At 50.2% G+C, this 56,286-nt stretch overlaps 1 protein-coding gene across 1 annotated transcript; it reads left to right on the forward strand.

Moving 5' to 3' along the window:
- Positions 1–13,437: 13,437 nt before the first annotated feature.
- On the forward strand, positions 13,438–31,727 carry LOC141160821 (testis-specific serine/threonine-protein kinase 6-like). The gene is made up of 2 exons (XM_073645615.1): positions 13,438–13,980; positions 31,387–31,727. Exons 1-2 carry the CDS (start codon positions 13,438–13,440, stop codon positions 31,675–31,677), a joined length of 834 nt encoding a protein of 277 aa, XP_073501716.1. The 3' UTR covers positions 31,678–31,727.
- Positions 31,728–56,286: the final 24,559 nt, after the last annotated feature.

Consider the following 56,286-nt stretch of genomic DNA (forward strand, 5'->3'; position numbering starts at 1 on the left):
GTTACCTTTGGCTCTAGTTTCAGACCCGTCCGGGTCCTCTTGCTCTTCCTCCTCACACCGCAGCTCTTCCTCCGTCAGACGATGCACATGGAGGGCGTAGGGTCCTTTGGCACACTTGTGCCGGGTGAAGGTGACCTCGTCCCCGATGTAAAGGTCACGACCTCTGTGTCCCTCCGGTAGGTGGGACTCAACGTCTCTCCTGGTCACGAAGACGTCGCCTAGGGTGCGGTGGTCTCGGATGAAGCCCCACCCATGCTGCATATTAAACTTTATCACAGTCCCGGTGGTGCGGGGACTATGCGCTGCACGGGGGTCTCTCCTGGCCCGGCTCTTCTGCTCCGCGCTCCTTACTTGAGCTTGCTGTTCCCGGACCCGCCTCTCTCTCCGCTCCCTCTCAAAGTCCTCGAGCTGTTGGCGGCAGCACTCAGCACGCTCCGCTGCAGCTGCCCGAGTCTCTTGAGTGAACCCCATGAGATCTTCTCCGGTGGGGTCCCACTCGAACTGCGCTTCTGCTAGCGGGGGCGAGATCCTCTTTACGGGCTTTGGAGCCGGGATCAGGGGTTCATCCAGGGGTCTCTCTCTCCGGAGTCGGGGATGGTGGAACTCCGGTGGCCATATAAATGGCTGCCCATCCGGGCACGTATGCTGGGCGTACAGGTCCTCTCCCAGATGCGGCACTTTAGGTCTTATGGGCGCGGTGGTGTTAGCGCCCGGGTTGCCCGGGCCTTGCGGCCAGGCCTGGGGTATCTGGAAAGTGAAGGGCACCGTAAGGACGGCGGCGCCCTGGGCTACCTGGCCCTGCGACCAGGCCGGGGGCTCCGCGGAGGTAGGGGGCGCTGTTGGCATTGCGGCGCCCGGGGGTACTAGGCCTTGCGACCAGGCTGGTGGTACTTCCTGCTTGGTCACGCTCGGGGTCGAGGCGTGTGACGTCACAGGGGTCGCGGCTCCCGTTTGAGGCCTAGTCTGCGGCGGTGACGTTGCAGCGACGGGCACGGCAGGATAGACTTCGGGCTCTGCGACGGGGAGCTGGGGCAGGTTCGCGGTTTCCCGGTTTGGGGTATAGACGTCCCCTTTACCTGCCTCCACTCGTTCGGCTCCCTTCTCGGCGCCGTCTCCGGCCTTCAGTCCTCCCGCGCCATCCTCAGAGGCGGTCGGTCTCCTCGTCTTGGGTGGCGTGCTCCGCTGACAGGTCTCGGTCTGCTGGGCCATCTCACGGCTCCACTCCGCCAACGTCTCTCGCTGCACCCGGGCCATCCTCCTTGCGAGGCCCTCCAGAGCGGTCTGTGCACACTCCCGGTCTCGGGGGAGCTGTGCTAGGACCTCCACTAGTCCTAGTGGGGTCGTTGCTTCCAGCAGGCTCCTGACCAACGGGTCGGTGCTGCTCTGCTCTCCTTCTGCTGTTTCCAGCAGGCTCCTGGCCAGCGGGCCGGTGCTGCTCTGCTCTCTCTCTTCTGTTTCTAGCAGGCTCCTGGCCAACGGGCCGGTGCTGCTCTGCTTTCTCGCCATCTCCGGGTAAGCTCCTCCGATATTCTTCTCCAGGCTTCTTGCCTCCGGGTGCGCTCGCTCCAGACTGCTCCAGGCGGCACCCATCTTTGTTCTCTCCTTCTCAGTCCTCCCACCTCGAGGGCGGTCCCGGGGCCACTTGGTGACTGTCAGCTCCAGGGGCAGTTCTTTCACGCTGACAGACACCTCTAGCATCACAGTCTCTGTTGGTGGGGGCGGTTTCCACTTTTGGCGCCATTTTCGGTCCTGGCCCACGATGGGAGGTGGCCTCTCGCCACCCTCTGGCACGCCCATAATGGCGTCCGCTCTGACAAGGCGGGAAACCTTTGGAAATGGCGGGAATCGCTTCCCAGTGGCGGGAAACTCTGCAGATGGCGGGAAAAAGCTGTTAATGGCGGACAACCGGCTGGAATCGACTGGTGATGGAGTCCGATGGCGGGGACCCTCCGGAACCGGCAGGAGACTTCTTTTTGAGGTAAACTCGCACTTTTCTTCAGGCACGCAGTACCCGGGTGTTGCGGGCACGTAATCCTGCCGACTACGCCAAAGTTGACGCGCCCCCTGGGCCATATTCTTTAGGGGGAATATCCGGAGCCGGGTCAGATGGGAGTTGTAGTCTTCCGAGTGGCTGTGACCCGGTCCGTGCCCAGGGTGTCAAACTCAGTTGTATGTGGCAGTCCTACAGATGTTATAAGTTCTTTATTGTCGACTACGCCACCCGTTGTGTTGCGGTCACTATGGCCGCCGCTGCAGCAGGGTCCGCTGAGGCTGATGGTGTAGGTGCAGCTTGTGATGGTATAACCCCCAACGGATGGGGTATAGCCTCAGGGGGTCAGGTGCAGAGGATGGGGGTTGTGGTGGTACAGCATAGGTGTTAAAGGAAGACAGAGTCGGGTTGTGCAGTTTTAGGGTATTTACTCACTGCTGATGTTCCGGTCACTCCAGCTTCAAGTGACCTCCCGAGCCGTGCTGCGTCCACCAGGTCCTGGATCCAGCCAACCCCCAAGCGAGTCCGGAGCGTGACCCTGAGCTCTCCTTCTGTCCTTTCTCTGGCCGTCCCCACTATTGATCCACCCAGGTCCAGCTCCCTCGGGCCTTCTGTTGGGTGACCCTTGGCCTTGGGTTCCCTGACCCTCCGTGTGGTATGCCTTCGTGGTGGATGTGGTGGGTGGCCATGGCAGACGCTGCCCACGGCCTCCGGTCTCTGGCTGGGGTGTGTTTTTGCCCCCACCAGCTTGGGTTCCGGTACCCTAATGCCGGCTCCTCACCCGTTGTTTGAATTTGGGGTCTTAGAGTCCTCTCTTCTGCTTCCCCCTCTGGGTCTCTCTTTCTTTCTCCTCTCTCTCTCTGGATCTGCTCTGCTCCTCTTCCTGTGACTCCTCTGCAAAGGCTGACAGACTGACCCTGTTCTCTGATGGTGCCCACCTTATATACACCCTCTATGTGTGAGCTCAGGTGACCAGCACCCAATGAGCTCCTATCTTTACCCAGGCTGCTCCCCCTATCTGCCCCTACACTACTTGGGATGTACCACCCCCCTCCCACTCCAGCCAGGAACAGACTCGGTCGTACCTGCACATTTCTAAGTGGGAGTACCGTCGGCCTGTTCCTCGGAAATGGGATGTGTGTAGTGCATGCAGCCTACCGAGCTCAGTTCCACACTCCATCCTTACCCGGGAGTGGAATATCACACCTCTGGGTTGAGGTGCAATACCCCTGTAGCAGCCGAATCCTCAGGGTGCTACACTTCCGGTACCACATGCCAAGCCAGAGAGGCAACGGGAGATTAGGGAGATAAATAAGTGGCTCAAGAACTGGTGTAGGAAGGAGGGATTTGGATTCCTGGAGAACTGGGCCGACTTCTCAGTTGGCTACAGACTCTACGCTAGGGACCGGCTGCACCTTAATGGGGAGGGTGCAGCTGTGCTGGGAGAGAAAATGGCTAGAAGGTTGGAGGAGTGTTTAAACTAGGGATTGGGGGGGAGGGTATTCATTTTATAGGTGGGGAAGATAGTGCAGATAGTGACCTGGGCACAAATAAAGAAATTGGGGGTGAGGTTAGAACAGTCAATAAAGTAAGAAGGAATAGAGGTACAGAGAGATACATAAAATGCATGTACACTTATGCCAGAAGCCTCACCAACAAAATGGAGGAATCAGAATTAATTTTGTTGGAAAATAATTATGACATGGTAGGGATATCTGAGACGTGGCTGGACGAGAGCCATGACTGGGCAGTTAATTTACAGGGCTTTGGCCTGTTCAGAAATGACTGTACAAACAAGCGAGGGGGGGGGGGTGTTTATATGTAAAATCATCCTTAAAACCTGTCTTGCGGGAGGATATATGTGAATCTAATGAAAATGTAGAGTCCCTGTGGGTGGAGATAAGGGGAGGGGGAAAAAATAATAAATTACTGATAGTCTCCAAAACTAATGGAAGTAGCGGAGAATATCCTCGTTGTAACGGGTCTGGGAGGCGGAACCTCTGGGCTACTATACAAGGGAGCGGTCCTTGTAAGGGAGCGGGTGGCGACCAGGCAGGCAGTCACAGCAGGTGACCGGGACAGTCTCTGGGTGTACGGGCAGGAGGTCACGGCAAGTGATCAGGGCAGTCTCTGGAAGAACGGGCTGGAGGTCACGGCAAGTGACCGGGGCAGTCTCTAGGTAAAGGGTAGGTACGACCTGTGATGGCTGAACCTCCAGGTAGGCTAGCAAGGCAGATGGAGGATGTGTGCTCGCAGGTGAGCAAGCGAGAGTCTCTGGAATAGCAGGTGGTCACAGCACGTGACGGCGGAGCCTCCAGGTAGGCAAGCAGGCAGGTAGCAGAGAAGCGCTCCCAGGTGAGCGGGCAAGAGTCTGGAATAGCTGGTGGTCACAGCACGTGACAGCGGAGCCTCCGGGCAGGCAAGCAGGCAGGCAGCGGAGAAGCGCTCCCAGGTGAGCGGGCAAGAGTCTGGAATAGCTGGTGGTCACAGCACGTGACAGCGGAGCCTCCGGGCAGGCAAGCAGGCAGGTAGCGGAGAAGCGCTCCCAGGTGAGCGGGCAAGCTGGTCCATAGACAGACTGACCGGAGTTGTAAGGCAGACCATCGGACCTCAGGCAAGCAGGCAGGTAGCTGATGTGCGCTCCCAGGTGAGCGGGCAAGTTGGTCCTTAGACAGACTGACCGGAGTTGTAAGGCAGACCGTCGGACCTCAGGCAGGCAGGCAGGTAACAGGAAATCAGGCAGGATTAGGACAGCAAGCTGGCAGGAATCTGGCAGGTAACTGGCAGGTAACTGGCAACGGGACCTGAGGGCTGAAGCAGAGTAGAACGGTGCAACAACATTGCTCGGGCACCTCCATTTTGGAGGAGGTGCCTTATATATGGTAAAGTCCTCCGGCCATTGGCCGGGGACTCCTTAGGACGGCGCGCGCGGCCCCTTTAAGAGGGAGGAAGGGCGCGCGCGCGCGCCCTAAGCACAGTGGCCGGGAAGGAGCGCGCGCTGCCAGCAGAGCGGGAGAGGGACGCCGGGCACGGAGCAGAGCGGTGAGGGGAACAGCGTCCCTGCCTAGCAGAGGGCAGGGACGCCGGCACTACAGTACCCCCCCCTTTAGGCCCCCCCTTTTTTAGGCCAGATAGAAATTTAGCTAGGATGAGAGGGGCATGGATGTTCTCCCGGGGCTCCCACGTTCTCTCCTCAGGACCAAACCCCTTCCAATCTACCAGAAAAAAGGTCTTTCCTCTTACCCTTTTGGTGGCAAGAATGTTCTCTACCTCAAACTCGTCCTCAGCAGAAACCGGAGCAGGAGGCGTACCTGTAGACTTGGAAAAAGAGTTAAGCACCACGGGTTTGAGGAGAGATACATGGAAGGAGTTAGGGATCCGTAAGTTGGCCGGGAGTTTCAATTTATAGGCCACCGGGTTGATCTGACTGATGACCTCCAGAGGACCGATGAACCGAGGCCCTAACTTGTAAGAAGGTATCTTGAGTCGAACATATTTAGATGAGAGCCAGACTTTATCTCCTGGACGAAATTGTGGAGGATCCAGGCGTTTTTTGTCAGCGTGTCTTTTCATACGCTCGGATGACAGAAGGAGTGCGGACCGGGTACTCTCCCATATGGAGGAAAATTTGCTAACGAGAGATTCCGCAGCCGGGTTGTCCACAGAGGTGGAGACAGGAAAAGGAATCCGAGGATGCTGACCAAAGACTACAAAAAACGGGGATTTGGAGGAGGATTCGCTCTCGTGATTATTATAAGAGAACTCGGCCCATGGTAGGAGATCCACCCAGTCAGAATGGTGGGCATTAACGAAGTGCCGGAGGTAACTGGTCAGGTTCTGATTGATCCGCTCCACTTGACCATTGGACTGTGGGTGGTAAGCGGAAGAGAAGTCCAGGGTGACGTCTAGTAGTTTACAAGTGGCTCTCCAGAAACGTGAGGTGAACTGTACCCCACGATCTGACACGATGTGGAGGGGCAGGCCATGAAAACGGAAGATGTGGCGGATAAAGTCTTTAGCCAGCTCGGGTGCAGACGGAAGGCCTGGCAGGGGAATAAAGTGAGCCATCTTGGAAAAGCGGTCAGCGACCACCCAAATGACCGTACAACCGGCAGAGACGGGGAGATCAGTTATAAAGTCCATTGCTATATGCTGCCAGGGGGCAGCAGGTACAGGAAGCGGAAGGAGGCGTCCGGCTGGCAGATGTCTCGGGACTTTGTTGCGGGCGCAGGACACACAGGCAGAAACAAAGTCTATTATGTCCTTGTGCAGGGTAGGCCACCAATAGTGCCGGGCAATAAGCTGGAGGGTCTTTTTCTGACCGGCGTGGCCAGCTAGTTTAGACGAATGGCCCCAGTGTAGGATCTTCTCCCAATCAGGTACTGAAACAAACGTCTTACCGGGAGGGAGACGATTTAGACTCACGGGAGCCACCTGCATTACTCTGGCGGGATCGATGATATGTTTAGGTTCTTCCTCGAGATCGGACACCAGAAAGGATCGGGACAAGGCGTCTGCTTTGACGTTTTTGTCAGCCGGGCGAAAATGAAGAACAAAATCAAAGCGAGCAAAAAACAAGGACCACCGGGCTTGGCGCGGGTTAAGTCTCTGGGCATGCTGGAGGTAAGCCAAGTTCTTGTGGTCAGTGTAAATTATTACCGGATGAAGAGCCTCCTCGAGTAGGTAACGCCACTCCTCCAACGCCAGCTTGATGGCCAATAACTCTCGGTCTCCTATGGAATAGTTGCGCTCAGAAGAGGAGAAGAGTTTGGAGAAGAAGCCACAAGTTACCATTCTCCCGGAAGATGATTTTTGAGTAAGTACCGCTCCGGCTCCAGAGAAGGAGGCGTCAACTTCCAGGAAGAACTGCTTGTTGCCGTCCGGGCGATGCAGCACCGGGGCGGAAGAGAAGGCCTGTTTTAGGGAAAGAAAGGCCTCCTCTGCTTCGGGCGGCCACTCTTTGGGATTAGTACCCTTACGGGTGAGCGCGGAAATTGGGGCAGTCCGGGAAGAGAAGTGCGGGATGAAGAGGCGGTAATAGTTGGCGAAGCCCAGGAACCGTTGAATAGCCTTCAACCCCTCTGGTCGGGGCCATTTCTCGATGGCAGACAGTTTCTCAGGATCCATTTGTAGGCCGGTCTGAGAGATAATGTAGCCCAGAAACGGAAGCGAGGTCTGCTCAAAGAGGCACTTCTCATATTTAGCGTAGAGATGGTTCTGCCTGAGCCTGAGCAGGACCTGACGAACATCCCTCCGGTGAGTCTGGAGATCCGGAGAGAAGACCAAGATGTCGTCCAGGTACACCACTACGCAGGAGTAGAGAAGGTCCCGGAAGATGTCATTGACCAACTCTTGAAAGACGGCAGGAGCGTTACAGAGGCCAAAGGGCATTACCAGATATTCATAGTGGCCGTCCCGGGTGTTGAATGCCGTCTTCCATTCATCCCCCTGACGGATACGAACCAGGTTGTACGCCCCACGGAGGTCCAGTTTGGTGAAGATTCTAGCCCCCCTCAGACGATCAAATAACTCCGGAATGAGCGGAAGGGGGTACTTATTCTTCACCGTGATCTGGTTAAGGCCTCTATAGTCTATACAGGGACGGAGAGAGCCGTCCTTCTTTTTGACGAAAAAGAAGCCTGCTCCCGCCGGGGAGGTAGATTTCCGGATGAATCCCCTGGCCAGATTCTCCTCAATATATTCGGACATCGACCGGGTCTCAGCAGCGGATAATGGATAAATACGCCCATGGGGAGGAGAAGTACCAGGTAACAGGTCGATAGGGCAGTCGTATGGTCTATGAGGGGGTAGTGTCTCTGCCTCCTTTTTATTAAAGACATCAGCATAAGACCAATAAGGAATCGGAAGTCCAGGTAGATTAGCTGGGGTAGGAGAAGGACGGACGGGATGAACGGGAACCAGACAGGTCTTATGGCAGCCCTGTCCCCAGCGAAGGACTTCTCCGGTCTGCCAGTCAAGAACGGGTGCATGTTTCTGGAGCCAAGGTAGGCCTAGCAAGAGGGCGTGAGAGAGTCCAGGCAGAACATGGAAGGAGATACTTTCAGAATGCAGCATTCCCACCTGCAGAGTAATGGATTCGGTGATGAGTTGGATGGGGCGTGGTAAGAGCCCCCCATCCACGGCAGCAACAGACAAGGGTACAGCCAGAGGTTTGGTGGGGATGCGGTATTTCTCTACCAGGGACTGTGAAATAAGATTCCCGGCTGCTCCAGAGTCCAGTTGGGCTAGTTCGAAATAACGGTTCTCCCCGTAGACGATTGAAACTGACAACAGCAGGGATGGAGAGGATTTATTCTTGTCTAGGTGGACCTCTCTGAGCGAACCTAGACACAGGCGTTTCCCGACCTCTCCGGGCAAGCACGGATCCGGTGCTCCTTACTGCCACAGTAGAAGCAGGTCCCCTCGGCACGGCGTAAGTCCTGACGGGTCTTGACCATCTTGGTCTGGTCGACCTGCATAGGCTCAGGAGGGTGTACCTGGTTAGAGACAGAAGGAGTGACGGGTTTCTGAAAAGTAGGAGCTAGACGTGGTAACCTCCTCTCACGGGTGACCTCTCTGGCACGCTCCTGGAACCGTAGGTCAATCCGGGTGGCAAGAGTTATTAAGTCATCGAGAGTGGTAGGAATGTCCCGACCGGCAAGTTCATCTTTAATACGGCCGGACAGACCCTCCCAGAAGACGGAAACCAGAGCGTCGTTATCCCAGGCCAGCTCCGAGGCAAGGGTACGGAACCGTATGGCATATTGGCCCACGGTGAGACTTTCCTGATGGAGGCGTAGCAACGATGATGCGGATGAGGTCTTCAGTCCGGGTTCGTCGAAGACTTTCCAGAAAGCCGTGAGAAAAGCAGGCAAGTTGGACACCAGGGGGTCTCCTCTCTCCCATAGAGGATTTAGCCAGGCCAGGGCCTCCCCGGTGAGATGGGACATGATGAATGCAATTTTGGCTCGGTCGGAGTTAAACTGGTGGGACAATAGTTCAAAGTGCAGGGTGCACTGATTTATGAAGCCCCGAGCCTGGGCTGAGTCGCCTCCGAAGCGAGGAGGTGCAGAAAGCCGAGGTCCGGGGTAGGATATCATGGTGTTAGTGGACAGCGGAGCTGCCGGTTTGCGAGACATGGCACTGGCGGAGGTTGTTGGTGGAGCAGTCAGAGTGTTCAGGCGAGTATTGACATTCCGCAGGTGACCCAGGATGGACTCCTGTTGGGACCTTTGACGGGACAGTTCATGACACAGGTCCGAGAGCGAGGGAGCTTGGGTGCCACCGGGTTCCGTGGCCCGAGCAAACTGTAACGGGTCTGGGAGGCGGAACCTCTGGGCTACTATACAAGGGAGCGGTCCTTGTAAGGGAGCGGGTGGCGACCAGGCAGGCAGTCACAGCAGGTGACCGGGACAGTCTCTGGGTGTACGGGCAGGAGGTCACGGCAAGTGATCAGGGCAGTCTCTGGAAGAACGGGCTGGAGGTCACGGCAAGTGACCGGGGCAGTCTCTAGGTAAAGGGTAGGTACGACCTGTGATGGCTGAACCTCCAGGTAGGCTAGCAAGGCAGATGGAGGATGTGTGCTCGCAGGTGAGCAAGCGAGAGTCTCTGGAATAGCAGGTGGTCACAGCACGTGACGGCGGAGCCTCCAGGTAGGCAAGCAGGCAGGTAGCGGAGAAGCGCTCCCAGGTGAGCAGGCAAGAGTCTGGAATAGCTGGTGGTCACAGCACGTGACAGCGGAGCCTCCGGGCAGGCAAGCAGGCAGGTAGCGGAGAAGCGCTCCCAGGTGAGCGGGCAAGAGTCTGGAATAGCTGGTGGTCACAGCACGTGACAGCGGAGCCTCCGGGCAGGCAAGCAGGCAGGTAGCGGAGAAGCGCTCCCAGGTGAGCGGGCAAGCTGGTCCATAGACAGACTGACCGGAGTTGTAAGGCAGACCGTCGGACCTCAGGCAAGCAGGCAGGTAGCTGATGTGCGCTCCCAGGTGAGCGGGCAAGTTGGTCCTTAGACAGACTGACCGGAGTTGTAAGGCAGACCGTCGGACCTCAGGCAGGCAGGCAGGTAACAGGAAATCAGGCAGGATTAGGACAGCAAGCTGGCAGGAATCTGGCAGGTAACTGGCAGGTAACTGGCAACGGGACCTGAGGGCTGAAGCAGAGTAGAACGGTGCAACAACATTGCTCGGGCACCTCCATTTTGGAGGAGGTGCCTTATATATGGTAAAGTCCTCCGGCCATTGGCCGGGGACTCCTTAGGACGGCGCGCGCGGCCCCTTTAAGAGGGAGGAAGGGCGCGCGCGCGCGCCCTAAGCACAGTGGCCGGGAAGGAGCGCGCGCTGCCAGCAGAGCGGGAGAGGGACGCCGGGCACGGAGCAGAGCGGTGAGGGGAACAGTGTCCCTGCCTAGCAGAGGGCAGGGACGCCGGCACTACACTCGTAAAGCAAATAGATGAAGCAGCGACTCAAGGAGAAGTCATTATTATGGGAGACTTCAACTACCCTGAAATACATTGGAGGACATAAACATGTAGATCAAGCAAAGGAAATAGCTTTTTGACTACTATGAGAGACAATTACCTTTCACAACTGGTTCAGGACCCAACAAAAAGGGGGGCACTGCTAGACCTAATATTAACCAATAGTCCAGACCGCATATCAAATATACGAGTTGGGGGTCACTTGGGTAATAGTGATCACAAAATAATACGTTTTCATGTAACCTTTAATAAGATGTGTAGTAGAGGGGTTACAAGGACACTAAACTTCAGGAAGGCAAATTTCCAACGGTTAAGAGATGATCTTAGTGAAATAAACTGGGACGATATCCTGAGACATAAAGCTACACAAAGCAAATGGGAGACATTTATTAACATCCTGAATAGGACCTGTGCACAATATATACCCCTTGGGAATAAACATGCTAGAAATAGGAGGAAACCACTATGGCTAAATAGAGCTGTAAGGGGTGCAATAAGTGACAAAAAGAAAGCATTTAGAGAACTAAAGCAAGTAGGTAGTGATGAGGCATTAAATAAATAAAAAAAATTAAATAAATTATGTAAAAACAAATCAAGGCAGCAAAGATTGAGGCAGAGAGAATCATTGCCAGAGAAAGTAAAAATAACCCCAAAATATTCTTTAACTACATAAATAGTAAAAAACTAAAAAATGATAGTGTTGGCCCCCTTAAAAATAGTCTGGGTGAAATGGTGGATGAGGATGAGGAAAAAGCCAATATGCTAAATGATTTTTTTTCAACTGTATTTACACAAGAAAATCGCATGACAGAAAACATGATTAGTGATAACAAAAATTCTCCAGTAAATGTCACTTGCTTAACCCAGCAGGAAGTACGGCGGCGTCTAAAAATCACTAAAGTTGACAAATCCCCGGGCCCGGATGGGATACACCCGCGAGTACTGCAGGAATTAAGTAACGTCATAGATAGACCATTATTTTTAATCTTTAAAGATTCCATAATAACAGGGTCTGTACCACAGGACTGGCATATAGCAAATGTGGTGCCAATATTCAAAAAGGGGACAAAAACTGAACTTGGAAATTATAGGCCGGTAAGCTTAACCTCTACTGTGGGTAAAATCCTGGAGGGTTTCCTAAGAGATGCTATAATAGAGTATCTGAAGAAGAATAACCTCATGACCCAATATCAACATGGGTTTACGAGGGACCGTTCCTGTCAAACTAATCTGATCAGTTTTTATGAGGAGGTTAGTTCTGGACTGGACCAAGGAAATGCAGTGGATGTTGTGTATATGGACTTTTCAAAAGCTTTTGGTACCGTTCCACACAAAAGGTTGATACATAAAATGAGAACAATGGGGATAGGGGAAAATATATGTATGTGGGTTAAGAATTGGCTCAGTGATAGGAAACAAAGGGTGGTTATTAATGGAAAACACTCAGACTGGCTCTCAGTTAACAGTGGAGTACCACAGGGGTCAGTATTGGGACCCCTTCTTTTTAACATATTTATTAATGACCTTGTAGGGGGCATACAAAGTAATATTTCAATATTTGCAGATGACACTAAACTCTGCAGGGTAATCAATACAGAGGAGGGCAATTTTATATTACAGGAGGATCTATGTAAACTAGAAGCTTGGGCTGATAAATGGCAAATGAGCTTTAATGGGGATAAATGTAAGGTAATGCACTTGGGCAGAGGAAATAAAATGTATAATTATATGCTTAATTGTAAAACACTGGGCAAAACTGTAACTGAAAAAGACCTGGGTGTATTGGTGGACGACAAGCTCACGTTTAGTGGCCAGTGTCAGGCAGCTGCTGCAAAGGCAAATAAAATAATGGGATGCATTAAAAGAGGCATAGATGCTCATGAGGAGAACATAATTTTACCTCTATACAAGTCACTAGTGCGACCACACTTAGAATACTGTGTACAGTTCTGGTCTCCGGTGTATAAGAAAGACATAGCTGAACTAGAGCGGGTGCAGAGAAGAGCGACCAAGGTTATTAGAGAACTGGGGGGTCTGCAATACCAAGACAGGTTATTAGAGGACTGGGGGGTCTGCAATACCAAGACAGGTTATTACACTTGGGGTTATTTAATGTGGAAAAAAGAAGGCTTAGGGGTGATCTTATTACTATGTACAAGTATATGAGGGGACAGTACAAAGACCTTTCTACTGATCTTTTTACTCTGAGGCCTGAGACGGGGACAAGTGGGCATCTTCTACGTCTGGAGGAAAGAAGGTTTAATAATAATCACAGACGCGGATTCTTTACTGTAAGAGCAGTGAGACTATGGAACTCTCTGCCGCATGATGTTGTAATGAGTGATTCACTATTAAAATTTAAGAAGGGCATGGATGCCTTTCTTGAAAAGTATAATATTACAGGTTATAAATACTAGATTCCTTGATAGGGCGTTGATCCAGGGAACTAGTCTGATTGTCATATGGAGTCAGGAAGGAATTTTTTCCCCCAACGTGGAGCTTAGTGTTGCCACATGGTTTTTTTTGCCTTCCTCTGGATCAACAAGTTAGGCTATGGGTTGAACTAGATGGACTTAGTCTTCATTCAACCTTAAATAAAAACTATGTAGTATTTGGTCAGTATTTCACATCAGTATTTGTAAGCCAGGAGTGGGTGATAAATACAGAAGTGGTGACGTGTTTCTATTATATTTTTCCTTTGACTGTAAGTCAAAACCAGGAGTGAAACAAATACTGAGGTAAAAAACTGACCAAATACTGAATGTGTGAATGTGGCCTTACTATGAAACAGTCCTACGTCTAGGCATTAAAAGCTGGGCACAATCCAATGCCAGTTATACTTGTAACTATGGCAACCAAATACAGGTCATAGATAGGCCCATTATGACTCGTCTAGGGTGAAATCACTATCAGTGGGGACGCTTCCGTTTCTATCAGTGTCAATCAAGTCTGAAGGCTGGTCTCTTTCTGCCATCATGTCCATTGCTGATCGTCTGCTAGAGCAGCTGGGATACAATACATTATGCACCATTGGTGAAGGAGCCTTTTCAAAGGTGAAAATGGCCACATCTAGGAAACACCAGTGCAGAGTGGCCATTAAAGTGATCGACAAGACAAAAGTCCCAGCTGAGTATACCATGAAATTTCTCCCCCGTGAGTTGGACATTTTGAGGAAGGTTCGACATCCTAATGTCATAACTTCTTTTGAGTTTATTGAGATAAATAATGGCCTACAGTTTATAGTAATGGAATTGTGTCTCACAGACCTCCTGGCGTTAGTGCAGAGTACAGGATGGCTGCCAGCTGAAAAGGCCAGAAGCCTTTTTAAGCAGATCACCAAAGCCGTCCAGTATCTGCATAAGCATCATGTGGCACACCGAGATCTGAAGTGTGAAAATGTACTTATCACATCAGATCACAATGCAAAGATCACAGACTTCAGCTTCGGGATCAGGTTCACAAATGGCTCCAATTTGTGTACCACTTACTGCGGATCTCCAGCATATGCTTCTCCTGAGGTGAGTCAGTATTCAAGTAGTGTTTTATCTTTTATAGATATGTTGTCCAAGCCCTGATGTTTAGCAATAGTTAAGGTTCTATTGTATCTACCTAGAATTTAAAAGGGAATCTGTCATTAGGTTTTTGCCATCTAATATGAGAGCAGCATGGTGTAGGGGCAGAGACCCTTATTCCAGAAATGTGACACTTACTGGGCTGCTTGCTGTAGTTTTGAGAAAAACATTGTTTTATCAGCAGTTTATCACTAGAGGACAAGTTAATCTGCTTCCAGGTAGTATAACCACACCCTGCCACTGATTGGTAGAAAGTTGCCAATCAGTGGTGTGGGTGAGGTTATACAGAGCTCAGCATTCAGAGACCTGGAAGAGCTTCAGCACATAAAACTGATTTTTATCAAAACACATTAAAGTAAGTGAAATCAGGGTCTCTGCCCCTACATCATGCTGCTATCAGATAAGGTACCAAAACCTGGTAACAGATTCCTTTTAAGCTCTTCCCCAAATACACTTTAGATAGTTGTCAGCCAAATGGTGGTTTAGCAGATCTTTTGGCTGGGAGCGAGCTATACGCTCCCATACACAGGAACACTTAGTTTGCAAAGTGCTCCTGTGCGATTCGCTGCCAGACATCTCTGGCGGTCGGGGTCTCTCTTAGAGAACTAAAGGATCATCAGACGCGCCGGATACTTATTTCTCCTGACGTCATCTGGAGGTGACCCACATAAACAGAGTATCAGCTGAATCCGTTGATATCGGCAGGTTTGAACTACATTAGTGTAATGTGTATGCGGGCCAACAGATACTAAGAATATACAAAAAGTTACATATTCTTAACATCTGTTAACAGATGCTTTCTTACTGGTCATGATAATCACTCATTTATCCGAGTGCAAAGGAAATTGGCGGTGTTCCTAGGAATTAATCCACATGATCCAACACTTTGGTAACACTTCTGTTATTTCTTAGGCATTAAAAACATATCAATGCAGACATAGAAACACATTTCAAACCTTTCATTTTTTGTGTGTAACATACCTGCCTACAAACATGTGCATTTAAAACCAAATTGTAATTTACCAGTACGTCCATCATAACGGCACGACAGGAGTTAAGTCCTCTGTTCCTCTAGGGACAGGAAACACATGAGAGGTTAAAAGCCCCCCCCCCCCCTCATCACACCCTCAGTGTTATTCCTGTCCCTAGCAGGACAGGACGCTAGGGAGAGGCTCTCTCTGAAGTTTAAAGATACCTGAGAGCCAGGGGGATCGGGGGGGTCTGAACTCTCCCCTTCCTTCGGTCCAGAGGCTCCATGCTGATACCCCACTGAGCGGGGGACCCTCAGCCAGAAACTGCCACCATGCCGCTGTATCCCCCGGACAGGGGGCTCTGAGCGTTGAGCTGCCCGCCGGCGATGTCCTGAAGGGTCGGAAGCTGCGTGCACTCCAGGGAGGAGCGCTGTATACTTGGGGTGGAGTAAGGTAAGCGGACATCCACTTTGGGCCAGCGTGCGTTCCAGGGTGGAACGCACACCACGTGGGCCTGTCCTTCCGGAGCGATGACGCTGGGAGGCTGGACTTCCGGCGGCCAGACCGCAGAGGTGACCGGAGGCGGTGGTGAGCCTTCCGGGCACGTTCAGAATGGCGACAGATTTTAGGACACATCCCTGCCAAAGCAGCGGTTGTCGTTGGGGGCGTGGCCTACTCACCTGGATTAGGTAAGACCCTATAAAAGGGTACACCTCAGGCACATACACTCTGACACCATGGAATCCAATCCTACACGGTCAGAAGCCCCAGGGGCGGACACAGACTGTAGTGGGCCCCTGTGCAAGAAATTTTTGGGCCCCCCCCCCTCCCTTCATAAGGTAACAAAGTTATGTAAACATAACCCCCCCATGTGCATCTCTCATCCCCCCTTGTGCAGCTCTCATCCCCCCCATGTGCAGATCTCATCCCCCCCATGTGCAGCTCACCCCCCCGTGCATCTCTCATGCCCCCCCGTGCATCTTTCATCCCCCCATGTGCATCTCTCATCCCCCCATGTGCATCTCTCTTCCCCCCCATGTGCATCTCACCCCCCTGTGCATCTCTCATCCCCCCCCCCGTGCATCTCTGATTCCCCCCACTCCTAGTTAATTAATTGTATTTAAAAAAAATAAAACTTGTTATACTTACCCCCATGCGATCCCTGCAGAATCCTGGCGCTCGTCCACGTCGCTGCCACCAGGTTCTCCTGACGTTCGGCCATGTGATGGCGCCACATACATAGCCAGCAGCTTTTGTTTTGGCCAAAAGATTTTTAAAGCCGCCACCACGATAAGGTAGACTCTTCTGGCCGGGCCCTACTCTAACCTATTAAAATTTTCTTAAAATATCCAATACTCTTTTTAGATATATTTTTATTTAGTTTTCTTTAAGGGAATGTGTCATATACATTTTTTTTTTAAAATGATCAATAATACCACATACAGGGAATACCGCCACATCATGACCAGACCACATATTACCACAACATAGTGACCGAATAATACCACACAGAAGGGAGAAAAACTGCCACACCATGACCAGACCACATATTACCACCACATTACTAATATTACCACCACATTACTAATATTACCATAAGTGTCATTATACACGGGAGCTCTATACATGGTATGTATAATGTAAGTGTCCAGGTAATCTAGTGATCACCAGTGACATTATACACAGGAGCTCTGTATATAGTGTCAGTGTACAGGTAATACAGTGATCACCAGTGACATTATACACAGGAGCTCTGTATATAGTGTACAGGTAATACAGTGATCACCAGTGACATTATACACAGGAGCCAAGTACATAGTATATAGTGTAAGTGTACATGTAATACACTGACTCACTGGTGACGTCTCTAGGTGAAGTCCTTCAGCTACGCTTTTCTCCTTCATCCAGCACAGACCGCCATCACGTCTTCCAGCCAGGTCTCGTCTCTGCATAAAATAACACAGTTATCTAGAGCACATTCTCCAACTTCTACATTACGCAGCTGAATACAGACGTGCATCCACCATCAATATATGGTTAGTTATTATGCAACCTACCATTCCAAATATAAATGGTAATCCACCACGGTGCCCCCATTAACTGTAAATAGGCACTTAATATATAATTTAATTAGAACCTCTACTCTTTCCGCCAATTTGTTACCAGATACACTCCTGCATCCACAACGCCCTACTCTATACTTCCTGCTCCCCGCATTCATTATTTACATGCAACCCCCTGCCCCAATTCATTATATCATGTCCGTGCTCTCCCCACCCCATCATTTATCATTTACTCTCCCCCACCCCACATTCATTATGTGCAGCTCATTATCCCCCTACTCCCAATTCCCCCATGTGCAGCTCTTATCCCCCCCATGTGCAGCTCTCACCCCCCCATGTGCAGCTCTCAAACCCCCCCATGTGCAGCTCTCATCTCCCCCCATGTGCAGCTCTCATCTCCCCCCATGTGCACATCTCTCACCCTCCCATGTGCACATCTCCCACCCACCCCCTCATGTGCACATCTCTCACCCCCCCATGTGCACATCTCTCATCCCCCCCATGTGCACCTCTCTCATCCCCCTCCCCCACATGTGCACCTCTCTCATCCCCCCCACATGTGCACCTCTCTCATCCCCCTCCACCACATGTGCACCTCTCTCATCCCCCTCCACCACATGTGCACCTCTCTCATCCCCCTCCACCACATGTGCAACTCTCTCATCCCCCTCCACCACATGTGCACCTCTCTCATCCCCCTCCACCACATGTGCATTTCTCATCCCCCTCCACCACATGTGCATCTCTCACCCCCCCCCACATGTGCATCTCTCATCTCCCCCCCCACATGTGCATCTCTCATCTCCCCCCCACATGTGCATATCTCATCTCCCCCCCCACATGTGCATCTCTCATCTCCCCCCCACATGTGCATCTCTCATCTCCCCCCCACATGTGCATCTCTCATCACCCCCCCACATATGCATCTCTCATCTCCCCCCCACATGTGCATCTCTCATCTCCCCCCCCCACATGTGCATCTCTCATCTCCCCCCCCACATGTGCTTCTCTCATCTCCCCCCCACATGTGCATCTCTCATCTCCCCCCCCCACATGTGCATCTCTCATCCCCCCCCCACGTGTGCATCTCTCATCTCCCCCCCCACATGTGCATCTCTCATCTCCCCCCCCACATGTGCATCTCTCATCTCCCCCCCACATGTGCATCTCTCATCTCCCCCCCCACATGTGCATCTCTCATCTCCCCCCCACATGTGCATCTCTCATCTCCCCCCCCCACATGTGCATCTCTCATCTCCCCCCCACATGTGCATCTCTCATCTCCCCCCCCACATGTGCAGCTCTCATCTCCCTCCCCACATGTGCAGCTCTCACCACCCCCCCATGTGCACATCTCTCATCCCCCTCTCCCACATGTGCACCTCTCTCATCCCCCTCCCCCACATGTGCACCTCTCTCATCCCCCTCCCCCACATGTGCACCTCTCTCATCCCCCTCCACCACATGTGCACCTCTCTCATCCCCCTCCACCACATGTGCACCTCTCTCATCCCCCTCCCCCACATGTGCACCTCTCTCACCCCCCTCCCCCACATGTGCACCTCTCTCATCCCCCTCCCCCACATGTGCACCTCTCTCATCCCCCTCCCCCACATGTGCACCTCTCTCATCCCCCTCCACCACATGTGCACCTCTCTCATCCCCCTCCCCCACATGTGCATCTCTCATCTCCCCCCCCCACATGTGCATCTCTCATCCCCCCCCCCACATGTGCATCTCTCATCTCCCACCCCCCCACATGTGCATCTCTCATCTCCCACCCTCCCACATGTGCATCTCTCATCTCCCACCCCCCCATATGTGCATCTCTCATCTCCCCCCCATGTGCATCTCTCATCCCCCCACATGTGCATCTCCCATTCCCCCCACTCCTAGTTAATTGTATTAAAAAAAAAATAAAACTTGTTATACTTACCCCCATGCGATCCCTGCAGAATCCTGGCGCTCGTCCAAATCGCTGACACCAGGTTCTCCTGACTTCCGGCCATGTGACGGCGCCGTCACATGACCGGAAGTCAGGGGAATCATGAAGGCGCTGCTGCAGCGCTGAGATGTCCCGGACCCGGCGCTTAGCATGCGGCCGGGGGCCCCATGAGGATAGAGACGCGCAAGAGGGGGGCCCCCAACGGGGCTCCGAGGGGGCCCCTACCGGCCGGGCTCCATACTGGAGTCAGGACAGTCATGCCCTGATGGCGGCCCTGCTGGAGGCTGGAGGGGCCCCCTCTCCCTCGGGGCCCCCGTTGAATGAACGGGCTGCACGGGCGGTAGTTCCGCCCCTGAGAAGCCCCTTCAGAGTCCCTGGGCAGTGTGAGTACAGTCTTAGGCCCTTGCCTGGATAACTGAACCCTATAATCCAGGACAGGTCTTTTATTAGCAAATCTCCTGTGTTCTTTTTTCTGGATTAGGATAGGGGAGCCCAGAGGTCCGGATCGTCCTCCAAAAAATCAAGAAGATGTGTATCCTGTAACACTAAGCTTCAGGACTCATATAAAAAGCGGCTGTGTAAAGAATGTATAGCTGAGGTTGTAAAGGAAGAAAAAGCTTCCTTTTTGACGGATATGAGATCTATGATCCGTGAGGAGGTCCAGAACACAGTCTCGAGCCTTATACCTTCCCATACACAGCCGTCACCCCAAATAGTTCAACCCTCTCCTCGCCAGAAAAGACCCAGTTGGGAGATGGAAGAGTTGTCTGAGGAAGGAGAATATTTAGACTCAGCATCAGAGCACAGTCTGGAAGAGGACGAGGATCGCTTCTTTCGGTTACCCTCACAAGAGAGAAAAAAATATATCTTCTCTGCAGAACATACGGATGAACTATTGAAATCTGTTAGGCATACTATGAACTTGGAGGTCTGAGGACTCAGAGAAATAGAGTGTTCCCAGTAAATGAGCATTTGAAAGCAATGATTATGGATGAATGGAAAGAAGTGGAGAAAAGACTCATTGTGCCAAGAGACTTTAAATCCCATCTTCCTTTCAATCCGGAGGACATCAAACTTTGGGAGGAAATCGCTATCAGACTCTCTTCCTATGTTAAAGCTGGCGACGCAATTCATGGCTGATGCCTCGACCGAATCGGTCAGATTCGCAGCTAGATGTAGTGTACTATCTAATACCGCTAGACGGGCAATATGGCTAAAAACATGGTCGGGTGATAGGCACTCAAAAAATAAGCTGTGCTCAATTCCTTTTTCGGGTACCCGGGCCTTTGGTCCAGTGTTGGACGAGATCCTTGAGAGAGCGTCTGACAAGAAAAAAGGGTTTCCTGAGGATAAGAGATACCGGCCCTTTCGTGGAACCCGTCGCTCCCTTAAACGTGATTACAGGGGTAAGGGTAAGACAGGGAGATGGTCTTACAGGAAGGGAGGAAAGGACAGAGCAGATCAGGTCTCCTCTGGGGCCCCAGCTAGACCATGACGCCATTGGAGTGGGGGGCAGGCTTCGTTTCTTTCGGGACAAGTGGGCGTCCATTACAAAAAATCAATGGATCCTGCATTCCTTAGGGGAAGGTTACAAAATAGACTTTTCCCATACTCCCCCTCGTCGTTTCCAAATCACTCGTCCTCGCTCCCCCGTAGATCTCAGAAGTTTATGGCAGGATATATTAGTCCTTCAATCCCTACATGCGGTAAAACAGGTTCTCCCTTCAGAGCAGGGTTTAGGCCATTATTCCTCCCTCTTCTCGGTTAAAACCCTCAGGCAAACGCCGTACGGTTATAAACCTCAAGCCCCTAAGCCAGTGGGTGGAATACAAAAGGTTCAAAATGGAGACTATAAAAACCAGCATTCCATTGATAGAGAAGGGATCGGTAATGTGCACCCTAGACCTCAAGGATGCATATTATCATGTTCCAATTCACCCAAGTCACCAGCAATACCTAAGGTTCGCTCTAGAGCAAGAGGACACAGTACACAACTTTCAATTCACTTGCCTACCCTTTGGTCTGTCCTCGGCCCCCCGAATATTTACGAAGGTTATGACAGAAATAGCGGCCTTCTTAAGAACACAGTGGATTGTAATCATCCCTTACCTGGATGATATACTGTTGGTGGCTGAGTCAGAGTCTCTTCTTCTCAGTCAACAAGATCACACAATCAAAACCCTGGAATATTTGGGGTGGAACATCAATTGGGAAAAGTCAAGCCTCCAACCAAGTACCACAAAGGTATTTTTAGGGGTACTTTTAGATTCCAGTCTTCAGAAGTCCTCCTTGCCTTAGGAGAAACAGGAAAAAATAAAACTGGAGATTTACAACTTCGAGAAGGGAAAGACTACCTCAATCAGATACGCCATGTGGATCTTAGGATTAATGACTTCATGCATTCCCAGTGTGAAATTGGCACAGGCCCGTTCAAGACCGTTGCAGAAATCGATCCTGTCAATTTGGAACAAGAGACCATCGGGATTAGACAAAAAAATGAGACCGTCAAGGGAGCTAAAAAATTCCCTTTCCTGGTGGACAGACCCTTCGAATTTAGAAAATTCAGTAGACTGGATCCTTCTTCCTTCAATCCAAATCCATACGGATGTCAGCCAAAAGGGCTGGGGAGCAAGCATAGGAAACAGATATCTACAAGGGATATGGCCCAAAGAGATACAACACAGGTCGTCAAATTTCAGGGAGCTAATGACAGTCTGGGAAACTCTTCAAAGATGTCAACATTTGCTCAGAGAAAATCACGTAAAAATTTTCTCAGACAACGGCACCACCATCTCTTTTCTTCGTCGACAAGGAGGTCCAAGAGGAAAATGGTTACAATCCTTGGCGGCAAGAATTTTCCACTGGGCGGAGAGAAATGTTCTTTCAATATCGGCTATTCATCTAAGGGGGTCCAAAAAAGTGGTAGCAGATTTTCTCAGCAGAGCAAGAGTTGGTCCCTGAGATTGGGAACTAAATCCAGATGTTTTTCATCAAATCATTCAACGATGGGGCACCCCGTCCATAGACCTGTTCGCGACCAGAAAAAAACAGGAAGCTGCAGCGCTTTTTCTCCTTGGACTCGGCCGACAGCCCAGAAGGAATAGATGCCCTTTCTCAATCATGGGGAACAAAACTGGTGTACGCCTTTCCCCCAGTCCCTCTTATCTCAAGAGTACTAAGGAAAATCCAACAAGAGAGGGGAGCTCTTATCCTGATAGCGCCTTACTGGCCCAAAAAGAGCTGGTTTCCTCTGCTACACTGGATGTCGGTGGATCACCCAGGCAGGAAAGATCTTCTATTGCAGGGTCCCTTATTAAATCCGCACATCCAATTCCTCCAGCTGACAGCATGGAACCTGAGAGGCGGATCCTAGCCTCTAAGGGCCTTTCTCATCGAGTGATTACAACTCTCCAAGCCTGTAGGAAACCAGTAACGTCAGCCATCTATTCTAGAATCTGGAGACAGTTCTGTAGCTTTGCAGGTGAGTCTGTGGGAAATTCTTCTCGCCCCAATATTCCAAAGATACTGGATTTCCTCCAACAGGGGTTTGATAAGGGTCTGAAACCAAATACGTTAAAGGTTCATATCTCGGCCCTAAGTACTTTCTTGGACTACTCCTTGATAGACCACCCATGGATATCAAGGTTCATAAGCAACTTCTTGTTTAAGACCTACGATAAGGAGCCTTTCTTGTTGCAGTTACTACAGCGAAGCGGGTAGGTGAGATCAAGGCTCTCTCACTTCTGGACCCATTCCTTAAGATCCTGGAGGACAGATTGGTTCTTAAACTGGATCCCTCCTTTCATCCTAAGGTGGTGTCCAGTACTAACCTGAATCAAGAAATAATACTGCCATCTTTCTGCCAGTCTCCCAAAAATGAAAAGGAAAAATCCTTCCATACCTTGGATATCAGGAGGGCAGTTATTCGGTATATAGAAGTTACAGCCCCCTGGCGGAGAGGCTCAAACCTATTTCTGCAATTCTCGGGTGTGAATAAAGGCAAGAAAGCTTCTAAGCCGACTCTAGCAAGGTGGTTAACAAGGACTATCGCCCTCGCATATGAATCAGAGGGGAAGGATCCACCAATTTCCCTTCAAGCTCATTCCACTCGAGCAATCTCCGCTTCTTGGGCGGAGAAAGCGGGAGCATCAGTAGGCCAAATCTGCCAGGCAGCAACCTGTTCTAATATATCCACATTTAGTAAACATTATAAGTTAGATGTATTGTTCAGTCAACAATTAGCCTATGGCTGTAAAGTCCTTCAGGCAGTAGTCCTGCCCTAAACGTTCCAATTTTGATTTGGTATGTCTCCTGTCGTGCCGTTATGATGGACGTACTGGTAAAATAGGAATTATTCCTACCATTAATTACATTTACAGGAGTCCATCATAACGGCACCATATTGCCCTCCCCTGCTCTTGACACTAATATAATAAAATAGAGTTGCATCCATCCTGGTTGATGATTAGCACAAATGTAGCACCCCGAGGGCTCGGCTGCTACAGGGGTATTGCACCTCAGACCAGAGGTGTGATATTCCACTCCCGCGTAAGGATGGAGTGTGGACTAGGGCTCAGTAAGCTGCATGCACCACACACACCCCATTTCCGAGGAACAGCTCAACGGTGCTCCCACTAGACAGAAGTGCAGGCACGACAGCATCTGTTCCTGGCTGGAGTGGGGAGGGGGTGGAATACCCAGTGGTGTAGGAGCAGATAGGGGTAGGTCTCTGGGCATAGGTAGGAGCCCATTGGTTGCTAGTCACCTGGGCTCGGGTGTCAGAAGGAGGTATATAAGGTGGGCACCATCTTAGGACAGGAGCGAGTTCAGTGGAGACAGTCTGAGGAGAAGACAGGAAGCTGAGCCCCTGCATGGGCTCTGCTCTGCAGGCAGGCCTTGTCAGGAGGCTGGAGCCTGAGAGAGAGAGAAAGGAGAATGAACAGAAAGGACAGTAAGAAAGGAAGCAAGGAACAGGAACACAGAGAAAGGCCCAGAGACACGAGGACAGAAGGAACCCCATATGCCCAGGAGATACAGGGTGAAGGGTTGGCAGAGCAGGGTACCGGAACCCAAATTGGTGGAGGCGACTAATCCTCAGCCAAAACCGGAGGTTGTGACCACATCTTGGTGCGACCCCTCACTACATCCACCAGGAAAGCATACCACATAGGGTCAGGGAAACTGGAGAGAGGTTTCGCCAACAGAAGGCCCGAGGAAGCTGGACAAAGGTGGGTCACTGGTGGGGACGGCCAGAGAAAGGAAAGGAAGGGAGTCCTGTGCCACGCTCTGGAATTGCCTGGGAGTTGGTCGAGCCCCTTGCCTGGTGGACGCAGCACGGCTTGGGCAGTCACCGCCGGTACCGAGGTGACTAGGACCAGTAAAGAGCTGTGAGTAAAGCATTGGAAACTGCAACCACACGTCTCTGTGTTTCATCGCCGCACCAGCACCATTAGTACTGGGACGCTCACACCATTACCACCATCATCCACATTAGCTGCCCTGAGGCAATACTTCTCCCGTGGGGAGTCATCCCATACTCAGCTGCGCAAACAACATCAGCCTCAGCGGTCTGCAGCACAGCGGCGGTCCCCACTGACCGCAATCCACGGGTGGCGTAGTCGGACACTTATTACAATACAAATAGACTGCCACTGGTTTGACCACCCTGGGCACGGGCCGGGTCACCGCCACACGGAGACTACAACCCCCAGCGATCCGGCTCCGGGTATTCCCCCTGCACAGCAGCACAGCACAGGCCCAGGGGGTGCGTCACAAACACTGAGGGTGTGATGAGGGGGGGCTTTTAACCTCTCATGTGTTTCCTGTCCCTAGAGGAACAGAGGACTTAACTCCTGTCGTGCCGTTATGATGGACTCCTAGAAACGTAATTAACGGTAGGAATAATTCCTATTTTCAACAAACTTTGAATAAACAGGCACAGTTACAGAAATGCAGTAATGTATGTTATCAAAGAAATCATTTTCTTTCCCCATTCATCAGACACTTCTTCATTCCCTCATGCATCCTGAATTTGTCATCCACTGAGAAAAAAGCAGCCCAAGTCCGTCTTGCTTAGAGGAAACAGACTACAAGTGGCATGTGACATAGCCAATTACACTCTGTGGAGAGGGGAAGGGTGGGGAGGAGTTATGAGCAGGGAAGAGAACAGACAGGCTGACAGAAAAACATTGTGCAGAGCTCTCAAACAAGTGTTTTATCTCACTTCAAAGTTTGAGTCAGATCAAGACAGCTCAGCTCTGCTATATAATGTCATCCATGTTGCTGCTGCTTGTCTACATGAGCTAAAAAAGTGAATGAAGAACAGGCATTCCCTTGTCTGTGCTGTGCTGTTTATGGGTGAAATTATAGCCTGTCATCCAGGGGAATACATAGAAATCACGGGGTCCCATAGCAGAAGTTCTATTTGCCCCCCCCCCCCCCAAAAAAAAATAGTAATAATATTCAGCGGGGTCACAGAAGAGCATATCTCACAACTTTGCAACTGACGCGTCCAGGGGATGGGGACGACTCGGTACCCGGGCCTTTGCCTGGTTTGGGGATGTCGCGGTGGTCGGCTCCCGGGCCCGTACCCTGGGGTCACTGTTGAAAAAGGGGATTGGAACTTGGATAGAATGTAAAAATAAAGTAAATAGTTTGTGACGCCACCTGTGGTACCTGGTAAGGTTTACCAGCGCTGCTGCAGACCTCCGGGGGGTGATGGGATGGCAGCTGAGATGTGGACAAAACTGAACTCATCATCTTTCCCCCATCTCGCATATCTTCCCCACCTGACCTTTCTATCACAATAAACGACATCACACTTTCCCCTGTACCAGAAATCAGCAACCTCGGAGTAACCCTTGACTCTGCCCTGTCCTTCAAACCCTACATCCAAGCTCTCGCCACCTCCTGTCACCTCCAGCTCAAAAATATTTCCAGAATCCGTGCTTTCCTCAGCCCTGAATCTACTAAACTGCTTGTGCATGTCCTCATCATCTCCCGCCTCAACTACTACAACATGCTCCTCTGTGGCCTTCCTGCTAACACTCTCGCACCCCTCCAGTCCATCCTTAATTCTGCTGCGCGACTAGTTCATCTCGCCTCGCTACTCCTCTGCTACCCCCCCTTTGCAAATCCCTCCACTGGCTCCCAATTGCCCAGCGTATCCAGTTCAAACTACTAACACTGACCTACAAAGCCATTCATAACCTCTTTCCTACATACATCTCTGAACTAATCTCCCGATACATTCCCTTACGTAATCTCCGGTCCTCACAAGACCTCCTTCTCTCCTCCACACTTATTCGTTCCTCGCCCAATCGCCTTTCTCCCGAATATCCCCCATCCTATGGAATTCTGTGCCTCAACACGTCCGATTATCCGCCACATTTGGATCCTTCAGACGGAACCTGAAAACCCATCTCTTCAAACAAGCTTACAGCCTGCCATGACCTTGCCTGCTGCCACGTCAACAACACCGGAGCTACCGCAACCCCCCAACTCACTGTCTCCTTCCCCATTCCTGTAGAATGTAAGCCCGCAAGGGCAGGGTCCTCTTCCCTCTGTACCAGTCTATCATTATTAGTTTGTTTACTGTAAATGATATCTGTATTTGGTATGTAACTACTCCTTATGTACAGCACCATGTAATCAATGGCGCTATATAAATAAATAATAATAATAATGAGTCAATGGAAAATTACCATTTTTCCACTAAAATGTTGTTTTTAATTTCCAAAAGGAGAAAATGAACAGTACAATTTGTTGTGCAATTTCTCCTGAGTATGACAATACCCCATTTGTGGTAGAAGAATACTTTTGAGGCACAGTGCGAAACTCAGAAGGGAAGGAGCACGATATTGGAGACCTGATTTTGCTGGAATGGTTTGATGGTGCCATGTCACATTGGAAGAACCCCTCATAAGCGACCCCACTTTACAAACTACACCCCTCAATGAATTTAGGAATTGTTTTTTATAGGGGGGCTATGCCATCCTCCCTGTGGTAAAAGTGATAAGATGGCATTGTTCTTCGGGTCAGTATGATTACAGCGATACATTTATATAATTTTTTTTTTGCCGCTTTTACACAATACATTTTTTTTACAAAAAAAAAATTGTTTTTCATTGCTATATTCTGAGAGATATAGTTTTTTTATTTCTCCACTGACAGAGGTGTGTGGCTGCTTGTTTTTGTGGAACAAGATGATGTTTTCAGCTATACCATTTTTATTTACATTCCACTTATTGTTTGGGGTTATGATGAAAGATCATAGGTTTTTGCCATGTTTTTTTTTTTACTTTGTTAACTGAAAGGGTTAACTAGTGACAGTTTTATAGATCGGGTCGTTCTGGAAGCGGCGATACCAAATGTGTACTTTTTTTGTTTTAATATAAATATACATATTTATTGGTATATTTTTTTTTATTCTTTTACTTTGTGATTTTTTTTTTAAATATATATTTTTACAATTTTTTTAAACTTTTTTTTTTTTCTTATTTCACTTAGTCCCTTTATGGAACTTTAAGTTTTATTACTCTGATCACTGGTATTAGTGATGAGCGAGTATTGCTCATTAACTCTTTCGGGAAGCACGCTCGGGTGCTTGCTGAGTATTTTGGCGTGCTCGGGGTTTCATTCATTGTCACCGCACCTGCTAGTGTCACGGCTGTTTGACAGCTGTGACACATGCAAAGATAGCCTAGCAAACAGTGCTGTCGGAACGCGCGGTCCTTGGGCTCTCTTGCGGTTGTTGTGACATGTGAGCCCGGCGCCCAATCAGCGCTGGTGTCACTGTCCTCACCTTCTTATGAATTGAACATGAAGAGAAAGTCAGGGCTGCCACTGATCTGACTTCCTCTTCATGTTCAATTCGTTCAAAGGTGGAGCCAGTGACGCCAGCGCTGATTGGGCGCCAGGCTCACGTGTCACAACAACCGCAAGAGAGCCCTGGGACCGTGTGTTCCAACAGCACTGGAACGGCTTTTTTATTTTACCGCCGCCAAACATTTAGATCAAGAAGGGGTTCTAGTAGTGGACAACCCCTTTAAGGATGCTTACACACTGCGTTTCAGCACCCAGTCGTTGTTCCTGTCGGGGCTTAGGTTCGAACCACCCCCCCGCTCAAAACGGGATTCAAGTTTATGCACCAAGGGGGCCATAGACTATAATGGTTGTCTGAGTGTCCGTCATAAATGATGCACGATGTTCACTCTGCCGGTACCATTATAGTCTATGGCCTCATCAGCACATACGATCGAATCCCGTTTGGGGAGGGTTCAGATGTAAATCCCGATGGGACCAACGAACGGGTGCCAAAAAGCAGTGTGAAAGTGTAGCGCCCCGAGGGTTCAGCCGCTACAGGGGTATTGCACCTCACCCAGAGGTGTGGTATTCCACTCCCGGGTAAGGAGGGAGTGTGGAACAGGGCTCGGTAGGCTGCATGCATCACACACACCCCATTTCCGGGGGACAGCTCAACGGTGCTCCCACGAGACAGAAATGCAGGCACGACAGCATCTGTCCCTGGCTGGAGTGGGGAGGGGGAAGCACACCCAGTGATGTAGGAGCAGGAGGGGACGGTTTCAGGGCATAGGTAGGAGCCCATTGGTTGCAAGTCACCTGGGCTCATACACAGAGAGGGAGGTATATAAGGTGGGCACCATCTTAGTTCAGGGTTCAGTTGAGTAGAAGGAGTGAGTTGAGTACAGTTCAGCCAGGAGTGCTGACAGGGAGCTGTGGCTCAGCCAGGGCCCAGCTCCAAGAGGCAGGCCTAGAGTGAAGGCCAGAGCCAGAGGAGAAGGACAGTAACAGCAAGGAACAGGAACAGAAAGGAACAGAAAGGAAAGAAAGAAAGGAACAGAACACCAAGAGAGGCCCAGAGACACGAAGGCAGAAGGAACCCCAAAGGCCCAGGAGATTGCGGGTGACGGGTTGGCAGAACAGGGTACCAGATCCCAAGTTGGTGGAGGCGACTAATCCTCAGCCAAGGACCGGCGGTCGCGATCATATCTTGGTGCAACCCCTCACTACACCTACTAGAAAGGCATACCACATAGGGTCAGGGCAGTGAGCACGAAGCCCTCCCAAGAGAAGACCCGAGGCAGCTGGACAAAAGTAGTGTCACTGGTGGGGCACGGCCAGAGAAAGGAATGGAAGGGAGTCCTGGGCCACACTCCGGAATTACCTGGGGGTTGACCGAGCCCCTTGCCTGGTGGACGCAGCACGGCTCGGGCGGTCCCACCTGCGCACAAGTGACCTGGATGAGAACTGTGAGTAAAGCATTTGAACTGCAACACCTTGTCTCTGTGCTTTCTCACCGCGTCAGCACTACTAGTACTGGGACGCCCGCACCATCACTCCTATCGTCTACTACACTGCCCTGGGGCTGCACTCCTCCTGTGGGGAGTCACACCTCCTCAGCTGCATACCCCATCAGCCCCAGCGGTCTGCCTTGCAGCGGCGGTACGCACTGACCGCAATCCACGGGTGGCGTAGTCGGACAATTAACTTAAAACCCCACAAAATACCGCCATTGGCCTGACCACTCTGAGCCATGGGACCGGGTCACCGCCACGGATACTACAACCCCCAGGAGCCCGGTTCTGGGTGCCCCTCGGCCCAGGAGGCGAGTCAAAAGCACCCCAACACAAGCTAGCTCCAGATGGTGCACTTTTAGGCAGATGCTGGCTGTGTAACAGCCATAATCTGACCAGTATTGAGCAGACTCCGTTCCTGATCGCTTTCCGTACATGTGCACACTGACATAATTAAGTAACACTATGTCACAATCAGAGTGTATGTGGCGCCCCTGCGGGTCCAGTTGCCACAGAGGTACTGCATCTCAGCCAGAGGTGTGGTACCCCCCTCTCAGGTAAGGAGGGAGCACTACATGGGACCCACACACTCACATCCAACACTACACCACTCCATTAGGGAGGGTCCAGATAGCTCCTGAGGGAGAGCACAGACCCGGTCCCTGTTTGGAAGGTGGAACTAAGTAGAGGAGGTGGGTGGAGGAAGTAGTTTAGGGGAGCACTGAAGGAAGAGTATAAAAGAAGGGTGGAAACATCTAGAAGGGGCCATTCCTAGTTCCAGTGCTTGGAGCAGGAGTTCAGTGAGTGAGGACCATGGAGGAGAGGGGCCCAGTCAGAGAAGCCCAGTAGGAGCATGAGGAGAGAAGACAGGAGCAGTGAGGAGGGCTACAGAGAGAGAGAGGATCCTAGGGGCACGGGAAGTGCGGAGTCCACCCGTGCGCACGAGTTCACGCTGACCGTGAAGGGATCAGGCCGCAGTAGGGGACCGGCCCCAGACTAGTGGAGGATTGCAAGACTCAGCTAGCAAACTGGAGGTTGCGGTATCTTCATGTGCCATAGCCAAAATCCACATACATTCTCTGAAAAGGTGGCCTTATAGGACAAAGGGGACAGACAGGACGTCGCCCAACAAGGCCCGCGGCCACTGGCTCGGGACACTGTGTGTGAGGTGCAGGGCAGGAGGGCGAGAGCAAGCGCTGAGAGATGACCTGGGAAGGTACACCAAACAAAAGGGGTCCCATTCAAGTGCACCCAAGTTATCTGAGAGTTGGCTGGATCACTTCCCCGGAGGACACAGGATGACGTGGGCGGTTATAATCTGGCAGTTGTAACCCGGAGCATCTTAATAACTGTGAGTAAACACTTGAAGACTGCACCCCACTGTGTCCTTCAGTTAATTGCTGCGTCACCTGCCTTGCACAACTCCAACATCTCAAATCATTTATTTAACTGCCCTGGGGCCTAGCTCTACCCGTGGAGAGCCGAACCATCTCTACTGCGTCACCAACAGCCCCAGTGGATCTGAACAGCAGCGGCGGTCACCTATGACCGCATACCACGGATGACGTCACGAACATTATCCCCAAAACTTTATTCCCCTTTTCTTTATTGTGTTATTTGACTGTTCTTTATTGACCCTGCTGGGCCACGGACAAGGTTACTGCCACCGTGACTACCCCAAAAAGGACCGGCCCGGCTACCGAGTACCCCACGGCCCAAGGGGGCGCATCATGTGCAAGGGGCTTGAAAGGCTAGTCCGGCATTAGCAAATTAAGCTAATGCTGCTTTCACCTCGGATATCTTTCAACTGATGAAAATCTGTAGCATGTTTACTTTTTCTAAATGACCGCAGCATTTGAATGAGATTAGTAAATTATAATCCTTGTGTTTAGTATTCCAAAACTAGCAGCCACTAAAACTCTTATGGTAAAAATTATTGGCTAATTGCTGCACTGACAAGAAATTGTCGTGATCCCCTGTGAGGATGATGAATGCAAGTAGATAGAGTAAATATTTCCGTGTTGGAGTAAAGAAAGAAAGGTGTTTTTTTTTTGTAGGTGCTGCATGGTGTTCCCTATGAACCAAGAAAGTCTGACATTTGGAGCCTGGGAGTGATCCTCTACGTAATGGTGACCGGAATAATGCCATTTAATCAGACAAACTTGAATACACTGTCAAAAATTCAACAGACAGAAGTTGTGTTTCCCAGAGCTGTAGAAGTGGAAGAAAAATGCAAAAGTTTGATCAAAGAAATCCTGCAGTACAACCCTAATGATCGACCTGACATCTGCACCGTCATAAAGCAAGATTGGCTACATGCCGCACCAAACATCCAAATCCAGCAATAAAGACGGGTGAAAGCCACTGAATGAGGTCATTTGTAGATGAAACATAAACATAACAGAAGATATTTCACATTGCTTTATTATAGCTCCTGTTGATTGTGACTTTCCACCAGATTTTGGAGTGCCTGTAGGAATTCATCCACAATAGCATTTGTAACGTCAGACACCGATGTTGGACAGGGCTCTTTCAGGACACATTATTTTCTACACATCAATCCATGTTTTAATTGCTCAGCCTTTGTCTACAGGGGCACAGTGATGCTGGAGTAGGAAAGGGCCTTTCCTACATTGTTGCCACATCTAAAATGTCTTGGTATGTTGTGAACAGTAGCTGAGCTAAGGTACTCAGTCAAGCGAGCAGCATCTGAGCTGCAGTATTTGGGTGTAGCCACTATGCAGTGTTCAGCGCTGTGCTGTTCTGGATCCATACACTTACATTGGACTCTGGCTGGATGTAATCATTTCTTCATCCTTCACTAATAGACATATACAGATATGCTTAGGGTTGACTGTTATGTAGCATCTGACTTCGGGAACCACTTGGATCAGCAGAACCAAGGAGTTATAGCCCAGTCATTCACCAGATTTTTTTTAATCCCTCTATTCCCTCAGCCTGTGGCTGAGCTTCAAAGCAGACTGAATTTTACTGAATGCATATTGTGGCATTGCTCTACATAGCACTAGGGATCATATGATCGCATATTCAAGTCCCCTAAGGGGACTAACAGGTACAGTGAAAAGTAAAAGAAAAAAAACAAATGTTTAATATGAAAAAAAGAAATAACAAAAGATCAAATCACCCCCCCCCCCTAAAAAATATAAAAAAATACACATATGTGGTATCGTCACATTGAGAAAAGTCCGAGCTGGTATCACCGTAATGGTACGAATAGGCAGAATCATATTGCGAGGTCATTTTTACCTCAAAACGTACACCATAAAAACGATTCCCAAAAAACAATGTCAGAATTGCGTTGCATTGTGACCGGGTTTAGAAAGTGACAGAAAATTATTACCTACTTCATGACATGTTCTATATATACAACTAAGGCTACGGTCCCACTATCAGTATTCGGTCAGTATTTTTCCTCAGCATTTGTAAGCCAAAACCAGGTGAGGAACAATCAGAGGAAAAGTATAATAGAAACAAGTCACAAATTCTGCACTTATCACCCACTCCTAGTTTTGGCTCCCACTCCTGAGAAAAAATACTGACCGAATACTGACCAAATACTGATAGTGGGGCCATGGCCTTAAAGTGAGAGTTGGGACTGACAGCTACTGACACCTGCATCTCTCACTTTAAGGCCACTGCCCCAGTATCTGTATTTGGTCAGTATTTTTTCTCAGGAGTGGGAGCCAAAACTAGGAGTGGGTGATAAATGCAGAATTGGTGACTTGTTTCTATTATACTTTTCCTCTGATTGTTCCCCACCTGGTTTTGGCTCCGACTCCTGAGAAAAAATACTGACCAAATACTGATAGTGGGGCCGTAGCCTTAGGGTTGTTATATACAGTGAAAAATCAGATTGTTGGCAACATACACAATATATGGTGAAAGTAAAATCTGTCACAGGAAGGTAGGAAGAATGGTGGTCCTCTCAAAATGGTGGTCCTTTGAAGACTTGAGGTCCTGAATTGAAATCTATCCAAGGAGAATATTTGCATGGCCTTTGTATGGTCTCCCTGTGTTTTCTTTGAATTTCTAGGCACTCCTGTTTCTTTCCACACTTCGAAGACATATAGATTTGTTTTCCCTTTTAATCCTGCATCATCACTACCTGTATTTTATAGGCTGTTCAAACTGCATTTATCCAGTGTATCTGTAAGGGTGTGACAGGGACTGTCATATACCTGCCCCTGAAGGCAACAATTGTAGTGAGAATATTGACTTGGGTTTTAGTGCGTATTGTATGATGTATTATTGTATGATGTGAAATGTTCCTGTATGGGTACTGTATTGGTAATGCCTAAGGTAACCTGGTAGACTCAGCTTAGGGATAGGGACAGTATAGTACACAGTTTAGTGCTTAGTTAGTGATTGATAGGAACATTAGGGCAGATAGGCAGTGGTGGGCCTATTAGTGTATAAGATATAGGGAAAGTATAGGATACTATCATGCGGGGTATGGGGATAACCTAGCATATAACGACAGGAAAAGGGAAGGTTGCAAGGTTGCCCTACAAGTAGGGAAAGGGGGAGTGGAGACCACTAAACAGCTCAAACAACAAAAACTGACTCCCCTTTGAACCCTATATAGGTTCTGCACCTATCGCCGAGCAGGAAACCTGGCCCTAGCTGACCCTAAAGCTAGGACCTAGGTAGAGAGGGGGAGGGTTGAGCACTAGTCAGGACCACTGCAAACTAAAGTACACACAAGGGAAACAAACAAGGGAATACACTTAGCTTCAAGATGACACCAGAGAGAAAACAGCAACAATCCAAAGGAACTTCCAAGAAAATTTTAGCCGACAACTAGAATTTCAGGCCTGAATAGAATCAGAACACTATCACCAGTAACTCTCTGGAGAAACTGAGTGTAGTTAAGGATACAGCAAGGACGTATGTGGCGCACCCGAGGGTTCGACGGCCACAGGAATGCTGCACTTCTTTAATGGAGTGTGGTGTTCCTCCTCTGAGGTAAGGCCAGTGTGATGGTAGTGATCTAGCCTTTTGTATCCAACACCACATTTCTCCACCAGAGGGGGCTAGTATGCACTAGGTGCTGCTTCCCTGGTTACAGGGAGACTGGGGAACACAAAGTGGTAGGAACCAGTTAGTGGGTGTGGGTGGAGGAACACTAGTTGGTTACACTTCAAATTTCATATTTAATAGAATGCCATCTTTGATCTTGTTTTTTTTTGGTCCTTCAATCCTTTTGAGTGTTCAAACCTGGTCCTGTGTGGACCTGTCCTTCTTAGTGGTCGTACTGTGCTGTCATGAACTGTGTGTGATGTGACTTCCCTCCGGGAGCGCAGATCCTGTGTGGGCCTGCACCGGCATGGGACACAGCCCTCGTACCCCAATCTTTGGGACGAGAGGTAGGTTGCAGACAAGGAATGTCTCAACCCGGCCAAGGACCAGGATTCCGCGAGGAGCAGGGAGTCGCCTTCCCGCTGATACAGTGAGTGAGTAAAGCCTTGGAAGTTCACCCCTATGGCCTCCGGACTGTTCATTACGCGCCATACCACGCGACGCGGTGCCTGTACTCCCCGCGCTACTACTACTACCCCCCTTCATCCTGTCTTGCCTGCCCTGAGGCCCTGCTCCGCCTGTGGGGAGCAGCGAGAACTTTAGCTGCCATGACACCGGGCCTCAGCGGACTGCTAACGGCGCTGGTGGCCCTTCACCAGACACCACAGGTGGCGTAGTCGACAAATACCACTCAACCCTGAAAGCCCTTACATCCTTTTCAATGTGACGGCCCTGGGCACGGAACGGGTCCAGGCCACGACTGCACCCCCCCCTCAACATCTGACCCGGCTCCGAGTACCCCATCTTCCCAGGGCAGTGCTGCGAGTGTCACACGTACTAATAGCAGCAAAAGGTGAGGATCACCGCTGGGTCCTAAAAGTATAATCCTCAAGCAAGGCGAGGATTACCGCTGGGTCCTAAATAGAGAGGGATCATGAAAGGACCAGGAAGATGTTTGCAAGGCCAAACGCAGCGACCTTCTACAGCCGGATCCCGTATGACTGTCAAATCTGACACACCCGTGACAGTACCCCGCCTTCTACGAGTGGTCTCTGAACACTCAGGACTAGGTTTCTCTGGATGAGAGGCATGGAATGAACGAACCATCCTAGAGGCATTCACCTCTGATGCTAAAACACATATCCTTTCCTCTGGACCATAACCCCTCCAGTTCACCAAGTACTGAAGGGAACGACGCTGAAGACGAGAATCCACAATCTTCGAAATTTGGAACTCTAAATTTCCATCGACCATGATTGGGGGCAGCAGTAAGGGGGGAGGATTCAAGAGGTACCACATACTTCTTGAGCAGAGACCTGTGAAACACATTGTGGATCCTCAGAGCCTGAGGTAACTCCAGACGAAATGCTGCTGGGTTAATGACGGCGGTTATTTTATAGGGACCAATAAATCTAGGTCCCAGCTTCCAGGAAGGAACCTTCAATGATATTCCTGGTAGACAACCACACAAAATCATTTCGGTTCAGACCTGGTGAGCGTTTCCTGTCTGCCATAAGTTTGTATCTGTCTCCCGTGATTTTCAAATTACTCTGAACTTAGAAGAGAGCGATGAAGCAAAACGCTCCTCCTCAGAAACTCCCGAAGCCCCTCCACCACTAAAGGCACCAAACTGTGGATGAAAACCGTATGCTCCAAAGAAAGGTGACCTGTCAGTAGACTCTTGACGATGATTGTTTATAGCAAACTAAGCCAACGGTAGGTAAGTAAGATGCCCAATCCTCCTAGTTCTCTGAGACAAAACACCTGAGGTAAGTCTCCAAATTCTGATTTATGCGCTCTGTCTGTCAATTTGACTGAGGATGGAAGGCAGAAGAAAAAGACCACTGCACCCGCAGTCGAGTACAGAAAGCTTTCCAGAATTTAGAAATGAACTGGGTCTCCCGGTCTGACACCACATCGGAAGGAACCCAGTGAAGCTTCACAATCTCATTAATGAATACCTGAGCAAAAGTCTTGTCATTCGGAAGTGCCGGTAATGCAATGAAATGTACCATCTTACTGAACCTATCTACAACCACTAGAACCACAGTCTTGCCTGCAGATACGGTAGGTCAGTAATAAAATCCATGGACAAGTGTGTCCATGGTCTACTAGGAATAGGCAGCGGCAGAAGAGAACCAGACGGACGGGTATGCGATACTTTAGAACGCGTGCAAATACTGCAGTCACATGTTCAACCACATCTTGATGCAACCCCTGCCACCAAAAATGACAAGAAAGGAGGTCAGCAGTTGCCTTACTACCTGGATGTCCAGCAAGCACAGAGTTGTGATGTTCCCTAATTACTTTACGGCGCAGATTAGATGGTACAAATAACCTCCCCAAAGGGCAGGAGGCAGGGGCGTCCCCCTGAGCCTCCAACACCTCCCTCTCTAGGTCAGGGCACAAGGCCGAAATGACTACCCCCTTCTGCAAAATAGGGGCAGGGTTCTCATGGTCACTACCACCAGGGAAGCTCTGTGATAAAAGCATCAGCCTTGATGTTTTTAACCCCTGGATGGAAAGTGACAACAAAATTGAATCTAGTAAAAAACTGAGACCATTTAGCCTGTCTAGGGTTAAGACGTTTAGCAGACTGAAGATATGACAGGTTTTTATAGTCCGTGATAACAGTAAAAGGATGGACTGCCCCCTCCACCAATGTCACCATTCCTCGAAAGCCAATTTAATCGCCAAAAGCTCCCTATTACCCACGTCATAATTTCTCTTGGTCAAAGACAACCTTTTGGAAAAGAAAGCTCATGGACGCCATATTTACCAGGGTACGGAACCTAAGACAAGTCATCCCCAACCCCACCTCTGATGCATCAACTTCTACGATAAAAGGTTGAGAAACAACGGGTTGACTAAGTATAGGTGCTGTGGCAAAACATCTCTTTAAAGAGGAGAAAGCCTGCTGAGCGGAATTCGAACAATTAGAACAATCTGACCCCTCTCTTGTCATGTCAGTGAGGGGTTTCACAATTAACGAATAATTTTGGATACATTTCCGGCAAAAATTATTAAAGCCCAGAAAGCACTGTAATGCCTTCAGGCTGCGGCGTACATAGAAACCATGAAGCCCCATATCAAAAGTCCTAATTGGGCCCCCCCTTCCCTCTCGGTGGAGTAAGCGGGGTCACGGCGCATAGGAGTAGTCACAGAATGGCATGCTTCATAAATTAAAAAAACGGAAAGGGACATGTATTATATATGGCACATATAGAGTAATTTTGGTCCTATTTAAGCCACTTACTGTTCTCACCCACTACAATATTCCTTTTATGGCCCCACAGAGTATGATGTTTCCAAAAATGCATGTAACACATTGCATGATACCTCTCCATATACACACAGTATGATCACCCCAGTGTCCCCAAAACAGTATGATGTCCCCACAAGTAAATACGTCCACACAATATGAGACCCCCATATCACCTCTCACAGTATAATGGCCCCACCAGTACAATTCCTCCCCACACACACAGTATGAACGCTCTTACAATGGTCCCCACCAGAGTATGATGGCCCCCCTTGCGCTGCTCTGCTCTGTGCAGCTTGTGGGCTGAGGTTCCATACAGCAGGAGACTCAGACGGACAAGCTGGATGGTTCAGAAAGGGTCCGACAGCTCTGATCCACCATTGTATTCATTGTCTGACTGGGGTACATGGAACCCAACAGTGACATTGATTCTCAGACTCCACCTTAGCCATACCAGATAACAATGACCTGGAAGTGGAACGCAAAGTACACATCGCTTTAAGCTGCCACTTCTGCTCATACAGATCGTTGTGGGGCAGGAAATAGAAGAGGCATTTGCGGCTATAAGCGCCCTCCATGATGGAAAGGTAGGTATGTTGTACATATGGAGTTCAGCTTCTCCTGCTGCCCTATACTGATCATACAGATCAGTGCCAGGCAGAAGAGAATTATGCAAATATGAACATTTGGAAAATACTCTAAGTGATCAGGCAGAACGCTTCATGAGCTCTGCCCAATCATTAAGGAAATTAACAAGGGGGGTTGGCAATGTTGGGTCCCCTTGATCAGGAACCATAAGACCCAGACTTTTAAACATCATTTTTTTCTTGCTAAAAATTGTGTCTTATAACCCTAAAAATACATTATACAGAAAAAAAAACTTTAATGGGGTTGTCCAAAATAATGAAAATGATGCACACACGCAGCAATATATATTCTCCCTTGAAGCTGGCGGCAGCTCCAGTGCCCGGTCTCTGATGCTTCTATTCATGTGGGCTGCAGATGGCCTTGCATTTTTTGCAGCTTGTCAGCGGTATTCAGCTCAAAGACCTTGAGGCCAGTGATCTGAAGCCATTATAAACACAAGCATTAAAAAATGCCATACTAGAGATGTATTTCTACTTTATTAACAGGGTTGTCCGGACAAAAGGTGCTCATTACCTGGTGGCTAGATTCTGTAAAAATTACAAAATAAATTATACTTACCTGCTGTCCCCCTCCCGGATCCATCGCAGGCCGCTCTATGGTTTGCGCCACCATCAATGATGCCACCATTCTACCAGACACACAAGTGCTGCAGATTGTGATGCATACAGTTCAAGTCACCTCACCGCTGCCACCTATCACAAGCTGCAGTGGTCTTGTGTCTGGTAAAAAACCGTGACAACATTGATGCTGGCGCAGACCACAGATCGATATGTCCTCAATCCTGGAGGCTGGCAGAAGGTGAATATGATTTAATTTGTTAGTTGTATGACTCGCCCCCTGGGCCGTGGGGCACTCGGATCCGGGCAATAGGGGGAACGATGGGAGTAGTAGTGGCAACCCGGTTCCGTGGCTCAGGGTGGTCAGGCCAGTCGTAGTCCGTTATGTGTTATTAATTATGTCCGACTACGCCACCCGTGTATTTGCGGTTATTAGGAACCGCCGCTGCATGCAGACCGCTGGGGCTGATGAGGTGTGCAGCTATGGTAATGTGACTCCCCACGGGAAGAGTGCGGCCCCAGGGCAGTATAGTGGATGGTGGAAGTAATGGTAGTGAGAGTCCCAGTGCTGATAGTGCTGGAGGAACAAGGAGCACACAGACAACAGGTTGCAGTCCAGGGTCTTTACTAAACAGGTAAACTGACCCACAAACAGTCCCGGCTAGGAGGGGACCTGGATGTCTGAGAGCAACGGGGAAATTGGCCCTGGTCAGGGTGAGAGTGTAGGCCTACCGTGCTTTCTGTGCTCCTTCTGGCTATCTCCTCTTTATAGGGTAACAGCCCACGTTTCCGAGCTTTCCGTGTATTCTCGCCTGTATGGCCTGCGACGTGGGTTCCTTTCTGCTCCCAGCCTTGTACGGCTTTACTGGTCCCTTCGGTTGTGGCAGGGCCTCCAGGCTTCTTAGGCCAAGGAATATACAGTCCCTTGCGAACTGGTTATCTGCTGGGGGATGTGGAATCCTTCCAGCCTCAGACACCAAAGTCTGGTAAGTTAAGTCCATTATCTGCCAAGACAGGCTCTCTTCGCCTCTTGTCTCTGGCTTGTGGCTCTCCTACTGCCACACTTCCTCTTAGGTGCAACACAACTTTCTGTCCCTGCTCTGGGACACCTTCTCAGTGCTGAGGCAGGTCGTCCAGTTCTCTCTAACCCTGCCCTCAGTACCAGCTTTTATAGGGGCAGCCAGCTCCCCCTACTGGCCTGAGACAGGAGGCATTGCATGCTAATGTTCCCCTGACTAGAGAACCTCCCCCTTGCTCTCAGACACAGCTTTAATTACACTTGTGGCATCCAGGTCAGGGTGACACATGTACAAAATCTAGACACATTAACATCTTTTGCCCAGACAATCTCGTTAAAGGGAATCTGTTACCCCCTGGCACTTATCTGACCTACTAATATGGGCATACAGGTGATAGAAATGTAAATCTAGACATACAATACAGACCAAAAGTTTGGACACACCTTCTCATTTAAAGATTTTTCTGTATTTTTATGACTATGAAAATTGTACATTCACACTGAAGGCATCAAAACTATGAATTAACACATGTGGAATTATATACTTAACAAAAAAGTGTGAAACAACTGAAAATATGTCTTATATTCTAGGTTCTTCAAAGTAGCCATCTTTTGCTTTGATGGGGGGTCAAGCCCCGCCCCCCTACCCCCCTGGGCCCTGTGCGGAGAGGAGAGGGCCCCCCTCATCCAGGAATATCGCTAATCATATCGGCAGCACTGCCAATATGATTAGTGATGGGCCCTCTTTGCAGCGGCAAAGCAAGGAGAGTGATCTCCCTGCTTTGCCTGCTGCCGCAGTGCCGCTCAGTCCTCTGCGCAGCGCGACACTGCCGGCGTGTGTGACGCGCCCCCTGGGACATATTCCTTTTTGAGGGGAATACCCGGCACCGGATCAGATGGGGGGTTGTAGTCTCCGAGCGGCTGTGACCCGGTCCCGTGCCCAGGGCGTCAAGCTCAGGGTTATGTGGCAGTCTTTACTGATGTTATTAAAGTTCGTTGTGTCGACTACGCCACCCGTTGTGATGCGGTCACTGTGGCCGCCGCTGCAGCAGGGTCCGCTGAGGCTGATGGTGGATGCGCAGCTTGGTGGGATAACCCCCAACGGGAAGGGTATAGCCTCAGAGGGGACAGGCGCAGAGGATGGGGGTTGTGGTGGTGCGGTACAGCCGGTAATGATGACAGACTCGGGTAGTGCAGTTAAGGGTCTTTACTTACTGCAGATGTTCCTGGTCACTCTAGCTCCAAGTGACCTCCCGAGCCGTGCTGCGTCCACCAGGTCCTGGATCCGGCCAACCCCCAAACAAGTCCGGAGCGTGGCCCTGAGCTCTCCCTCTGTCCTTTCTTCAGCCGTCCCCACCAGTGATTCACCTAAATCCAGCTCCCTCGGGCCTTCTGTTGGGCAACCTTTGGCCTCAGGTTCCCTGACCCTCCATGTGGTGTGCCTTCAGGGTGAATGTAGTGGGTGACCGTGACAGACACTGCCCACGGTCTCCGGTCTCTGGCTGGGGAATGTCTTTACCCCCACCAGCTTGGGTTCCGGTACCCTTCTGCTGACTCCTCACCCGGTGTTCTTATTTGGGTTCTTGGGTCCCTTCTTTGTCCCCCCTCTGGGTCTTTCTGCACTCCACTCTCTCTCTCTTCAGGCTCAGGTCTGCTCTGCTCCCTTGCTGCAGGCTGACTTCCTCTGCAGCAGACTTACTGACTGACAGGCTCCTCTGCGTCTGACCCTGATCCTAGTTGGTGCCCTCCTTATATATCCCTCTATGTGTGAGCTCAGGTGACCAGCACCCAATGAGCTCCTATCACTACCCAGACTGCTCCCCCTATCTGCCCCTACACTACATGGGATGTTCCTCCCCCCTCCCACTCCAGCCAGGAACAGGCTCGGTCGCACCTGCACATTTCTAAGTGGGAGTGCCGTCGGCCTGCTCCTCTGGAATGGGATGTATGTAGTGCATGCAGTCTATCTGAGCTCAGTTCCACACTCCTTCCTCACCCGGGAGTGGAATATCACACCTCTGGGTTGAGGTGCAATACTCCTGTAGCAGCCGAATCCTCAGGGTGCTACATTCCCCCCTGGTAAACCACAGCACGTCCTCGGGCTGCAAAGACAAAAACACCAAAACATACAAATTTTTATAAACATATAAAACATATAAAATATTATATATATATAACTTTTTCATATAGACATTATTATAACGTTCTCGTCGTCTCTTTCTTTCTTCCTCCTCTGGTCACCGTGCAACTCGTGACCAGGTAAAGTGCGACAGTCTTTTGATAAGCAGTTTCTCATAAAACCAGTAGGGGGCGCCTTAGGAAGCGCAACTATGTACAGGGAAGTTTTGGCCGTTCTCAGTCCCCGGCCAAGTAAAGGGAATGGGATGGCTGCTCACAGTCCTCAGCCTGGTTTGGGTAGGGGACACACGGGTTAAACTGTTCACTGGTCCCAACGGGGACTAAACTTTAAAGCAGCCACGGTTACTTGGGTACCCCGATGGGTAACTATTTACATCTCCTTTGTACTATTTCAGTCATAGTACCTTCTAGCCTTGAACCCGTCCGGGTCTTCTGGCTCCTCCTCCCTACACCGCAACTCCTCCTCTGTCAGGCGATGCACGTGGAGGGCGTAAGGTCCCTTGGCACACTTGTGCCGGGTGAACGTTACCTCGTCACCGACGTAGAGGTCACGGCCTTTGTGACCCTCTGGCAGGTGAGACTCGACATCCCGTCGGGTAACGAAGACGTCACCCATGGTGTTCCGGTCCTTTATGAAGCCCCACCCATGCTGCGCATTAAACTTTATTACCGTCCCGATGGTACGGGGACGATCTGCTGCACGGGGGTCTCTTCTGGTCCGACTCTTTTGCTCCGCGCTGCGGGTCTGGGCCCATTGCTCTCTGGCCCGCCTCTCCTCCCGCTCTCTCTTGAACTCTGCCAGCTGTTGACGGCAACACTCGGTACGCTCTGCTGCAGCTGCCCGAGTCTCTCCGGTGAACCCCATCAAATCTTCTCCCGTGGGGTCCCACACGAACTGGGCTTCCTCGAGTGGAGGCGAGACCCGAGTCACGGGCTTTGGAGCCGGGATCAGGGGCTCACACAAGGGCCCTAGTCTTTGCTGCCGCTTTAGCTCAGGGTACCCTTCGGGCCAGATGAAGGGCCGCCCGTCCGGCCATGTGAGCTGGCCGAAGAGGTCCTCCCCCAGGTGTGGCACCCTTGGTATTGCGGGCGCGGGCGCGGTGGTGATGGCGCCCGGGTTGCCCAGGCCTTGCGGCCAGGCCTGGGGCACCTGGAAGGTGAAGGGCACCGTTAGGACGGCGGCGCCCTGGGTTACCTGGCCTTGCGACCAGGCCGGAGGCTCCGCGGAGGTAGATGGCTCTGCTTTGGATGCGGCGCCCGGAAACGCTAGGCCCTGTGACCAGGCCGGAGGCTCTTCTTCCTGCGCCACGCTCCGGGTCACGACGCGTGACGTCACTGGGGTCGCGTCGGCGGCTTCCGGTCGGGGCCTAGTCGGTGGCGGTGTCATGGCGGTCTCGGGTACGGCAGGGGGACTTTCGGGCTCTGCGACGGGGAGCTGGGGCAGGTGGGTGGTCTTCCGGTATGGGGTATAGGCGTCCCCCTTACCTGCTGCCATACGTCTCGCTCCCTCTTCTGCGCCGTCTCCGGCCTTGGGTCCTCCCGCGTCATCCGCAGAGGTAGTCGGTGTCTTCTTCCAAGGGAGCGGGTTCCGTGGACGGATTCCAGCTTGCTGGGCCATCTCCCGGCCCCACTCCGCCAGGATCTCCCTCTGCACTCGGGCCATCCTTCCCGCGAGGCCCTCCAGGGCACTCCGCGCGCACTCCCGATCTCGGGGAAGCTGCGCCAGGATCTCCGCTAAGCCTAGCGGGGTTGTTGACTCTAGCAGGCTCCTGACCATCGGGTCGGTGCTGCTCTGCTCTGCTTCCGGCAGGCTCCTGGCCAGCGGGCCGGTGCTGCTCTGCTCTCCTCCTTCTTCCTTTTGCAGGCTCCTGGCCAGCGGGCCGGTGCTGCTCTGCTGCCGCTCCATTCCCGGGTCTACTCTTCCTCTTCTCGACTCCGGGTGCTCTCGCTCTGGACACCTTGCCTCCGGGTGCGCTCGTTCTAGACTCCTCCAAGCGACACCCATCTTTTCTCTTTTCTTTCGTCTCCTCCCACTTCGAGGGCGGTCCCGGGGCAACTCGGTGACTGTCAGCTCCAGGGGTAGTTCTTTCACGCTGACAGACACCTCCAGCATCACAGTCTCTGTTGGTGGGGGCGGTTTCCACTTTTGGCGCCATTTTCTGTCCCGGCCCACGATGGGATGTGGCCTCTTGCCCTCCTTTGGCACGCCCATAATGGCGTCCGCTGCTCTTCCAAGGCGGGAAATCTGCGGTTTTGGCGGGAATCGCTTCCCAGTGGCGGGAAACTCTGCAGATGGCGGGAACAAGTTGGAAATGGCGGACAATCGGCGGGAAACGACTGGTGATGGAGTCCGATGGCGTGGACCCTCCGGAACCGGCGGGAGACTTCTTTCTGAGGTAAACTTGCACTTTTCTTCAGGCACGCAGTACCCGGTTGTTGTGGGCACGTAATCCTGCCGACTACGCCAAAGTTGACGCGCCCCCTGGGACATATTCCTTTTTGAGGGGAATACCCGGCACCGGATCAGATGGGGGGTTGTAGTCTCCGAGCGGCTGTGACCCGGTCCCGTGCCCAGGGCGTCAAGCTCAGGGTTATGTGGCAGTCTTTACTGATGTTATTAAAGTTCGTTGTGTCGACTACGCCACCCGTTGTGATGCGGTCACTGTGGCCGCCGCTGCAGCAGGGTCCGCTGAGGCTGATGGTGGATGCGCAGCTTGGTGGGATAACCCCCAACGGGAAGGGTATAGCCTCAGAGGGGACAGGCGCAGAGGATGGGGGTTGTGGTGGTGCGGTACAGCCGGTAATGATGACAGACTCGGGTAGTGCAGTTAAGGGTCTTTACTTACTGCAGATGTTCCTGGTCACTCTAGCTCCAAGTGACCTCCCGAGCCGTGCTGCGTCCACCAGGTCCTGGATCCGGCCAACCCCCAAACAAGTCCGGAGCGTGGCCCTGAGCTCTCCCTCTGTCCTTTCTTCAGCCGTCCCCACCAGTGATTCACCTAAATCCAGCTCCCTCGGGCCTTCTGTTGGGCAACCTTTGGCCTCAGGTTCCCTGACCCTCCATGTGGTGTGCCTTCAGGGTGAATGTAGTGGGTGACCGTGACAGACACTGCCCACGGTCTCCGGTCTCTGGCTGGGGAATGTCTTTACCCCCACCAGCTTGGGTTCCGGTACCCTTCTGCTGACTCCTCACCCGGTGTTCTTATTTGGGTTCTTGGGTCCCTTCTTTGTCCCCCCTCTGGGTCTTTCTGCACTCCACTCTCTCTCTCTTCAGGCTCAGGTCTGCTCTGCTCCCTTGCTGCAGGCTGACTTCCTCTGCAGCAGACTTACTGACTGACAGGCTCCTCTGCGTCTGACCCTGATCCTAGTTGGTGCCCTCCTTATATATCCCTCTATGTGTGAGCTCAGGTGACCAGCACCCAATGAGCTCCTATCACTACCCAGACTGCTCCCCCTATCTGCCCCTACACTACATGGGATGTTCCTCCCCCCCTCCCACTCCAGCCAGGAACAGGCTCGGTCGCACCTGCACATTTCTAAGTGGGAGTGCCGTCGGCCTGCTCCTCTGGAATGGGATGTATGTAGTGCATGCAGTCTATCTGAGCTCAGTTCCACACTCCTTCCTCACCCGGGAGTGGAATATCACACCTCTGGGTTGAGGTGCAATACTCCTGTAGCAGCCGAATCCTCAGGGTGCTACATGTGCGCAGGAGATCAGACAGTCTCTGGGACTGCTTCCTTCCTGTGTGGGTGCCGGTGCTCATCGCGCTGCGGAGGACGGACCCGGCGTCGCCCCAGGCCTGCATCAGCTCAACGTGAGTATGGAAGGCGGGGGCCCAGGAGGGGTGAGCCGGGGAGGGCTGGTGACTGAGGAGCCCATCTCTTCTGGCAGAAGAGATGGGCTCCTCAGTCACCAGCCTGGAGCCAAGGGTCCCAGACAGTTACCTCCTCATCTGTCCTGCTGCTGGCTGGGAGTCCTGTACAGTGCAGCATGTAGTGTGAATGCCACACTATCGAGATGCTGCTTCTCCTACTGCCAAGTGAGGATCTCACCTCCCCAGTATGGTGCCCTCAGGGAGCTCCCACAGGGCATCACAGGCCTTACCAGAAGACTTCTGGTATTGCTTCATACTAAGGTCTGTGATGCCCTCTGAGAGCTCCCTGAGGGCACCATGCTGGGGCGGTGAGAGCCTCACCTCAAGGGGCCGCATGATTTCTATGTACGATCCCTGACTGGGCCCCATGATCTTTATGCATGCCCCTGACTGGGCCCCATGATTTCAATGTACAATCCCTGACTGGGCCACATGATCTCTATGTACACCCCTGAGTGGGCCCCATGATCTCTATATACGCCTCTGGTGGAGCCCCATGATCTCTATGTATGCCCCTGATGGGGTCCCATGATCTTTATGTACGCACCTGACTGGGCCCCATGATTTCTATGTACGACCCTGATGGGGCCCGATGAACTGTATGTATGCCCCTGATGGGGCCCCATGATCTCTATGTATGCCCCTGATGGGTCCCCATGATCTCTATGTACGCCCCTGATAGGACCCCATGATCTCTATGTATGCCCCTGATGGGGCCCCATGATCTCTATGTATGTGGGGCATGTATGTGTGGGTGGGTTTAGCTCCTGCAGGGGGCATTTGCATATACGAGCTTTAATTGGCTAAAGTTCGCTGGTATTTACGGTGTTATCCAATGAGACCAGATGTGTCTCAAGGTACACACATGGGAATTATTTGGATTAATTGTACCTGAACATATTTAAGGCAATCAACCTGTGGCCATTTTGCCACTGCCTTTTCTATATACCTGCATGGAGGGTTACCATACCCTAGACCAATGATAATAATTTTTCTGTTACTCCCCTGATGAATCACTTGATGGTGAGGAAACGCGTTGGGAAACTTCTGTAGGGTCTATGTAGGGCTGATCAGATCTTTAGGGTCAGCTGTGGACTGCCCTTGTCAGGGCGGGAGCTTTGGGGTCCTAGGGACAGCATATGAGAACAGGGCATTATAGGGTCAGAGGTGGATGACCGCTGGATTAACCCTGTGCTATTCTGTGGAGAAATTCGTGCTGCAGGACCGGTGAGATTGTTCCTTTTCTTTCTACTTATGAATTTCCACTGTTTGCATATGATAGTCTCTCTCTACTATTAAGGAGTAAACATTATTGTAGTAAATTAAGGAACATATATCTCCTGTTGTATTTTCTGAACTAGTCCACACCACTGGGTGAATAACATCCCTATTTATGTTTGTTTGTGTGTATCTAGATACTATTTAGATTTTAATTATCCCATTAAAAGTTATGCTGCTTCTACTACTGCCAAGTGAGGATCTCACCTCCCCAGTATGGTGCCCTCAGGGAGCTCCCACAGGGCATCATAGGCCTTACCAGAAGACTTCTGCTATTGCTTCATACTATGGCTTGTGATGCTCTGTGGGAGCTCCCTGAGGGTACTATACTGGGGCGGTGAGAGCCTCACCTCACGGGGCCCCATGATTTCTATGTACGATCCCTGACTGGACCCATGATCTTTATGCACGCCCCTTACTGGGCCCCAGTAAGTTGCGCTTGGTATCACAGATCCTGGAAGAGTGCATTGATGGATTCCTCCACAAGAGGCCCCCATAAAACATTCACACATCCCCACCTTCCATCTCACCAGCAGAGGGAGCCCGTTAGGGAGATAAATAGGGAAGGTGGAGCCAGGCAGTCCAGTTCCTGCAGAGTGAGACACAGAAACAGGTCAGTCTGCGGTGGAGCTCAGTGATTCAGCAGTTCCTCTGGAGAGTTCAGTGAGTATACATCTGACTACAGAGTTGAGCTCAGTTGAGTCGTAGCTCAGAGTAGTGAGCTTTAGGTGTGCCGACGCCATAAGATCGGTGAAGCGCGGCAAGCTGCCGTTAGTGTGTATAGCCTAGTGAGGGCCCGAGTAGGCTGAAGGCAAGTGGAGAGTTAGTACATAGGGGGCAGAGGAGCTTAACTAGCTCACCCCGAAGCATTTACCGGACACCGGGTTCGAAGCTTAGCGGGATCTCTATGACCCAGTAAGGCATAACCGGAATCCCTGGAGAACTACAAGCCCCAGGATCGCTAAAGTGCTGATACATAACAGAGCCAGGAGACACATAGGCCCCATAAGTTGGGAGCGTGCACTCCAAGAGAAGGCCCAACCACAACGTCAGCCAGCGCAGGACAGAAACAAAGTTAGGCCTAGCTCCAGGCAGGTCAGAAACTTACTACGCCGAGGCAAGAAACAGGAGGCCCTACACCTGCTCATTGGGGAGGATCCTGATATGCACCCTTCACCCTACAGTGCTCCGGGATGTGCCTGATTTTCCACCAGTTAAAAGTACTAAAGTGACTATCGTGTCTGTCCCTATTCTTACTCTGACCCGGCTGGGTCTCGCCTGTCCTGCATCCCCCATTCATACGCTGCCCTGAGGCCTAGCTCCACCTGTGGGGAGCTATACCATCAAGCTGCCTTATCATCGGCCTCAGTGGACTGAGCAGCGCTGGTGATCCTCACCAGAAGCCACAGGTGGCGTCACGAACTTTCTTAAAATTAATAAATATCCACCCTTTTCAAAGAGTGACCCCAGGGTACGGGCCCGGGAGCCGACCACCGCGACATCCCCAAGGCCAAGCAAAGGCCCGGGTACCGAGTAATCCCCATCCCCTGGGCTAGTCACCATGATCTCTATGTACGCCTCTGACTGGGCCCCATGATCTCTATGTACGCCGCTGACTGGGCTCCATGATCTCTATGTACGCCTCTGGTGGAGCCCCATGATCTCTATGTATGCCGCTGACTAGACCCCATGATCTCTATGTACGCCGCTGACTGAACCCCATGATCTCTATGTACGCCGCTGACTGAACCCCATGATCTCTATGTACGCCGCTGACTGGGCCCCATGATCTCTATGTACGCCGCTGACTGGGCCCCATGATCTCTATGTACACCGCTGACTCGGCCCCATGATTTTTATACATGCCCTTGACTGGCCCCATGATTTTTATAAACGCCCCTGACTGGGCCCCATGATCTCTACGTACGCCTCTGATGGGGCCCCATGATCTCTATGTACGCCGCTGATGAGGCCCCATGATCTCTATGTACGCCCCTGATCTCTATGTACGCCCCTGATTGGCCCCATGATCTCTATGTACGCCCCTGATCTCTATGTACGCCCCTGACTGAGCCTCATGATCTTTATGTACGCACCTAACTGGGCCCCATGATTTCTATGTACGACCCTGATGGGGCCCCGATGAACTGTATGTATGCCCCTGATGGGGCCCCATGATCTCTATGTATGCCCTTGATGGGGCCCCATGATCTCTATGTATGCCCCTGATGGGGCCTCATGATCTCTTTGTACAACCCTGGTCCCTATATATGCCCCTGATGGTGCCCCATGATCTCTATGTATGCCCCTGATGGGGCACCATGATCTCTATGTATGCCCCTGATGGGGCACCATGATCTCTATGTATGCCCCTGATGGGGCCCCTGTAATCTCTATGTGGCCCTCGCCTCCACTTGGCAATAGTAGAAGCAGCATCTCCATAGTGTGGCATTCACACTACATGCTGCATTGTACAGGACTCCCAGCCAGCAGCAGGACTGGTGACTGAGGAGCCCATCTCTTCTGCCAGAAGAGATGGGCTCCTCAGTCACCAGCCTGGGGCCAAGGGTCCCAGACAATTACCTCCTCATCTGTCCTGCTGCTGGCTGGGAGTCCTGTTCAGTGCAGCATGTAGTGTGATGTAAATGCCACACTATGGAGATGCAGCTTCTATTACTGCCAAGTGAGGCTCTCACCGCCTCAGTATGGTGCCCTCAGGGAGCTCCCACAGGGCATCACAGGCCTTAGTATGGAGCAATACTAGAAGACTTCTGACAGACATATTTGTCTGATGGCAAAGATGTAGCAGTGCTGAAGACAGAAGACCTGTGGATTACGTCGGAGCGAGGATTTTTTTTTATTAAAGATGGAGTCCCTAAATGTATTTTGTGTTTTATTTTTATTAAAAAAAAAAATTCTCTGTGTTGTGTTTTTTTTTCTGTTTACTAGAAATTCATGGTGGCTATGTCTAGTTTGGCGTGACACCATGAATTTCAGACTTAGTACCGGCTGATAATACAAAGCTGGTACTAACCCTATTATTACCCAGCGTGCCACCCCCCACCAGGGCCGCTAAAAGAGCCGGATAAAGCACCTGGAAATGGCGCTACGATGAATGCGCCAATAACAGGGATGGCAGCGGGCTGCCTTTTTCAGCATGGGTGGGCCCAGAATGCTTGGGCCTTACCATGCTGAGAATCCCAGCCCCCAGCTGCCTGGTTTTATCTGGCTGGCAATCAAAATATGGCGGGAGCCAACACATTTTTTTTTATTATTATTTTTTTTAAATAATTAAAAAGAAAACATTGGCCTTTCCTGACTTTTGATTGCCAGCCAAGATAGAGCCAGGCAGCTGGAGGTGGCAGCCCGTAGCAGTCTGCTTTATCTGCGCTGAGAATCGAAAATTCTGCAGAGCGCTATGTCATTTTTGTTTTATTATCTATTTTCACACTTATGTGTGACAGGCCCAACAGCCAATCACAGACGCTGACACAGAGAATGGGCATCTGTGATTGGCTGCTTGAATAACCTGAAAGCAGCCCATACATAGTACCATACTAGAATGTATGGGCTGATTGTAGATTACTCGAACAGCCAATCACAGATGCCCATCCTCTTTGACAGCATCTGTGATTGGCTGTTGGGTCTGTGACATATAGAAGTGTGAAAATAAATCATTTTTAAAAACATGACGTAGCGCTCTGCAGAATTTTTGATTCTCATCGCAGATAAAGCAGACAGCTACGGCCTGCCACCACCAGCTGCCTGGTTTTACCTTGGCTGGCGATCAAAAGACAGAGAAGCCGAATATTTGTTTTAAACTTATTTAAAATATTTTTTTTAGAAAAAGGTGTGTGCTCCTGCCATATGTTGATCGCCAGACAGATAAAACAAGGCAGCGGGGGGCTGGGATTCTCAGCATGGTAAGGCCCAAGTATTCTTGGCCCCCCCACGCTGAAAATTGCAGCCCGCAGCCACCCCTGAAAATTTCCAGGCGCTTTACCTGGCTCTTCCAGCGGCCCTGGTGGTGAGTGGCACCCTGAGTAATAATAGGGTTAGTACCAGGCCAGCTTTGTATTATCAGCTGGTACTAAGCCCGAAATTCATGGTGTCATGCCAAATTAGACATAGCCACCATGAATTTCTAGTAAACAGAAAAAAAAACACAGAAATTTTTTTTTAATTAAAAATAAAACACAAAACACATTTAGGCTACGTTCATACGCGGCACTTTTGGCCGCGTATTCGGCAGTGGCGCTTTTTTGTGCGCAAAAAATCGCTACTGCATGCCGATGTTGCGCTTTTCTCAGCGCGCTTTTCCCGAGGCCATGTTAACATGTAGCCTATGGGGAAAGCGCGCCGAAAAAAACACCAAGAATTGGCATGTCAATTCTTTTTGAGCGGCCGCTTTTGCAGTGAAAGCGCTCGTGCAAAAATATGTGGCAAAACGCGGCGTCTGAACACCTTTCAGCAAAATCCATAGCTTTCGCTGGAAGGCGTTTCCAGCTTTCTTTGGCACGGCTTTTACGCGAGCGCTCTAAAGCGCCGCATAAAAGCAGGAATATGAGGCTATTACGCCGCGTGGGAACGTAGCCTAAGGGACTCCATCTTTAATAAAAAAAGAGATTTGCAGGAGCCGCCAATATAATGGGTATAACGGCTAACAGGTATTTGCAAATAGCTGAAGGGTGGGTGGGCCCGGGTGGGTAGGCCCCAGACACCCCAGTCCAGCGCTGGACATTTGGACAAGTGCTAGTGGCCAGGGACGGTATATCTCACTGATGGCATACTGGGTTAATGTAGTAGAAGCCAGGACCCAGTCAGACCCTGGGACGGAACACGTCCCCCCGATGCCGAGGATTGCGGGCCCTGGGTAAATCATGGTTGCCCCCACATTCTACAGCTCCTGCACCTCCTCCTCCTCTTCAGCCTCCATCTCCGAAATGACCACATCAGTTGGAAGCCGGAAGCATTGCAGCACTGCCTCAGCCAAGCGGAAACAGGCTGCGCAAATACCTTGCCGACCGTACCAATGTCCTCAATGATTCCTCTGTGCCTTATAACTATTGGGTGTCCAAGCTGGACACGTGGCATGATCTGGCTCTCTACGCCTTGGAGATCCTGGCTTGCCCTGCCGCTAGTGTTTTGTCAGAGCGAGTTTTTAGTGCCGCTGGGGGTATTATAACTGATAGGCGTTTTTGCAACACCAACACCACCGGATGATAGCAGCGGAACATAAAGTCAAATGCAGTGGGGGGTTTTTGGGGTGGAGGTCTATTCCCATGCACCTCTTCATGCCCAGACATGGGTGTACGCTTCTTGATTTTGTCTATTTTATGTCACCCTCCTCCTTCTCCTCATCCTCCACCACCATCATATCAACAGGGTGACCATCATGCAACACCTACATAATTTTGTTTAAGGGGGCATATGATGCCTGTAGGAAATATTTTTAGAGGCCTACCTCTAATATTATGTATGTTATACAGTATGTTCATGTATACCCCCCCCAGGGGTAAATGTTATTCAGCCTATGCACTTTGTGCATGGGCATTACCAGTATAGGAGACCGACTCCTTAATAATGGGAACAACAAAGCATAGTCGGCTGATGGCCCTCTAACAATAGTAAGGGATGACTGCTGGCCCTCTAACACTAGTAAGGCCCGGCTGATGGCATTGTAAAAATAGGTTTTGTGACTTCCATAGTTCCTCCTTCATAAATTAAATAGGATGTGTCTGATCATGTCTCACACACCACATGGCCGGATAAGGTAGTAAAATGTTAAAATTAAATTTACTGGTGAATGTATTTTTCTCCGTTGTCGCATAACCCAAGATGTGGAGGAGCATTTTTGTTTTTGGTTAGTTATTTTGCCTTATATACAAGTCATTAGCATGGAAAGAATGTTCCTTAACATTTTTTCCAGGAAAATCCATTTTGGCATAGTTTTTGTAGGTTTTATTGTGAGTCCGTAAAAGTGGCGTAATACTCTGACAACATTGTTCACAGCAGTGATTTGGGAGTCAGAGATGCTTCCAGGCGTCTTCCCCATGCTGTTCCCATATCATTTGAGCATGGTCTCCATCAATTTGCCTTATTTTTAGGCCCCCTCCAAACCTCGGGTGGGGTGAGGGTTTTTTTGAAAAATGCTCGAGTTTCCCATTGACTTACATTGGGCTTGTTGCTTGGGTCGAGCACCCGATCATTACAATTTACTCGACCCGAGCAACGAGCATTTTAGTGCTCACTCATCACTAATGAGGACATATGATAGAGTGTGATAGGCATTGTAAGTGTAATATGCTTGGTGCATACTGTTAGAAGATAGTGACTGTAGTTAAGTAGTGATGGTGGAATGTAGGTGAAAGGTTAAGTTGCCCAGCACACTGCTGGGGCAGACCGAATAAAGAGACAAGTTAATATTTGGTATAGCCCAGACTGTGAGGGGTCTAGGGCTAGTAAAAAAGGGAATTACTTCCTGGTTTTAGTCAGACTGTGTTAGTATTTGAGGTTCGTGTAAAGTTCATGCTCAAGTTGCAATGGGCTGGAGACACGTGGAGCACGTAGCATTCTGACAACATGAGGTTGTACAGAATCTCCTGCTGACATTCCTGTAACGTCCGGGGCCTGTGGATCGAACTAGTCACTGGGAAGTGTGCCTTATTCCCTTCCATACAGAGGAAGCTGTATAGGGAAATGTAGAGGATCTTGGGAGTGCTGTGGGGCCGCTTGGGAAATCCCTGGGGCCGACAGGAGGATCAAGCGTAGGGATAGTCACAGCTGAATGTAAGTAGAGGCTTGAAATGTACTGTGTTAATGAAACTGGAGGGTGCTGTGCCCGAAACTGCGTGTTAAAGACTGTTGTATCTGAACTGTCCAGTAAAGTTGAACTTGTGATAACGAACCAGGTGTCCCCTGATGTGTGTGTGGCTGATCCTGGACCTAAGGACATGGATGCAGCAGAGGCCTCTGGCCTACAAGTGAGTGCAAAGCAATCTTCTTAGCAGACTATATATGGACTGGGACACTGTTTATTTGTGGGGTGCCAGGGTGTGGAGAAGCAGCAACTCGCCCACAGCTACCGCCCTGGGCACCTTTCATATCTAGCTCTTACTGGTTGTTCAGTATGCATCACAAAAACATGATACAGATGGAAATCCTATACATTGTTCATTACGGTCTATGCCTATGTTCAAATGAAATGTAATTTGTGATTTTACTGTGGTAATGTCCATCACTGTAGATGGGCATAAATGTTAGACTTTGTTTTGTGCTAGTCTGAAAGGATGAACATTGCCAGAAGAACTGGAGAAAAAAAAAAAAACATCAACGGACTTCTTTTGAACTTGGTTTGTTAATTTCATTCTATGACTTTGTCGGGGGTTCCGTCTGGATCACATTTTTAAGGGATACAAACTGAACCCCAGAGTCACAGACGCAGTGTTAACAGTGCCTTAAAATATAATTATAATTTTTAGGGGAAGTAATGTTATATAAAACATTTTTTTCCTAACTGATGAAATGTAGTGATGAGCGAGTACTAAAATGCTCAGGGTACTCGTTGTTCGAGTGGAGCAAATTGGAATGCTCGAGTGCTCGGTCCGAGTAACGAGCCCAATGTAAGTCTATGGGAAACTCGAGTATTTTTCCGGCAGATTCCCCGGCTGTCTGTAGAGGGCCTGAAAATTGCCCAAATCAATGGGAACAGTGCTCAAATGACATGGGAACAGCATGGGGAAGACCCCTGGAAGCATTTCTGACTCCCAGGTCACTGTTGTCAACAAAGTTGTCAGAGGTATTATGCCACTTTTACGGACTCACAATAAAACAATACAAAAACAAAACCAAAATGGATTTTCCTGGAAATTATGTTAAGGAACATCCTTTCCAGGGTAATGACTTGTATATAAGGCAAAATAAATAATCAAAAACAAAAATGCTCCTCCACCCCTTGGGCTATGTTCACACATAGCAATTTTGATGCACTTTTGCATTGCTTTTAACGAAGACAAATGCATTCACCAGGAAATGTCATTTTAACATTTTACAACCTTATCTGGCCATGTGGTGTGTGACACATCATCAGACACATCCTGTTTCATTTATGATGGAGGGACTCTGAAAGTCACAAAGACTATTTTTATAGGGCCATCAGACGGCCCTTACTATTCTTAAAGGGCCAGCAGTCAGCTATGCTTTGTTGTTCCCATTATTAACGAGTGGGTCTCCTATACTGTTATTGCGTATGCAGTGACTGCAAGGGCTGCCAAATATTTGGACACAACCCAATACCCCATTGAAGAGACATAGAGGAGGGTCTCAGTAAAAAAAATGTTCCCATTATAAAGGAGCGGGTCTCCTATAGTGGTAATACCCATGCTGTGACTGCAAGGGCTGCCAAAATTTGGGAAAAACCTCACTAACAATTTAAAGATACAGATCTTGGCCACAGTAACAACATGTTCCTATTAGAAAGGAGAGGGTTTGCTATTCAGTTATAGGGTATGCAGTGAGTGCACCGGATGCCAAAATTTAGGAAAAACCCTACTAACAATTTAAAGACTCAGAGCTGGGCAACAGTAACGACATGTTCCCATTAGAGAGCCAGTTCATGCCATATATCCAGCTTGGATACCCAATAATTACAACTCCTGGCAAAAATTATGGAATCACCGGGCTCGGAGGATGTTCATTCAGTTGTTTAATGTTGTTCAAAAAAGCAGATCACAGACATGGCACAAAACTAAAGTCATTTCAAATGGCAACTTTAGGGCTTTAAGAAACACTAATAGAAATCAAGATAAAAAATGTGGTACTCAGTAAGGGTAATTTTTTACAGACCAAGCAGAGGGAAAAAATTATGGAATCGCTCAATTCAGAGGAAAAAATCACCCTGTAAATTTTCATTACCAAAGCTAACACTTGCATCAAATTAGATGTGCTCGTTAGTCTGCATCTAAAAAGGAGTGATCACACCTTGGAGAGCTGTTGCACCAAGTTAACTGACATGAATCATGGTTCCAACACGAGAGATGTCAATTGAAACAAAGGAGAGGATTATCAAACTCTTAAATCATCATTCAATGTTGCAAAATATGTTGGTTGTTCACATTCAGCTGTGTCTAAAATCTGGACCA

This window comes from Phyllobates terribilis, unplaced genomic scaffold (genome assembly GCF_046119375.1).
Source record: "Phyllobates terribilis strain yellow unplaced genomic scaffold, ASM4611937v1 Scaffold_9__5_contigs__length_417890890, whole genome shotgun sequence".
In the NCBI taxonomy this organism is placed as follows: Eukaryota; Metazoa; Chordata; class Amphibia; order Anura; family Dendrobatidae; genus Phyllobates; species Phyllobates terribilis.

What these genes read in the sequence shown, in the direction of transcription:
- LOC141160821 (XM_073645615.1), top strand. Translation starts at nt 13,438, where the DNA reads ATGTCCATTGCTGATCGTCTGCTAGAGCAGCTGGGATACAATACATTA. An exon ending in CAGCATATGCTTCTCCTGAG is followed by an intron (nt 13,981 to 31,386) that starts GTGAGTCAGTAT and finishes TTTTTTTTGTAG; the next exon opens with GTGCTGCATGGTGTTCCCTA.